The sequence below is a fragment of the Staurois parvus genome, unplaced genomic scaffold (assembly GCF_062004578.1).
Source record: "Staurois parvus isolate SC_StPar_1 unplaced genomic scaffold, SC_StPar_1.0 ptg000255l, whole genome shotgun sequence".
Lineage (NCBI taxonomy): Eukaryota > Metazoa > Chordata > Amphibia > Anura > Ranidae > Staurois > Staurois parvus.
This window is the reverse complement of record NW_028318051.1, coordinates 1,658,871-1,727,691: the sequence shown is the minus strand read 5'-3', so window position 1 is coordinate 1,727,691 and position 68,821 is coordinate 1,658,871. Positions and strand designations below refer to the sequence as shown.

The 68,821-nt window shown below is 44.3% G+C and overlaps 3 protein-coding genes across 4 annotated transcripts in view; all 3 read right to left on the bottom strand.

Annotated features, from left to right (window-relative positions):
• The window catches only part of EDEM2 (ER degradation enhancing alpha-mannosidase like protein 2), a 23,648-nt gene extending 3,125 nt beyond the window's left edge, over positions 1-20,523 (bottom strand). Inside the window, exons 1-10 of the mRNA XM_089681001.1 lie at positions 20,363-20,523; positions 17,582-17,692; positions 14,608-14,647; positions 11,078-11,183; positions 8,344-8,469; positions 5,915-6,126; positions 5,659-5,800; positions 3,603-3,727; positions 1,987-2,131; positions 1,789-1,910 (exon numbers count right to left, since the gene is read on the bottom strand). Coding sequence (XP_089537127.1) covers positions 1,789-1,910; positions 1,987-2,131; positions 3,603-3,727; positions 5,659-5,800; positions 5,915-6,126; positions 8,344-8,469; positions 11,078-11,183; positions 14,608-14,647; positions 17,582-17,692; positions 20,363-20,469 — 1,236 coding nt within the window. The 5' untranslated portion in view covers positions 20,470-20,523. The remainder of the gene's footprint in view (positions 1-1,788; positions 1,911-1,986; positions 2,132-3,602; positions 3,728-5,658; positions 5,801-5,914; positions 6,127-8,343; positions 8,470-11,077; positions 11,184-14,607; positions 14,648-17,581; positions 17,693-20,362) is intronic.
• Positions 20,524-25,074: 4,551 nt separating this feature from the next.
• SMIM19 (small integral membrane protein 19) lies at positions 25,075-32,956 on the bottom strand. 2 transcript variants are annotated; one of them, XM_089680999.1, is made up of 4 exons: positions 32,648-32,956; positions 30,047-30,185; positions 27,232-27,356; positions 25,075-26,146 (listed from the first exon to the last, which is right to left on the bottom strand). In XM_089680999.1, exons 2-4 carry the CDS (start codon positions 30,178-30,180, stop codon positions 26,100-26,102), a joined length of 306 nt encoding a protein of 101 aa, XP_089537125.1. In that variant the 5' UTR covers positions 30,181-30,185; positions 32,648-32,956; the 3' UTR covers positions 25,075-26,099. The 2 variants fall into 2 exon arrangements, with proteins under 2 accessions (XP_089537125.1, XP_089537124.1); XM_089680998.1 differs by lacking the exon at positions 32,648-32,956 and adding an exon at positions 31,282-31,429.
• Positions 32,957-44,378: 11,422 nt separating this feature from the next.
• LOC149459525 (olfactory receptor 6B9-like) lies at positions 44,379-45,302 on the bottom strand. The gene has a single exon (XM_089681009.1). The coding sequence runs from the start codon at positions 45,300-45,302 to the stop codon at positions 44,379-44,381; it is 924 nt and encodes a 307-aa protein (XP_089537135.1).
• Between the last annotated feature and the right edge of the window lie 23,519 nt (positions 45,303-68,821).

Here is a 68,821-nt window from a genome sequence, read left to right as displayed (position 1 = left end):
ATATATACACAATATATATATAATTTTGTCATAAATTAGGCCAAAATGTATTCTGCTATATGTCTTTGCTAAAAAAAAAAAAAAAAAATCAAAATGCATGTAAATTGGTTTACATAAAAGTTATAACATTTACAAATGGGGGTATATATACTGGAATTAAAAAAAAAAAAAAAATTATACTAGTAAAAGACAGCATAGCAGGACTGCAGCAGGCATTCTGACACTGGGGGGGGAGGGACTGACTAAGGGCTCGTTCACACTAGGCTGTTTTGCCAACGCTTGCCAAACGCCCCTATAGCGTTTGGCAAGCGTTGGTCCGGTGTTTGCGGAGCGTTTTTAACGCTCGGCAAACGCTCCGCAAACGCCGCATGTGCGGTTTAGCGGCGGTTGCTAGGCGTTTGCCGAGCGTTAATAACGCCCCACAAACGCCTATAATGCATTTGAGTGGTGTTACCGCTCCGCAAATGCCCCGCAACCGCGTCGCAACCCGCGTCGCAACCGCACCGCAAACGCCGGCCGGGCGTTTGCGGAGCGACACCATAGACGAGAATAGGAGGCTTCAAAGCCTCCTGACTCGACCAGAGGCGTCCGTTTTGCCGCGACGCGACGCAAACGCTCCTGTTAGAACAGCACCATGTGCTGTAATGTGCAGAGTTGGCAGAGGCGTTTGGGAAGCGGTAAAAACGCTTCCCAAACGCCTCTCTGCCGCCTGCACACAAGGCTAGTGTGAACGTAGCCTAATTGATCAGTCACTGTACAGCCCGCCTCCCTTTTTTTTTCTCTATGAATGGAGGAGAGAGATACATGGTATCGCTCTCTCTCTCTCCTTTCATAGAGGGAAAAAAACTGTTAAAAAAAAAAAGAAAATGCCATGATCAAAGTTTTGATCTAGTTCAGGGCCGGGGTTAGTGTTTGGGTCAAGGTCAGGGTCAAAAAGGTCAAGGTCAAAAGATCAGGATTTTTTTTTTTTTTTTTTAAATTGGTATCAGTGTGTTTTAGGTAAAAACAACAAAAAACAAAATGCACTATTGTTTCTGGGCTGTACTGTGGGTACAAATAACACACATATATGGTATTGCTGTGATCGTCAAGAGCTTAAAAATGTATTTTGTGTTGTTCTTTGTTGATTGTTATGTTCGTAACAAACGCAGCTGAATTTTAAAAAAATGATTTTTTTTTTTACTATTTTGGCAGAGTTTTCCTTTGATAATAATAAATAGTAATAATAATAAAAAAAAATATCAGGAGATAGCCATTACCATTTACCACCAAATGAAATCCTAATTTGTCCTGAAATAAACGCGGTATAATCCACCTGGATGCACAAAGTAGTTGTGATGATATGAACGGTTTTAATAACCCATCAAAGTTGCAAAATTGTGCTTAGGCATTAAGATTTGTTTTACCCTTAGGCGTTAGGGGTTGAACTCTGTTCAATCAATCTTGTAATTCATACAACTCTGCCAGACTGTATGTCCACTGCAACAATGACTGAAAATGTGTTCACTGGACTTTCCCTTTAACAAGGATCTGACAATTTAGGAATGAAAAACTCTTTGTTCATTTATAGGGATTACGATCTCCAGAAATGAACATGAAAATGCAGAGCAGAAGGGGTCAGGGATTGGATGGGGGGGGAGGGATGAAATGATAAATGTTTTGATAAGCTAAAGGTTTTTAAGGAGTATGTTTGTAAAAATTAATAAATATTTAAAATTTAAAAAAAAAAAAAAACAAAAAAAAAAAAAAAACTCTTCTACAGAGACGTCTCTCTGCAGGAGAACTTACTGAAGCATATCCACAGTCAACTTTGCTGATCTTCTCAATAGATTCTACAGCATCCCTGCCCATCTCTAGTAGTACAGGGTCCTTTGTAGCTCTGTACAGATACATTGCGCTCTCGATCAGCTCTGCAAGATACAAACAAGTACTCTAGGTCAGCATCACACCTTTCTGTATTGACTTTACAACAATGCCGAGGAATACCTGGCCGCAGAGGGTAGCCTTCCCTTTTGTCCACAGTAAATCCTTGAGGAATGTTGTAGAATTCAGGTAATCCACCAAACTGCTTCCATACTGTGTAATAGTTGTGGAATGTCTTCATGGCATTTCCAATATCTCCTATCAGACTCTGGAGAGCAAAATGAACACACGGTTTAATTTAAATGATCCCCTTCTGTATATAGATGATGGCAGTGTAATTATTATTATTTTTATTTAAGCCTTGCCTGGCAGTACAGGGTCGCTGGTTCGAATCTCAACCACGGCACCACCTGCATGGAGTTTGCATGTTCTCCCTGTGCCTGTGGGGTTTCCTCCGGGTACTCCGGTTTCCTCCCACACTCTAAAGACATGCTGGTAGGTGAACTGGCCCCTGTCTAAATTGGCCCTAGTATGTATGAATGTAAGTTAGGGACCTTAGATTGTACACCCCTTGAGGGTTAGGGACTGATGTGAATGTACAATATATATGTAAAGCGCTGTGTAAAGTGACGGCAGTATACAAGTACCTGAAATAAACCCCTTGCCCTCCAGGAGGATTTACCCCACCCTTTCCTGACCAGGCCATTTTTTGCAATACAGCTCTGCATTACCTTAACTGACAATTGCACGGTCATGCAATGCTGCACATAAATTAAATTTATGTCCTCCCCCCCCACACACAAATAGAGCTTTCTTTCGGTGGCATTTGATCACCTCAGCGTTTCTTATTTTTTTGCACTATAAACAAAAAAAAGACTGACAATTTTGAAAAAAAAAAATTATATATATATATATATATATATATATATATATATATATATATATATATAAATTTTCACTTTTTGCTATAAAACATATCCAGTAAATTTTTAAAAATCAAATTGTCATAAATTTTGCCAAAATGTATTCTGCTACATGTCTTTGCTAAAATAAAAAAATAAAAAATCCCAATACGTGTAAATTAATTGGTTTACGTGAAAGTTATAGAATCTACAAATGAAGGTATATATACTGGGATTTTTGTTTTTTTTTATACTAGTAGTGGTGGCGATCAACAACTTATAGCGGGACTACAGCAGGCATTCTGACACTGGGTGAGAACGGACTAACTGACATCCCAGTGACACCAATACAGTGATCAGTGCGAATAAAAAAAAGCACTGACACTGTACTAATGACACTGGGCAGGAAGGGGTTAACATCTGGGCTGATCAAAGGGTTAACTGTGTGCCGTTACAGATATATTTGTATGATTATTAAAAGTCAGCAGCTACAGCTTTTGTAGCTGCAGAGTTTTAATAAAACACAAAAACAGCTGGAACTCTGCTTTAGATGAGCCTATATTTCTCTAGCACTTTTCTCTATGGGGACTCAAAGTGCTTTATCTGCTATTTGGGTAGAAAATGAGGCAGCAATCTTGGGGTGCTCAGTAAGATGTCACATTAGGGCCAGTTTTAGACAGGAGCCAATTAACCTACCAGCATGTCTTGAGGAAACCCATACAAACCCCATGCAGACAGTGTCTTGACCAGGATTCAAACCGAGAACCCCCTGTGCCCCAAAAGGCAGAAGTGCTAATCCCTGAACCACTGTGCTCTATTATGGGGTAGATGTATTACCTGTAATCCTGGCCAAAACGCCTCCAGGGACTGAAATATTGGCATGGACACTGTGCCCTTGTACATCTGTACCCACACATACCAGTCATCATACTTGGTGTAGTTCTGGATAGCCGTATTGTATTCTAAATCAGATGCAAACACATTTTAAAAAAATTGTATAAAAAAACGGCAAAAAAAAAAAAAAAAAAAAAAAACACAGCTTATTACAAATATCTGAGGCATAGGAATTACTTTTAAACTGTCCACAAGTGCCTTAAATGAGGCTTCCCAAGGGTTTGCCTTCTAGGTGTGGGGTGCTACCATTTGCCATTCACAGCAATAGCCAAATCTGATAGACATCGGCAGCACAGGAAGCCGACCAAAGCCCATATAGATTGGAGACAATAGAAATCATGCAAGACATGGCCATACTTTATACAATGTTCTTATTCAATTTCCTTAAAGTGTTACTAAACCCAAAACAGTACAATCAGTATAACAAGCATGCTTTACTGCATATACAGACTCATTGTGGAACCTAAGGGGTTAATCCTCTGCACTGTGTAAAAGCGCTCTTTGATCCGGTCTTCTCTGATCGTCCCCTTGTTCCAGCTTCCCCCTCTAATCTCCTATAAGTCATATTGTGTTGAGTCACTCTGCACATGCCCAGTTTGGTGTGTATTGCCAAAGAGGTTTTTTTATTTTTTTTTTTCTTGGAAGGGTGCATGCGATTAGCACAGGGCCAATCAGTGCTGTCCAGACAGAGGTTCTGCATCCTCCTAAAGCAGAAAGAAAACTCCTTCTACAAGCTTTAACCAGTGCTCGGCTGGACACTGATAGAAGTCACAAGACTGCTATATACTGCTGATGAGAAAGGTATTTAGCAGTTTATAGTTAGTACAATAATTGTATTTCTGTGTACTGTGGGGGACCAGATATAGTGAGTGCGGGGTCCGGGGAGAGCCGATATAGTGAGTGCGGGGTCCGGGGAGAGCCGATATAGTGAGTGCGGGGTCCGGGGAGAGCCGATATAGTGAGTGCGGGGTCCGGGGAGAGCCGATATAGTGAGTGCGGGGTCCGGGGAGAGCCGATATAGTGAGTGCGGGGTCCGGGGAGAGCCGATATAGTGAGTGCGGGGTCCGGGGAGAGCCGATATAGTGAGTGCGGGGTCCGGGGAGAGCCGATATAGTGAGTGCGGGGTCCGGGGAGAGCCGATATAGTGAGTGCGGGGTCCGGGGAGAGCCGATATAGTGAGTGCGGGGTCCGGGGAGAGCCGATATAGTGAGTGCGGGGTCCGGGGAGAGCCGATATAGTGAGTGCGGGGTCCGGGGAGAGCCGATATAGTGAGTGCGGGGTCCGGGGAGAGCCGATATAGTGAATGCAGAGACACGGGTTTAGCAACACTTTAGGGCATTGTCACACTCATCTGCAGCAAAAATGCATACGCGTTTTTGCTGCAATGTTACTGTGTGTGTGTTTCACAGAACATGGGATTTCAAAAACTGCATCTAAAACACTACACAGGTGCGTTTTTGCCATGTTTTTAATGCATTTCAATGGGGTGGTGTGTTTTTTAACTGTCCAAATATGCCCCAAAAATGCGGCAAGCAGGATATTTTTACACCACAATGGAAGCGCAACGGACCAGCCATACAGGGGAAACTTTTTTTCTTTAGCTTTTTTTTTTCTTCTTCATGCAACTGCTCAATGTGAAAGCAGGCGTAGATTTACCTTCAGCTTTGTACTGCAAGGGCCTACCTGATGGCATACAAATTGAAATTGTTTAGGTTTGACCTCACATTATATTAGGTTTTGGTAAATCTAAAAGTAACATTGTACAAGAAAATTGTAGAATGTATGCCCAGCCTTACAGATTGAACATTTTCAGTATGAATGGTCTTGCAGGAAAGAGAAGCTTGGTACAGAGGACAAGGAAAATTTCAGGTCCCGCTCCCATTGGAATCCATGGGCTACAGGAGAGAGAAGGGACCCTTTTTTCTACTACGGTTTGGAAACATCAAATCGTTTCTCCTTCACTAATCCAGACCAGATCTCCCTACAGATTAGTATTTACCCAGGAACATGGACATCATTTCTTCATCTTGCAGAAGGATGGCTCCTTTAACCAGGTATTCAAAATACGAATCCACACCTGCTCCTATCCCAGCATCCTGGGCCACCCATTTTGAGGTCACGACGTCTATATGGTTCCCTACCTGTGAAGGGAATATTATATCAGAGCTGAGAAGCATAGATTGTGACGAATAACTAAAGATAAAACGTTTATATTACAGGAAGATGAGCGGATCAGACTGCGGACATTCCCTTACCAGTCCTATCTCAGAGCGACTTTCCCACAATCCTTTTAGAGCTCGCCTGGCCACCCTTTCAAACACCGGATCTCCGGTTAGGCGGCTCAACGTGGCAAACTCAATGATGTAGGTTCCAATACCCGCCGTACAGGTCACAGGAGTCTCTGTGGGGTTCACACCATTTAGGAGGTTCACCGTGCCATAAGGCATTCCAGTTAGTGTGTCAAAAGCTGAAAAACAATTACAAACAGTTGGATTTTATTTTTGATCTACACATATAAAACAGTAATGAATAAAAAGGAAACCTTAGGCTCAACTCACTACAAAGGATCTGCCTTATTCATGTAGACCAGGGGTGGGCAACTGTGGCCCTCCAGCTGTTGTAGAACTACAAGTCCCATGAGGCATTGCAAAACTGACAGTTACAAGCATGACTCCCAAAGGCAGAGGCATGATGGGACTTGTAGTTCAACAGCTTGAGGGCCACAGTTGCCCACCCGATGTAGACTGTCATTTTCAGGTTTCATTGAAAATCGCAGTCACATGAACGTGAAGTGAGTGCAATGGCCATTATATTTATTTTAGGTACTTATATAGTGCAGTAAATTTACGCAGCGCTTTACATATACAGTGGGGATCGAAAGTTTGGGCACCCCAGCTAAAAATTTGTATTAATGTGCATAAAGAAGGAAAGATGGAAAAATCTCCAAAAGGCATCAAATTACAGATTAGACATTCTTATAATATGTCCACAAAAGTTAGATTTTATTTCCATCATTTACACTTTCAAAATAACAGAAAACAAAAAAAATCACATCAGTCACTAACCCTCAAGGGGCGTACAATCTAAGGTCCCTAACTCACATTCATACATACACATACTAGGGACAATTTAGACCTAATCTAATTAACCTACCAGCATGCCTTTGGAATGTGGGAGGAAACTGGAGTACCTGGAGGAAACCCACGCAGCCACAGGGAGAACATGCAAACTCCAGGCAGGTGGTGCCGTGGTTGGGATCTGAACCAACAACTCTAGTACTGTAATGGCAACTTTGGGAATTCCAGGAAACCTCCGAACACAAACTTTTTATTTACCAGCTGGTTGACCTAGCCAGCAGGGGCAGACTGACAACTCATGGGGCCCCCCGGGCAATAGGGGATCATGGGGCCCCTGTGTCCTCGCCCACACTCAAACCACACCCAAAAAAGCCTATGAAAAAGGTACCAGGGGCATCTCATGGGGCCCCTTACTGACCCCGGGCACTTAGGCAGTGCCCGAGTGCCCAAATGGTCAGTCTGCCCTTGCTAGCCAGACTCATGTCTGCGAAGTGCCTTGAAAAGCATCTTACATGGTGTATTATTATACAGGATTTATATATTATTATTATACAGGATTTATATATTATTATTATACAGGATTTATATATTATTATACAGGATTTATTTAGCGCCAACAGTTTGCTCAGCGCTTTATAATATAACGCGAGACAATACAGCAACAATACAAGAGGGTTAGGAGGGCCCTGATCCTGGAAACTTACAATCTAAGATATATCAACAATTATCTCACAATGCATATATTTCCGCTTTACTTTTTGTACCTTTAAAATACATTCTGACCAGTTCAGGATATAGCCTTTGCGGTTTCACATTTAGATAAAAGATCACCAACTAACAGTTGGGATGTCAGCTGCTAGACTGGAATACATTGTTCCACAGGAATTGAGGGGGAGGAAGTGAGCAGATGACCTGATTCTGCAAACGGATGCTTATAGAAATGTCAAATCTTAAAAAAGAAAAATGGGAACTCTGCAATATTTGGGCGCTGCCACAGTACTGCCAGGTGGAAGTGCTAACTATTTAGCCACTGTGCTCATCATAGAAAGTAATACTTGTTTTATAGCATTAAGGGTGTATTTATAGATAAACTTGCAGAGCCATTCCTCCTGTGCAACTGCATGTACATTTGTTCTGTATGAATGGAGGCAAAATTGAATGTTACTAGTCTATTTTCTCTCACGGTCGATTGTTATTCATTGAATAAAAATAGCAATTTGAGAAAATACCGCATTATGGCCGATAGATGGAGATGTTCATAGTAAATAAGTATGTAAAGTTCACCTTTTGAAAAAAAGTAATAAATACACACATTATACAGACACGGTCCACTCTTGTCACCATCACCAACCCGCTCTGAGAAATGCCCTCAAGCCATCAAAAGGTATTAGTTTTCAAAATGAAAATTGTTTAATACTTAGTGTGCACAACAAATTTAAAGCAGAACCCCAGTTAAAAATAGGTGGCTATGGGAACATGTTACATGTTCCACCCTAAAAATCGGGTGGAACATGTAACATATTCCCATAGGTGAATTTATCCTTTAATGCCATTAAGTAGGATTTACAACTACTCCAACCAAAACTGTGAACTGAAATTCTGCTGACCTGGCAAAAGTTTCCGGGCTGCATCTTCTGCCATACGTAACAATGGACCGCTACATGGCCAGCCAGTCTCAAGCTCAAGGCCGGCTCTCTTGGAGAGGAGGTGAGCGGACAGAAGACCCCCCACCACTGCAAAAAAAAAAAAAATATTAGTTACCGTAAAATTATCTGACCAACAAAAAAAATGCAATATAATAAACTATATATAATAAACTATATGAATGTATTTCCATTGAGCCTAATCCCTTCCCTCCCAGTCCCCTTTTTATGCCTGGGGGACAAAAGGACCGCTTGTTCACATGTCCAATGTGAATGGCTGTCATAGTGGTCACATGATCAAGAACATGTCCTGATGACTCCCGATCAGTACTACAGAACTTGGCGGTCCATGGACACATATGTTAAAGCTAACCCTCTGTCACTGCAAATATATGGTATGTGTGCAGCAAGAGCTTAATAATTGTTCATTAAAAATTATACTGTGTTGCATTGTTCCAATTGGTAACTTGTAGCAGATCCTCCAAACTCCTCTGTTACAGTTGCAAGAAAAAGTATGTGAACCCCTTGGGATTACGTGGAGTTTTGCATGAATTGGGCATAAAATGTGCTCTGAACGTCATCCAAGTCACAACAATAGAAGAACACAGTCTGCTGAACATAATACTACACAAACATTAGATGTTGCCATGGTTTAATTGCACATAACATGTAAACATTCACAGTGCAGATTGAGAGACTCAAACAGTTGATCAGTTTTCAGAATGTGACAGTGGGCATGGGGAGAAAAAAAACCCCACCCGCTGTCACACTGGGGAAGGGACGCTGAGGGAGAGGGGGGAACTAGAACATGCAGCATGTTCTAAAAGGTGAACTTATCCTTGAAAGCCCAAATTAAGTCTTACACTTTTTTTTTAATCTCTTTGCAGACCCTATTAAAAAAAAAAAACAAAAAAAAAAAAACCCCAAAAACAAAAAAACAGGACAGGACCCTAAAAAGACTGTGCTGCTTCCTATGCTCACACTGCAGTTGTCTGTGTCTGGCAGAGCTGAGTTACAGCTACCCCACCCCCCCCCCCCCCCCGCATAAGTGTTCTCACAAAGATTTGCATCGCAGAGGAACATGTTCTACTTAGCTGTTCTATGTAATGGTTTTGCACACAGCAGCCCCGATCCTCCTCATCTCAGGTCCCCCACCGGCACTCCTGGCTCCTCTCCCCGCTGAATGCCCCAACAGCAAGCTGCTTGCTATGGGGGTACTCGTGCATGCTTGCTCCCGACCCGACTGTGTGTCTGAGGAAGAGGAGGTGTCCTCGAAACGCGTTAGCCAGTTGGTCATCCAGGGTTCCATCGCATGGACTCAGATGTTGTTTGGATCATACATCCTGTTCAGTTTGACATGCCTGTGGTATTATGTCCATTGTATGATACCTATTTTTGTTTCTTTAATAAATTATTTTAAACGATAATGCATTAGGTCGGTGCGCCCTTTTTCTGTTTCTCCATTTGTATCTATAAGACACACAGAGCACGGCTTGGCCCCACCCCCGGCTCTCTTCTTACAAAAGCAGGAGCTACTGGCTGTCCCCAGCCAATGAGGAAGCAGAGACCTGGGAAAGCTTCTGCTCCCATGCACATGACTGGATCGGGATCAGGCTCAGGTGAGTGTGGGAGAGGGGGTGGGCTGCTGAGGGGGGAGCTGCACACTGAAGGTTTTCTTTTTAACCTACATGCATAGAATGTATGAAAAGTAAAAACCTTCAGGCTTTAGAACAACTTTAAGCTGGCCATACACTGGCCTAATTTCAATCAGTGTGTGGGCTCCTCCACTTAACAGAACTCAATTGCTTGATTCATTTCTGCATGTTGGACAATTTTCCGTCAGTCGGTGACTCCAGTGTCCTGGAGAACAGTGTATGGCCAGCTTAATTCTGGTGCCTACAGACCTCTTGCACAATGGCTGTAACCGGAAAGTAGAGGTAGACGATCCAATTGGTTGTTCGTGTAATGTCTGTATGACTATATATCTATTTCTGTGACCCCAGTTGGCCTTGGAAGAATAAAAAAAAAAAATAAAATCCAAAAGCATACTGTACCTCTGTACCTGCAAAAATCAACCAATTTATCAGCACATATGCTGAGCAGAAAGAGGACCTTGTTATTCGGCCATGTAGAATGTCGGGAAGTATGTTGAGACCCAGCTACAGCTCAGTGTACCGTGGCTGGGTACCAACCTATGTTACAGAGACCAGTGGGAAGGGTGGTCGGGAAGGTGGGGTGGCTATTGATTTTTCAGAAAACAAAAAGGGTCAGTTCATCCAAAACTGATGTCAGGCTTTGGCTGATATAGAAGTAGACCACTGTGCAGTTACATCTCAGGAAGTCTGAGATCTTTGTATTTGTCCTGCTCAGTCTGCAGACCTGCTGTGCCCATTATGAGGGGCTCCCACAACCTTTGATGGATTTTCGAATTGATTTTAGATTATGGAGAATACAACAGGAGGAGGAGCTGGAAAACAAAAAGGTTGGGGGGAGGGGGAACACCCCAAATTCTGTTAGGAAAATAATCAATAATTATTGCAGGGAGATCTCTTATTGGAGCACTCAAGACATGCAAGAAGGCCGACTCATCTTACCAGGCTTCGCCTTATTAGAAAACATCACATTTGGTTGGACTGACCCTTTAAAAGACACTTATACTTTAAATGAAGGACAAAAATGATGAAACTCCAAAGACAACCTCGGATGTTGGTCTCAAACACAGAAGCATTGACGTCAATGTCGAAGTCCACGGTGTCCTGGAGAACATTCACCACTCGCTGGAATTCTGAGATATTGCCAATAATCTGTCAATTCCAAAGCAAATTAGCGATCATTATAAAAGGAGCACTAAACTTGCATTAAAACGGGTTAAATAGGCGGGTGAAAGAACACTGCTTGTTGTAATATTCTTTTTACATGTATAGGTCTAATCAGATGAAACAGCAACTCAGAGCATGGACTAGAAAATGCCTGATATAATGCAGCAATCACCACCATCATATGGCCAGTTTGGAATTTACAGATTTCTGGCTTTTGTCCTGGGAAATGTATGGGGTTTCTTGATCTTTTAACTTTGTAAAAAAAAAAAAAAAAAAAAAATCAGAGCTGTCAGAACTGACATTGTTATGTAGACCTAAACTGGACTGGGGCAGAAAGATAAAGAGCAGTAGCAGGGGTTAAAGACAGTGCTTGCTTTCCCTGGGAAAATTGCTGCTCCAGGTCAATCACAAACAAAAGCCAAGGTCTTTGCCTGTTCTGCATTGGATATTATTATACTACAGGATTTATATATATTATTATTATACAGGATTTATATAGCGCCAACAGTTTGCTCACGCTTTACAATATAACGGGAGACAATACAGCAACAATACAGTTCAATACAAGAGGGTTAGGAGGGCCTGATCCTGGGAGCTTACAATCTAGGAGGGAGGGGATATAACGTAATAAGCAGATCTTGATGTGATAATTGACTACTGAAGGTGACATTTGTCAATCAAGCTTTGTGTTTAGTCAGGGAACACCTGTTATAACTAACTTTATAGTGTTGGATAGACTTGGCACTAGCTAAAATCCCCGACAACTGTTTTTACACTTAAATAAGACTATGGTTCCCTTTCTCAAGGCGACAGCTCCCTACGGACACTATGGTTCCCCTTCTCAGGGCGACAGCTCCCTATGAACACTATGGTTCCCCTTCTCAAGGCGACAGCTCCCTATGGACACTATGGTTCCCCTTCTCAAGGCGACAGCTCACTATGGACACTATGGTTCCCCTTCTCAAGGCGACAGCTCACTATGGACACTATGGTTCCCCTTCACAAGGCGACAGCTCACTATGGACACTATGGTTCCCCTTCACAAGGCGACAGCTCACAATGGACACTACAGTTCCCCTTTTCAAGGTGCCAGATCTCTGTGACCCTTGAGAAAGAAGACCACAGTGTTTCCAAGACATCGGTGGCTTTTAGGTTTTCTTTAGCTCAGGTTATGCGGTCATTATAACCAAGACCTCAGTAAAGATGCAAAGTCCAACTCGGGGTTTGTTGTCTTTTTTTTTTTCTATTTTAGCATTAAAAACCTGACAGGGGTTCTATTCCTCTCCTACTGCATTCAAAACCAAAAAAAAAAAATAATAAAATAAATTCCCTTAGATTTACTTCAACCTTGCATGAAGTACCTGGAGTTTTTTTCAACTCACCTATGGGTTTTGATCCGTGGCTACCTATGAGTAATGCTTTATATATAAAAAAAAAAAAAAAAAAAAAAAAACTTACAGTGGGGATCGAAAGTTTGGGCACCCCAGCTAAAAATTTGTATTAATGTGCATAAAGAAGCCAAGGAAAGATGGAAAAATCTCCAAAAGGCATCAAATTACAGATTAGCCATTCTTCTAATATGTCAACAAAAGATAGATTTTATTTCCATCATTTACACTTTCAAAATAACAGAAAACAAAAAAATTGCGTCTGCAAACGTTTGGGCACCCTGCAGAGTTAATATCTTGTACTGCCCCCTTTGGCAAGTATCACAGCTTGTAAATGCTTTTTGTAGTCAGCCAAGAGTCTTTCAATTCTTGTTTGAGGTATCTTTGCCCATTCTTCCTTACAAAAGTCTTCCAGTTCTTTGAGATTTCTGGGCTGTCTGTCACACACTGCTCTTTTAAGGTCTATCCATAGATTTTCAATTATGTTGAGGTCAGGAGATTGTGAAGGCCATGGCAAAACCTTCAGTTTACGCCTCTTGATGTAATCCCCCGTGGATTTCGAGGTGTGTTTAGGATCATTATCCATTTGTAGAAGCCATCCTCTCTTTAACTTCAGATTTTTCACAGATGGCATCAAGTTACCATCCAAAATTTGCTGAAATTTTATTGAATCATTTTTCCTTCTACTCGTGAGATGTTCCCTGTGCCAATGGCTGCAACACAACCCCAAAGCATGATTGATCCAACCCCATGCTTAACAGTTGGACAGAGGTTCTTTTCATTAAATTCTGTGCCCCTTCTCCAAACGTACCTTTGCTCATTCCGGCCAAAAGGTTAAATTTTAACCTCATCGGTCCACAGAACTTGTTTCCATAATGCATCAGGCTTGTCTTTATGTTCATTTGCAAAGTTCAAACGATGATTTTTGTGGTGAGGACGTAGAAGAGGTTTTCTTCTGATGACTCTTCCATGAAGACCATATTTGTACAAGTATCTCTTTATAGTGGAATAGTGTACCACAACTCCAGTGTCTGCCAGATCTTTCTGGAGGGATCGTGCAGTCAAACGTGGGTTTTGAATTGTTTTTCTCACAATCCTGCGAGCTGTTCTCTCTGATATTTTTCTTGGTCTTCCAGATCTTGCTTTAACTTCCACTGTTCCTGATGACTGCCATTTCTTAATTACATTCCGAACAGAGGATATTGACATCTGAAAACGCTTTGCTATCTTCTTATAGCCTTCTCCAGCTTTGTGAGCGTCAACTATTTTCAGTTTCAGTTTTCTAGACAACTGCTTAGAAGAACCCATGGTGCTGATTGTTGGGGCAAGGTAAGATGAGTCTGGGCATTTAAAACCTTTGAGATTGACATCACCTGGTCTTCCCAGACGATGATTGAGAACAATCCATGACACTGGCAGGTCTCAGCTTGGCAAAGGGGGCAGTGCATGCTATAAATTCTGCAGGGTGCCCAAACTTTTGCAGACGCCATTTTTTTGTTTTCTGTTATTTTGAAAGTGTAAATGATGGAAATAAAATCTAACTTTTGTTGACATATTCTAAGAATGTCTAATCTGTAATTTGATGCCTTTTGGAGATTTTTCCATCTTTCCTTGGCTTCTTTATGCACATTAATACAAATTTTTAGCTGGGGTGCCCAAACTTTCGATCCCCACTGTAGCTCTGCCACCCCTACAGATGAAAACAGTTTTTTTTTTAAATACAAAAAAACTGGTACAATAACACTAGGTCTTGATCATATGAGTTATTCTGAGGGAAAAATTTGGTGTAAGATTACCTGAACTTTACAGAGGTCCAGCCTTAATGTGAAAACATGATGACTTCTAGCATAAGTAGCTGTTGAAATCATTCATTGCAATCAGGTAACTCTTTTCCCCCTATTTCCTATATAGAATTCATATTTCTACAGTGTTTTTAATTCCATAGAGGACATGTGAATTTTGCATGGGCAATAATAAAAGTATGGTCTATGATGGGGCCCCTGGTCAGATAAAATACTCACCAGCAGTGTGTCCAGTGCATCAATTAAAGTCAAAGAAAAGCTGCAATAAAACAGATTACAATGAATGTCAATGGCATGCAAAGTACATCCAAAAGGCAAGACAGTTAAAAGAGGCCCTATATCCATCACTATGGGATCAAAAAGGCTTGACATCCCATAATAACTGTTAAAATGAACATTTTAGGTGACATTAACCCCTTTTTTTTTTTTTACCAAAATAACAAACATGGTATACTTACCTGCTCTGTACAATGGCATTGCACAGAGCAGCCCAGATCCTCTTCTTCTGAGGTCCCCTGCCAGCACTCCAGGCTCCTCCTCTTCAGCAGGTGCCACCAAGGGAAGACACTTTCCATTGGTGCACCTGTGTGGGTTCGCTCCTGAGCTGTACTGTCTGCGTCCATTAACATGGACACTATGGTTCCCCTTCTCAAGGGGCAGGTCCCTATGGACACTATGGTTCCCCTTCTCAAGGGGCAGGTCCCTATGGGCACTATGGTTCCCCTTCTCAAGGGGCAGGTCCCTATGGGCACTATAGGGACCTGTCACCGTGAGAAGGGAAACCATAGTGTCCATGGTGGGCTGTCGCCTTGAGAAGGGGAACCATAGTGTCCATGGTGAGCTGTCGCCTTGAGAAGGGAAACCATAGTGTCCATGGTGAGCTGTCGCCTTGAGAAGGGAAACCATAGTGTCCATGGTGAGCTGTCGCCTTGAGAAGGGAAACCATAGTGTCCATGGTGAGCTGTCGCCTTGAGAAGGGAAACCATAGTGTCCATGGTGAGCTGTCGCCTTGAGAAGGGAAACCATAGTGTCCATGGTGAGCTGTCGCCTTGAGAAGGGAAACCATAGTGTCCATGGTGAGCTGTCGCCTTGAGAAGGGAAACCATAGTGTCCATGGTGAGCTGTCGCCTTGAGAAGGGAAACCATAGTGTCCATGGTGAGCTGTCGCCTTGAGAAGGGGAACCATAGTGTCCATGGTGAGCTGTCGCCTTGAGAAGGGGAACCATAGTGTCCATGGTGAGCTGTCGCCTTGAGAAGGGGAACCATAGTGTCCATAAGGGACCTATCACAGTGAGAAGGGGAACCATAGTGTCCATAGGGACCTGTCACCTTGAGAAGATGGCAGGTCCCTATGGACACTATGGTTCCCCCCTTCTCAAGATGGCAGGTCCCCAAGGACACTATGGTTCCCCTTTTCAAGGTGCCAGATCTCTGTGACCCTTGAGAAAGCAGATCATAGTGTCTCAGACATCGGTGGCTTTTCTCTTTTCTTTAGCTCAGGCTATGCTGTCATTATAACCAAGACCTCTGTAAAGGTCCCCTGCCAGCGCTCGAGGCTCCTCCTCTTCGGCAGGTGCCGCCATGGACAGTCACTTTCCATTGGTGTACCCATGCGGGCTCGCTCCTGAGCCTTGTCTGCGTCCATTCACAGAGAGGGTGGTTTAGCCCCTTTGTGGTGCCATTAAAGTTATAATAATTATACAGGATTTATATAGAGCCAACAGTTTGCTCAGCACTTTACAATATAACGGGAGACAATACAGCAACAATACAGTTCAATACAAGAGGGAAAGGAGGGCCCTGCTCCTGGGAGCTTACAATCTAAAAGGGAGGGGCTGGTGGTACAAAAGGTAATAACGCTTGGGGATGAACTGATAGGAGAAATTGAAGATTCGGTTATCAGCTGAAGGCAGAATAGGCTTCCCTGAAGAGAGTAGGTGATAGTCGGATAGATTGGGGTAGAGAGTTCCAGAGGATTGGGGAGGCTCTGGTGAAGTCCTGGAGATGAGCATGGAAGAAGGAAACAAGGGAGCTAGAGAGCAGGTCACACGAGGATCGGAAAGGACGGTTTGGGTGATATTTGGAGACAAGATTGGTGATGTAATTTGGGGCAGAGTTATAAATGGCTTTATATGTTATTATTAATGTTTTGAATTGTATTGCTTGGGTAATGGGAAGCCAGTGGAGGGATGGAGGATACGGAGAGGAGGCCAGTGGAGGGATTGGCAGAGAGGGATGGAGGACACTGAGTGGAGGCCAGTGGAGGGATTGGCAGAGAGGGATGGAGGACACTGAGTGGAGACCAGTGGAGGGATTGGCAGAGAGGGATGGAGGACACTGAGTGGAGGCCAGTGGAGGGATTGGCAGAGAGGGGTGGAGGACACTGAGTGGAGGCCAGTGGAGGGATTGGAAGAGAGGGATGGAGGATACTGAGTGGAGGCCAGTGGAGGGATTGGCAGAGAGGGGTGGAGGACACTGAGTGGAGGCCAGTGGAGGGATTGGAAGAGAGGGGTGGAGGACACTGAATGGAGGCCAGTGGAGGGATTAGCAGAGAGGGATGGAGGACATTGAGTGGAGGCCAGTGGAGGGATTGGCAGAGAGGGATGGAGGATACTGAGTGGAGGCCAGTGGAGGGATTGGCACAGAGATTAAGGTAGATACAGAACAATTAGTAAGGCGGAAGAGTCTGGCAGCCTTCATGATAGACTGAAGAGGGGATAGCCTCTTTAGTGATACTAAACACACACTGTTTCTGTATGAGGATGATGGCACTAGAATAATGATAATAAAAAAAAAAAAAATCATCCAAGTACCTGTTCCCTAATTGATATAGAGCGGTTACATGACCCAAATCTTTCCCAGCCTGTCTGCAGGGAAACAGAGGCAGGAGGAGCTTCTAGCCCTCTGCTGCTTGTCACGTTTATATTAAAAAAAAAAAAAAAAAAAAAAAAAAAAAAAAGGCCTTCAGGATACCGAGCAAAAATAAATAAGTAACATCAATAAACTAAATAGCCATATGGACTGCGCATAAATCAACAAAGTAAGACAAAATGAGTTTATTGTTTATGCTGAATTTTGCACTATTTATGGCCGGTCCATATGGTTATTTCTTAGTTTGGGTGAATAAGTCCACAATTTAGGACTGCTGCAAATGATTGGAATGATTTGGTACATCCACAATGCATTAGCTCACCTGCCCCAGGTGTCTTGGCCATCACAGGTTAGCGGTCTCAGCTCATCGTATGGAAATGCGTTGTCCAGGTAATTGTTGTAAGCGTGATAGAACATGGACTTCACCCGATCCCTGGAAACAAATGTTCAATCTTAAAGTGATTCTAAAAGTTCATTTTTTTTTTTTTTTGGAAAACAATAAACGTGTCTATACTTACCTGCTGGGTGCAGTGGTTTTGCATAGAGCAGCCTGGTTCCTCTTCTCGGGTCCCCCACAGGCTCTCCTGGCCTCTCCTGCCTGTCAGGTGCCCCCATAGCAAGCAGCTTGCTATGGGGGCACCCGCTGCTTTGTGTGTCCGTTCACACACAGCCGTGGTTTGGCCCAGCCCCCTCTCTCCTCATTGGCTGACTGGTTATGATTGACAGCAGCGGGAGCCATTGGCTGTCTCAGCCAATGAGGAGGCAAAGACCAAGGACAGCCAAGGCTGTGGTACACCTTGATGGATCACGATGGGGTTCAGGTAAGTATTGAGGGGGCTGCTGCACACAGGTCTTTTACCTTCATGCATGAAGGAAAAAACCTTGAGCCTTTACAAGTTGGCACTGCTGTATCCTGGCTGTATGTCCTGCGGTCAGCTTGTACAAGAAACTGTGATGTAGATATATCTCAACGATGGCGGCTACGAGAAATACTCGGTCAGTATTCCCTTGGTTAGTGGGTGCATGGGTCTCCCTCACCTGATTAAGTGTCCGGCACATCGTAGCGGTCTGCCCTGCTCTACAAATGGGGTCAGTCCTGGACTCTCCGGCTCAGATTCAGCGTCCCGTCTGGTCTCCTAATGTCAGATTGGCCTGCTGGGCAGCGTGGCAGACTGGGTAGTCAGTAGGCTCCTTTCTCTCCAACCTTGGCTCCGTGGATTAGTTCAGCCGTCAGCACACCTCCTTCTCCTTCAGTCTCTCCCCACACTCTCCCGGGCTTTGATGTTTATATGGCCCCACCCACACGCCACCTCTCTTGGGACATGTAGTCCCTGACTGCTCTGCTCACCAGCATACAAGTTCCAGGGGGCTGTTCTGTCCATGTGAGTGACCCTGAATGGCAGGCCACCGCCACCTAATGACGATTTTAATGTACTGCAAGTAATATTTCAATGGGTTACATATACACTATATTGCCAAAAGTATTGGTCGGCCGGCCTTTCCACAAACAGGACCTTTAATGGCCCCCCAGTCTTAGTCCGTAGGGTTCAATATTGAGTTGGCCCCGCCCTTTGCAGCTATAACAGCTTCAACTCTTCTGGGAAGGCCATCCACAAGGTTTAGGAGAGTGTCTATGGGAAGGTTGGACCATTCTTCCAGAAGCACATTTGTCAGGTCAGGCACTGATGTCGGGGGAGGAGGCCTGGCTCACAGTCTCCGCTCTAATTCATCCCAGAGGTGTTCTATGGGGTTGAGGTCAGGACTCTGTGCAGGACAGTCAAGTTCCTCCACCCCAAACTCACTCATCCATGTCTTTATGGACCTTGCTTTGTGCACTGGTGCGCAGTCATGTTGGAACAGGAAGGGGCCATCACCAAACTCTTCCCACAAAGTTGGGAGCATGAAATTGTCCAAAATGTCTTGGTATGCTGACACCTTAAGAGTTTCCTTCACTGGAACTAGGGGGCCAAGCCCAACCCCTGAAAACCAACCCACACCATAATTCCCCCTCCACCAAACTACACTTGGCACAATGCAGTCAGGCAAGTACTGTTCTCTTGGTAACCACCAAACCCAGATACGTCCATCGGATTGCCAGAGAAGCGCGATTGGTCACTCCAGAGAACACATCTCCCCTGCTCTAGAGTCCAGTAGCGGCATGCTTTACACCACGGCATCCGACGCTTTGCATTGCACTTGGTGCTGTAAGGATTGGATGCAGCTGCTCGGCCATGGAAACCCATTCCATGGAGCTCTCTACACACTGTTGTTGGGCTCATCTGAAGGCCACACCAAGTTTGGAGGTCTTTAGCTATTGGCTCTGCAGACAGTTGGCGACTTCTGCGCACTGTGCGCTTCAGCATGCGCTGACCCCGCCCTGTCATGTGACGTGGCCTACCACTTGGTGGCTGAGTTGCTGTTGTTCCCAGTTGCTTCCACTTTGTTATAATCCCACTAACAGTTGAGCGTGGAATATTTAGTAGCCAGGAAATGTCACGGATGGACTTATTGCACAGGTGACAACCTATCACGGGACCACGCTTGGAGTCACTGAGCTCCTGAGAGCGACCCATTCTTTCACCAATGTTTGTAGAAGCAGTCTGCATGCCTAGGGGATGATTTTATACATCTGCGGCCATGGAGGGGATTGGAACACCTGAATCACATGATATAGAGGGTGGGGCCAATACTTTTGACAATATAGTGTATATATACATATAGTCTTTTTTCATTGATCGACTCTTGGCATGGTGTGTGTATTTAATTTTATATATATATATATATACACACACACATACATACACACACACACATACATACATACACATCATGCCAAGAGTAGATCAATGAAAAAAAGACAGATATATATATAAATACATAAAAGAACAATGTTGCTGCCGTGTCCTTGTTAGGAGGAAGTCCTGTGCGGAGAGCAGGAAGTGGGTAGAAATCTCCCCAACACATCAATGAAATGTTATTAGAGGATAAAATACAAATTCGTAATTAAAAAAATAGAAGAAGCACCTCGTCTACAACAACGAGTGTCTGCCCCCCGCAGCCGGAGGACGCCCCGTGTACAGACGCCCGGTGTCCCGGCACATACCTGTAGTGAGCCATGTCGTGCTCTGTGATCTCTCCGTGCCTGACATTGTGAGCCGGGAAGACGGCGCCGAGCAGCCCCAGGCACACTATATAGCACCCGGCCACCATCACACCCCCCACCCCTCAGCTCCGGCACCTCCACATCCCCGCTGACAGCTGCAACACGCCCACTTCCTACTCTGAGGACAGGCGCCGCCCTGCGATTGGCTGCTGCGGCAGGCTGCTTTGCTCCCGTAACCCGATTGGATAGGAGTGATGACACATCCCTCCGGCAACGGCTGTCAAGTCTCCATGTTTGTTTCTGGCAAATTTTTTTTATTATGTTTAAATAACCCCTTGCCTACCGGGCACTTATACCTCCTTCCTGTCCAGGCCAATTTTCAGCTTTCAGCGCTGTCGCACTTTGAATGACAATTGCGCGGTCATGCAACACTGTACCCATATGACATTTTTAGCATTTTTTTCACACAAATAGAGCTTTCTTTAGGTGGTATTTAATCGCAGCTGGGGGTTTATTTTTTTCGCACAATAAAAAAAGCAAAACGTTTGAAAATAAAAAAAGTTTTTCTTTGTTTCTGTTATGAAATTTTGCAGATAATTTTCCTCCTTCACTGATGTGCACTGATAGGCAGCATTGATGGGCACTGATAGGCAGCACTGATGAGGTGGCACTGATAGGCAGCATCGATGAGGTGGCATTGATAAGCAGCACTAATGTGCAGATAGGCAGCACTGATGAGGTGGCACTGATGGGCACAGATAGGAACCACTGATAGGCAGCACTGATGAGGCTGCACTGATAGCACTAATAGGCAGCACTGATGAGGTGGCACAGATAGGCAGCACTGACGAGGTGGCACTGATGGGCACAGATAGGCAGCACAGATAGGCAGCACTGATGAGCTGACACAGATAGGTGGCACTGATGGGTGGCATTGACTGATGGTACTACTGGACACTGATGGGTGGCACTGCTGGGCACAGGAGGGTAGGACTGATGGGTACAGGTGGGTGGCACTGATGGGCACTAATCATCAGGGCACTGATCATCCGAGTTGATCCATCCTCTGACAATTGCTGGTTATCGGCAGTAGTTTCCTCACGCTGTGACAGTGTAAGGAAAGTACAGTCGATAACCAGCAACTGTATTTACTCAGTGATCTGCTATGTCATTGGACACAGCAGATCACATGGTAAAAGACCACTGTGATTGGCCATTTACCGTCTCACGCGATCAGCTGTGTACGTAGGAACAGCGATCACTGGCAGTGCCGGGTGAGGGCCTTCCAGAACTGGACAACCATGCTGTAGCCAGCTTTCAGTTATAGCACGGTAGGGAATTGGTTAAAAAGCTGCAACCATGGAAGGGAGATATCATTCAAAAAAAAAACCAATGTATTGTTTACCATTTTAGATTGTTTTTGCAAAAAATGCAGCATTTTCTTGTCCAGACTTTTCATTTACATAATGACATCTCTGCTCTATAATAAACACACACTGTAAGGCTGGCCATACACTATACAATTTTCTGTCCAATTTCCTTTAGATCTACCTTCAACTATGTTGTGCAAGGGCCTTTCCAACTGGATACAATTGAAAGTGTTGTTTAGGTTTGACCTCCTATTATGTGTTTTTTTGTCAAACTAATGTAAAATTCTCAAGAAAATTGTATGGCCAGCCTAAAGCTGGATGGAATGCCAAAATAATTTTCTTTCGAAAAATATTTCTAAGCATTTTTGTTCAACCTCATTGATTAGAAATTAGTTTGTTTTTCAAAAAATTTCCAGCACACCCAATCACTCAAATTTGACGGTCGCTCGGAAATCGTCTGTGGCCCACTAATGATGCCCAGTTTGAAAAAAATTCTTAGAAAAAATGGTTGACAGCGGACTCAATACAGGAGATGACCAGAGACTGCGGACATACTACAGGAGATGACCAGAGACTGCGGACACGGTACAGGAGACGACCAGGGACTGCGGACACGGTACAGGAGACGACCAGGGACTGCGGACATACTACAGGAGACGACCAGAGACTATGGACACGGTACAGGAGATGACCAGAGACTGCGGACACGGTACAGGAGATGACCAGAGACTGCGGACACGGTACAGGAGATGACCAGAGACTTGCGGACACGGTACAGGAGATGACCAGAGACTGCGGACACGGTACAGGAGATGACCAGAGACTGCGGACACGGTACAGGAGATGACCAGAGACTGCGGACACGGTACAGATGACCAGAGACTGCGGACACGGTACAGGAGATGACCAGAGACTGCGGACACACTACAGGAGATGACCAGAGACTGCGGACACACTACAGGAGATGACCAGAGACTGCGGACACGGTACAGGAGATGACCAGAGACTGCGGACATACTACAGATTACCAGAGACTGCGGACACGGTACAGGGGACGACCAGGGACTGCAGACATACTACAGGGGACGACCAGAGACTGCGGACATACTACAGGAGATGACCAGAGACTATGGACACGGTACAGGGGATGACCAGAGACTGCGGACACAGTACGGGAAATGACCAGAGACTGCGGACATACTACGGGAGAAGACCAGAGACTGGGGACACGGTACGGGAGATGACCAGAGACTGCGGACACGGTACAGGAGATGACCAGAGACTGCGGACAGGGTACAGGGGATGACCAGAGACTGCGGACACACTACAGGAGATGACCAGAGACTGCGGACACACTACAGGAGATGACCAGAGACTGCGGACACACTACAGGAGATGACCAGAGACTGCGGACACACTACAGGAGGTGACCAGAGACTGCGGACACACTACAGGAGGTGACCAGAGACTGCGGACACACTACAGATTACCAGAGACTACGGACACGGTACAGAGGATGACCAGAGACTGCGGACACGGTACAGGGGATGACCAGAGACTAAGGACTTTTGGAGAGCAGGGGGGGAGCAGCTACCCAAATTTGACAGGTACCCGCTCCCAGTTCCGCTGCGATCACCTCTCTTCCCGTAGTCTTCTAGGACATATGACAGGTCACAGAAGATTACAGGGCCATTCACAAAGCGCAGTGCTTCTCGTGCATGCGCAGCGGGCACTCGGCTGTGAAGCCGCAAGCTGTCCCGGCCAGGTGCCCACACTAAGCCTTCATTCACACTGAGGCGGTGAAGAATTTGTAGTGTTTGCTAAGATCAAAATGTCTTTTTCTCAACAATTGTGTTTTTTTCCCCACCAACTCTTGAAACTTGGAGACACTGCAACTGAATGCATAGATCAGGTCCTAATTTACTGAAGGTAAAGTGTATGCAAAGTCTTTTTGTTTCCTTCTTCGATAGAATGGGGAATGGTTAGAACTCTTGGCAGATATTATTTTGCAGTCCATGCACCCGGGGGGGGGGGATTTTGCTTTAATTTTTATCCCAGCAACATAGCAAGAAGACGAGATCACTCCAAAGCAAAATAATATCCTGTTTGACAGTTGTCACTGGAAACCTGGAGAACGGTTAGATTTTTTTTTTTTTTTAATCACTTTCTGTACTAAAGGCAGCAGTCAACAGGACAACTCTAGAAGGTAAATCTTTCCAGAGTAGACGCAAACAGCAATAAATCCTGACCAGGGTTCTACCCTTTCAACAAAGCATATACACTCACCGGCCACTTTATTAGGTCCACCTGTTCCATTGTTTGGTAACCAGCCAGCCAATCACATGGCAGCAACTCAATGCATTTAGGCATCTAGATGTGGGGGAGACGACATGGTGAAGTTCAAACCGAGCATCAGAATGGGGAAGAAATGGAGTTTAAGTGACTTTGAACGTGGCATGGTTGTTGGTGCCAGACGGGCTGGTCTGAGTATTTCAAAAACTGCTGATCTGAGATTTTCACACACAATCAGAGAATTGTCTGAAAAAGAGAAAATATCCAGTGAGCAGCAGTTGGTTGACGGAAAATGCCTTGTTGATGACAGAGGAGAATGGAGAGACTGGCTGGAGCTCATAGAAAGGATACAATAACTCACAAACCACATGTTACAACCAAGCTATGCAGAATATCTCTGAATGTACAACACCTTGGAGCAGATGGGCTACAGCAGCAGAAGACCACACCCGGTGCCACTCCTGTCAGCTAACAGGAAACAGAGGCTACAATTCGCACTGGCTCACCAAAATTGTACAACCAAAGATTGGAAAAACGTTTCCTGGTCTGAGGAGTCTGGATGTCCCTAGAGATGGTTGTGTGTGAAAATCCCAGTAGATCAGCAGTTTTTGAAATACTCAGACCAGCCCGTCTGCCACCAACAACCATGCCACGTGCAATGTCACTTAAATCCCCTTTCTTCTCCATTCTGATACTCGGTTTGAACTTCAGCAAGTCATCTTTCACCATTGCATGGAGTTGCTGCCATGTGATTGGTTGATTAGCAATTTGTGTTACCAAGCAATTGAACAAGTGGACCTAATAAAGAGGATAGTTAGAGTAAATCCACTCTGTATGCATAATAAAGTGGGAAGTGAACATAAATCCACTCTGTATGCATTGCAAACCCAGACAGCACCTTGTAAACATAGCAATGACATCATCGCTGTGCTGTACATAGCATGAGAAGACGGCACTGCTGTGGGAAGGACCCAGAAGGTCCCACCCACTAGGAGCTGTCTGCAGAAAACTACAAAAGGGGGCAGAGGCAAGACCCAGTCATACTGCACATAGAAACAGAGCAGCCACGAGCGGTCTTTATTACAGGAAGCTCCTGCAGAGCAAAAATCTGAACACTGGGATTACTGCACAGATCTGGAAGAAATACACAAAAAACACCAGGATTCAAGAAAGCGTACACACATCACCTGTTTATAGACAATATTTGCCAATCCTGGAGTGGAGCTTTAAAACTGAACTATGGAAAACTAAAAAGTCTACCCTTGCAGTGGTGCTACCCCTGCACTGGAGGGGTTAACTGCCCATTTAGACTAGAGGGCCCTAAAAGCACTTCTAGTTCCCTGATCCTCCACTCCTCCGGCAAACGGCACCCTCGTCTGCTTAGGCAGTGTCCTTGCGTCCAATGCAGGGCTATGATCCCTGCATTGTCCTCGATAACATCACAGAGCCTCAAACTGCAGGAGAAGACGCTGCAGGGACTGGTTCAGCACTATGGAGTAGCTTGCGAGAGGGGAGAGTCAGGAAAGTACAATTGCTGCACACAATCTAATAATTGTAAGCCCCCACCCCCTCAAAAGCACAAAAGGAGAAAAAACACACTTCAAGAACATACAAAAAACAAAAACCGCCAAAATTATAACAATTTGGCCTGCGCCTTATTTACAGTCTGCACAATGTATGGACATTAACAGTATCTTCAATGTTCTGCAACATAGTTAAAATGTTTCCATAACAGGAACCTCCCGAGATGAGATTTATCAATGATACAAAAATGAACCCCTGCAGTATATTAGGATTCCATGCCTGACGTTTTTTTTTTTTTTTTTTTTAGGAGTTTTCAGAATTTTCTGGCCATTGTCCACTAATCTAGGACCTTGATAAAAGTCTGCAGGGGAAGCATGAATCTTCCACATGTACAATACTGTAGGATTCCTTGTGTAGAAGGTAACTTGTCATTATAACATTGCACCAATCGGCTGGTTTGACACCAGAATGACAGTTTATTTTTGTCAGTAGACGTTCCATCCATCACCGCCAGAAAAGGAAATCTTTCTTCCCAATCTAGATTGAGCCTGTCAGTCCATTGTCACCTGAACGCTGTCATTCTGATCATGTTTCCGAGCTGCAGGAGAAAAAGAAAAATTTGAAATAAAATCAATGTACAAGGATTGGTTTTAAGAGTCTAAGAGATATTTGAATAACATTAGTATAGGTCAGGGGTAGGGCAACTGTGGCCCTCCAGCTGTTGGTGAAAAAAAAAATAAAAATGTAAAAAAAAAAAAAAAGTTTAAAATTATAATTTTTGGTTATAAACTAATTTGAGTTATTTTTTGTTTTACTAAAAAGATAACGGAACAAATTTTGGCCAAGATTTATGATGAAAAATTATTTGTTTGCAAAATTTTATAAGAAAAACACTTTTCAAAATTTTTGGACTTCTTCATTTACATAGCAAAAAAAATAAAAATCCCAGCGGTGAATAATTACCAGCAAAATAAAGCTTTATTGGTATAAAAAAAAAAAAAATGCTAAAAAATTCATATGGGTACAGTGTTGCATGACCGCGCAATTGTCATTCAAAGTGTGATAGCGCTGCAAGCTGAAAAAAGCCTGGGCAGGAAGGGGGGGGTGAAGGTGTCCGGACTGGAAGGGGGGGTAAAGGTGTCCGGACTGGAAGAGGGGGTAAAGGTGTCCGGACTGGAAGAGGGGGTAAAGGTGTCCGGACTGGAAGAGGGGGTAAAGGTGTCCGGACTGGAAGAGGGGGTAAAGGTGTCCGGACTGGAAGAGGGGGTAAAGGTGTCCGGACTGGAAGAGGGGGTAAAGGTGTCCGGACTGGAAGAGGGGTGAAATGTATGGAGGGGAAAAAGCCAGCAGTAGAGCCTGGTCACCGCATGGTCATTCTACCGGCTGGCACTGCCAATCACAGAGTTCTCTTCTGCGTTGAACAGACAGAACTCTGAAGAACACTGCAGACTTCACACGGACGCCTACATTTTATGAATGGGCTTGAACATGCAGGCGGAGGTGTAGAAAAACATTCCAGTATATAGTGGAAAATCCACAGCGATGTTGGTTGTCTGTTATAAATAGTGCTCCTAAATCATTTGTTCACACCTATTTCACTAGAAAGCCCTCATGATATGTAATCTGTTACCCAACATCCAAATACATGGAAATGGTATCCTAAAAAAACAGTGATATCCTTACAAATGTAATACATCTCTAGCTGTTGGCGCAAGCGAATCTTCTTCATATCATCGTAAAAATTAGACTCGGATGCCGTCTCTATGGTCGGTGGCACTGTAAATATCCGCATAATCTTCCTCTTGTTCCTGAAATAGAAGATAGATCTTAAATGAAATGCAGAGCCCTTTCCACACGTTTCAGACACAGGTGTCAAAAGGACCAGTTTAAATCAGAAGCAAACATTATATTGGCGCTCGGCAATTCTTAGATGTGATGGCTGCATTCTGTTTCTGGCTTTCTTTCTTCTATTTTCATCTGGTGATCTGGCCAGGTAGTCCGTTTTTCAAAAGGACAAGCTCTCCAGCAGAATCTATCAGTTTACATAGAGGAGACAAGCCATTTAACACTGTGGCAGTGGTGCTTAACCGCTACTGTGCCGCCCTATAGCAGGAATACTGCTACAGGGCGGCACGGGTGTGCAAAATCACTAATATATATATACACACACACACACACACATATACACACATATATATACATACACACACACACATATATATACATACACACACATATATATATACACATATATATACATACATACATACACACATATATATATATATACACACACACACACATATATATATACATACACACACACACACATATATATATACATACACACACACATTATATATACACACACATTATATATACACACACACACACACACACACACACACACACATTATATACACACACACACACACACACACACATTATATACACACACACACACACACACACACACACATATATATATATATATATATACACACACACACATATACACACACATATACATATATATATACATACATATACATATATACACAAACACACACATACATATACACACACAGGCGATTTTTCAGTTCCAGGTAGGGGACACACGCGCCCTACCCGCGCCGCCATTTGCGGCCTTGGCTGTCAATCACCGGGTCCTGGCCGGCACACATTTGGGGGGGGGGGGGGGGTAGAAGAGCAGGTACCTAGTTTTGGCAAGTACCCACCCCACTTCCTTAGTTGCACCCCCCTCCCCTACCCCAGCACTGTGCTACACTTCCAAGGTCCCAGAGGACTGCGGCCCTTTCACAAAAGCACTCGTGCATGCGCAGTGGGGAACCAGCAGTGAAGGGGGTGGGGGGTAGAGCAGGTACCTAGTTTTGACAGGTACCCACCCCACTTTCTTAGTTGTGCCCCTCCCCCCACCCGCAGCACTGTGCTACACTTCCAAGGTCCCACAGTACTGTGGCCCATTCACAAAAGCACTCGTGCATGTGAAATGGGGAACCAGCAGTGAAGGGGGTGGGGGGGGAAGAGCAGGTTCCTAGTTTTGATGGGTACCCACCCCACTTCCTTAGTTGCATCCCCCGCAGCATTCTGCTACACTTCCAAGGTTCCAGAGGACTGCGGCTCATTCACAAAAGCACTCATACATGTGAAGTGGGGAACAGCAGTGAAGGGGGGGGGTGGGGGGAAGAGCAGGTACCTAGTTTTGACAGGTACCCACCCCACTTCCTTAGTTGCGCACCCCCTCCGCAGCACCGTGCTACACTTCCAAGGTCCCAGAGGACTGCGACCCATTCACAAAAGCACTTGTGAACTCGCAGTGGGGAACCAGCAGTGAAGCACTGCAAGTTTCCCTTAGTCAAGGTGGTGGCGCCAGCACCTGACAGCCGCTGGATACCTGGACAGGTAAGCGCCCTAATATTAAAAGTCAGCAGTTACAGTATCTGCTGACTATTTTTTTTTGAGGGGGTGGGGGGAGGGGCAGAACTCCTCTTTAAATCTTAAATGAGAAGTATAGGATTCTAAAGACAAACATACATATTCCCCTCCATGCTGCAGCGTCTGTTTGAGGCTGCAGCTGTCCCCCACCGGCTCAAAGCCCAAGAACTGAGCAATCACATTTATTTCAGGTACTTATATAGCGCCGTCAATTTACGCAGCGCTTTACATATATATTGTACATTCACATCAGTCCCTAACCCTCAAGGGGGCGTCCAATCGAAGGTTGATTGTTCAGTCAGCTCTAGGCAGAGAGCAATGACTGTCAGTCACCGCTCTCCACTCTGCCCCTCCACTGCTCACTGGACAGCTGGGCTGGTAATAAGGTAGATGCAGCTGGCTTTGGATCTCAGCTGCGTGCTGAGAGCTGGAACCAACTGTTAATCAGGCAGCTGGGTGGATCCTGACAATATGGTCGGGATTCTTCCAGATCCTGGAATGGCTCTGTGATGTCAGCCGACACCAAGAAAAAGAAGTACGAACAGAAAAGCTTTGGCCGCACTTCTCTTTAAACCAAAATGTTACGTTTAGGCCGGCCATACACGGGTCGAAATTCAACTGATTTTTCGTCCAAAAATCGGACCTAAGAATAATCAGCCGATTTTCCCTCTGTTAGTGGGTCAATGGCACCGGACAATTTTCGCGGTTCCTCCCCTTTTTCGGTAATCGGGCATGTTGGAAAATTAGTGAAAAACGACAGATTTTTGACTCAACGATGGTCAAGTCGTACGATCGTTGTTCCGAAAAGAACACGCGCATGAGCCGTGACCTGGAAGGAACAGAAGTTTCGTCTGTTATATGAACTTTATAACTCGGTCGGCCGATTTTCGAAAATCACTGATGACGCCGTCGGATTACAGAGCGAACGTCGTTTTCAATTCTTGGACGAAAAATCATTCGGAATTCGACCCATGTATGGCCTGCATTAGAGATGCAATAGGAGAAACCAATAAAAAGATCCACAAGAAGGCCGACAACTCACTTCCTAGCGTACATGAAGAGGCCGAAGCTCACAAGGATCACTATCAGGTAGACGTTGGTGGCTTCATTCCAGGCTTCGTGTACGGAGTAGTCAATGGTGCCGTCATCTGCCATCACCCCATATCCTCCAGCCATAGCCCCTGGGGGGGGGGGGGAGCAAAATGCAAAAATTAAACAGTTAACAAAGCAAACCTGTACCAAAAGAAATGTAGCCGATTTCCTAAAAATGCTAGTTGCCTGGCTTCTCTGGCTCACTGACCTGAAACAGGAATTCAACTACAAAAGGGAAGATCTTTTTATTGGTACATCAAGTCGTGACTTAAAAGTCAAGAAACTCTGGAAACTGCTGTGCCCAAAAGAAAGAGCAGGCAGAGGGCAAAGGACCAGTCACCAGTACTGCCTCTCGTCTCCCTACATCTGATCTGTACCAGGGTGGATAAAAATCAATGATTTTTTTTTTAAAATCAAAAAAAATAAAAAAATCTAATTTTTTTAATTTAAATCTGATTTTTTTTATTTAAATCAGATTTTTTTTTATTTAAATCAGATTTTTTTATTTAAATCAGATTTTTTTTTATTTAAATCAGATTTTTTTTTAAATAAAATGCTTTTTGAGGAAAATATTACCATCCAAAGGTTATTCCATCATAAAATAAAGATTAGTTGTTTAATTATGTAGAATAAGGCTGTATATGTTTAATTTTTTTGGTAAATAAATTCCATGAATCCATTCACAATGTCAATGTCAAGCAAATCACATATGCTGGAATGTTATTGTTTCAGTTGAATAAATCTATTTAAATTGTTATTATTAAGGTAATGATTATTTTTCTCCTTCCTAAGTACAACAGAAAAGTTGTCCAAATATGAATGATTAACCTATTAAACTGGGGATAAAAAAAACTAATATGAAAAGTTGTTGTTCTAAAAATCTTCATCTACTTGTATATTAAAGTTATACCAGCAAGAATTAGTCTTTATGTAGAAAACTAGGATTTACATCAAGCCTTACTGACTAGTGATTGAAATCGTAAATAAAATCCACCCTGGTCTGTACCATGCCTCATTCTGCAATGTGTCTGTGTGGTGGCGGCCATCTTGGTATAGGCAGCTTTGCCTCCTGGTGTCAAAGCCTCCAGCAAGGAGAACGGTGAGCAGCGCAGTACCGACATCACCAAATCTCACTACAGATCTCCGGAGATTAGCAATCAGAGGCAGCAGTGCCTTGGAGCTCACCCTGCAGATATACAGCCATGATACTGAAGGCACAGGAGTGCCTAGGCACCCTCACTGGTACAGCTTCCTCTCCAGCACGGAGAACAGTGAGCAGCGCAGTACTGACATCACCAAATCTCACTACAGATGAGATCATTAGCTCCCCCCAATGTACATGAATACAGCTCCCTATTATATTCGCTCCCCCCCCCCCAATGTATATGAATACATCTCCCCGTTATATTAGCTCCCCCCCCCAATGTACATGAATACAGCTCCCTATTATATTAGCCCCCCCCAATGTACATGAATACATCTCCCCGTTATTATATTAGCCCCCCCCCCAATGTACATGAATACATCTCCCCGTTTATTATATTAGCCCCCCCCCAATGTACATGAATACATCTCCCCGTTATATTAGCCCCCCCCCAATGTACATGAATACATCTCCCCGTTATTATATTAGCCCCCCCCCATGTACATGAATACATCTCCCCCTTTATTATATTAGCCCCCCCCCCCATGTACATGAATACATCTCCCCCTTTATTATATTAGCCCCCCCCAATGTACATGAATACATCTCCCCGTTATTATATTAGCTCCCCCCCCAATGTACATGAATACATCCCCCCGTTATTATATTAGCCCCCCCCCCAATGTACATGAATACATCTCCCCATTATTATATTAGCCCCCCCCCCATGTACATGAATACATCTCCCCCTTTATTATATTAGCCCCCCCCCCAATGTACATGAATACATCTCCCCGTTATTATATTAGCTCCCCCCCAATGTACATGAATACACCCCCCCGTTATTATATTAGCTCCCCCCCCCAATGTACATGAATACATCTCCCCGTTATTATATTAGCTCCCCCCCCCCCAATGTACATGAATACATCTCCCCGTTATTATATTAGCTCCCCCCAAATGTACATGAATACATCTCCCCGTTTATTATATTAGCCCCCCCCCCAATGTACATGAATACATCTCCCCGTTATTATATTAGCTCCCCCCCCAAATGTACATGAATACATCTCCCCGCTATTATATTAGCTCCCCCCCTCAATGTACATGAATACATCTCCCAGTTATTATATTAGCCCCCCCCCAATGTACATGAATACATCTCCCCGTTATTATATTAGCTCCCTCCCCCCAATGTACATGAATACATCTCCCCGTTATTATATTAGCTCCTCCCCCAATGTACATGAATACATCTCCCCGTTATTATATTAGCTCCCCCCAATGTACATGAATACATCTCCCCGTTATTATATTAGCTCCCCCCAATGTACATGAATACATTTCCCCGTTATTATATTAGCTCTCCCCTCCCGTCACAGGATGTCCGCTCCCGGCGCCCCTCACCTGCAGCTCTGCGCGGCACAATCCCGGATATACAGATTCACATCACGTGACCTCAGGCGCCGCTTGCAGAAGAGAGCCGCTCTGCTATTGGCCGCAGCTGTGAGCGCTGTGATTGGTCAGGCATTTAAATGTCCAGAAGGCTCTGCACGTTGTCATCGTCTCTGCACAATCACAGGGTGTATTCGGGGGCGGGGCTGCTGTGCTCAGCAATGTGCTGTTCCTCAGAGTCTTTATACTGGGAACCTATGGGGTATAAAATGCTGACAGGGAGCGCTGAACGCTGCAGATACAGGGAGGCCAGGCGGCACTCTGGAGGGACAGAAAATGGTGGGCAGCTGGGAGTCCTGGTGGGGGTGGCATTCCATGGGGGTGGAGCTGAGAGTCCTGGTGGGAGAGGCATTACATGGATGGTGGGTGGAGCTAGAAGTCCTGGTGGGACGGGTGCTCCATGGAAGGTAGAGTTGGGAGTCAGTTGATGATCAGTGTCCATCAGTGCCACCCACCTGTGCCCAGCAGTGCCACCCATCAGTGCAGCAGCATCAGTGCTACCTATCAGTGCTGCCTATCCATGCCACTTCATCAGTGCCTATCGGTGCAGCCTCATCAAGGTACATCAGTGAAGGAGAAAAATTACCTGTTTGAACAATTTTTCTTTGTTTCTATTATAAAATTTTGCAAATTATTTGCTCTTTTTTTTGTTATAGTGCAAAAAATAAAACTCCCAGCGGTGATTAAATATCACCAAAAGAAAGTTCTATTTGTGTGAAAAAAATGATAAAAATTTCATATGGGTTCAGCATTGCTTGACCGCGCAATTGTCATTCAAAATGCAACAGTGCTGAAAGCTGAAAATTGTCCTGGGCACGAAGGGGGTATAAGTGTCCGGTAGGCAAGTGGGTAAAAGACAAGTTTATTAAAAATAGACAAATAACTACTCATAATTGGGGTAAGTATATGGGCATTTATAAAGCCACAGGACACCAGACTCATCCTCGCGTTCCCATTGGACATCGCTGAGTATCACTGACAGTGGAGAGGTCTGTATGTAACCAATACAGATCTCTCCTCTGTCAGCTCCAGCGCACTGCTTTGTATGGCTCTGCATAACATAAATGTAATTTCGGTGCAGCGTTGCAATGCTGCGCAATGTGTAGTTAAATTAACTCAGTGCTGTACCGCAAAAAACAGCCTGGGGGGGGGGGGGGGTGTGAGGATCCTCTGGAGGGCAAGTGGTAAAGCCTCTCATGACACAAATCACAAATAGGGTACCATGCCATGACCCTATCCAATCAGGACATAGTGGCGGGTTTAGAAGCAAAATCAAGGAAGCTGAAATACAGTATCTCCCAGAAGTGAGTCCACCCCTTACATTTTTGTAAATATTTGATTCTCTCTTTTCATGTGACAACACTGAAGAAATGACACTGTGCTACAATGTGACGTAGTCAGTGTACAGCTTGTATAACATGTAAATTTGCTGTCCCCTCAAAATAACTCAACACACCACCATTAATGACTAAACCACTGGAAACAAAAGTGAGTCCACCCCTAAGTGACAAGCTCCAAATTGGGCCCAAAGTGTCAATATTTTGTCTGGCTGCCATTATTTTCCAGCACTGCCTAACCCTCTTGGGCATGTAGGTCACCGGAACTTCACAGGTTGCCCCTGGAGTCCTCTTCACACATGACGACATCACGGAGCTGGTGGATGATAGAGACCTTTCGCTCCTCCACCTTCCATTTGAGGAAGCCCTACAGATGCTGAATAGGGCTTGGGTCTGGAGACATGCTTGGCCAGTCCATCACCTTTACCCTCAGCTTCTTTAGCAAGGCCGTCTTGGAGGTGTGTTTGGGGTCATTATCATGTTGGAATACTGCCCTGCGGCCCAGTCCCCGAAGGGAGGGGATCATGCTCTGCTTCAGTATGTCACAGTATATGTTGGCATTCATGGTTCCCTCAATGAACTGTAGCTCCCCAGTGCGGGCAGCACTCATGCAGCCCCAGACCATGACACTCCCACCACCATGCCTGACTGTAGGCAAGACACACTTGTCTCTGTACTCCTCACCTGGTTGCCGCCACGGTTGACACCATCTGAACCAAATCAGTTGATCTTGGTGTCAACAGGATATGGTTCCAGTAATCCATGTTTTTAGTCTGCTTGTCTTCAGCAAACTGTTTGCGGGATTTCTTGTGCATCATCTTTAGAAGAGGCTTCCTTCTGGGACGACAGCCATGAAGACCAATTTGATGCAGTGTGTGGCGTATGGTCTGAGCACTGATAGGCTGACCCCCCGCACCTTCACCCTCTGCAGAAATGCTGGCAGCACTCATAGGTCTATTTCCCAAAGACAACCTCTGGATATGACGCTGAGCATGTGCACTCAACTTCTTTGGCTGACCATGGCGAGGCCTGCTCTGAATGGAACCTGTCCTGTTAAACCGCTGTATGGTCTTGACCACCGTGCTGCAGCTCAGTTTCAGGGTCTTGGCAATCTTCTTATAGCCTAGGCCATTTTTATGTAGAGCAATAATTCTCTTTTTCAGATCCTCAGAGAGTTCTTTGCCATGAGGTGCCATGTTGAACTTCCAGTGACCAGTATGAGAAGGTGAAAACGATAACACCAAATTTAACACACCTGCTCCCCATTCACACCTGAGACCTTGTACCACTAAGGAGTCACATGACACCGGGGAGGGAAAATGGCTAATTTGACTCAATTTGGACATTGTCACTTAGGGGTGTACACACTTTTGTTGCCAGCGGTTTAGACATTAATGGCTGTGTGTTGAGATACTGTATGTCACTGTCAGGATCCAGTATTACAATGGGGAGTTCTGTTGGTCACATATTGTTCTCTTAGTGTTTCTTATCATATTTCTTTCTTCTTTACAGCTCCTATGGGGAGACCAGGAAACATGGACATACTTGGTACGTGACATCAGGAAGCACCCATTTTTTGAGATGATTGACTGGGCCAAGGTGGAACAAGGAAAGCACTCCCAGCAGTTACACCACAGCCGGTAAGTATATGAACAACCAGGAATGGGGGAGGGGAGATTTTTAGCAGCGACTAAGATGTAATTTTGTGCAGAATTCTTCAAGTTTGTGATCTTGTGGTCACTGCACAATTACATGGTCTGGGGACTCATCCAAATGAATTCTGTTTATTATTGGGGATAATTAATATCAATGTGTAAGGCTCACAGCTTAGACCTCTATTATTTACCTTGGTGACCCTGCCTTTAACACACTTCCTGTCCTGGGGTGACAACACTGACTTATTGTACCTATGGAAAAGAAGTGTTGTCACCCTAGCCTGATTAGAACTACAAACACCTTCATCTCTCCTTATCTCCATTACACAGAGTGGATTGCTTAGTTCACAGACAGAAGCTGAGAAAGACAGTATTACTTAGATCTCAGCTCAGGGCACAGGAACGTCACTGGATTTCTAACAGGAATAAAAGGCATTTTTCTGTACCTGCAGAAAATATACTTAGCCTGAAAGAAACAAAATGAATGCAGCCTCTACATCTAATGCTTCTTTTGACCACTAGAAGGAGTTGGGGTTGAACAATCCCTCTTGGGGTTATCTGCTGCATGGGGTTGGGTCACCAAGCTTTGTCACCATTTTCTGTATCAATCAGAAACATTGATGAATGTCTTTTTCTCTTTTCAGACTCTCATGGAATTAAAACATTTTATTATGATGATGGAGGAATTTATGACTTATAAAGTCCAAGGGATTCTGATAAACATGGAGAATCTGAAATATTCTGAAGAGCCTTCCATGGAAAGTAACGAAGATGCTGTAAACACTGAGGACCTGGAGTATTCTAAAGAGTCTTCCATGGAAAGTGATGAAGACGCTGAAAACACAGAGGACCTGGAGTATTCTAAAGAGTCTTCCATGGAAAGTGACGAATACACCGAAAACACAGAGGACCTGGAGTATTCTAAAGAGTCTTCCATGGAAAGTGACGAAGACGCTGAAAACACAGAGGATCTGGAGTATTCTGAAGAGTCTTCCATGGAAAGTGACGAAGACGCTGAAAACACAGAGGATCTGGAGTATTCTGAAGAGTCTTCCATGGAAAGTGACGAAGACGCTGTAAACACAGAGGACCTGGAGTATTCTAGAGTCTTCCATGGAAAATGATGAAGACGCTGTAATCGCAGAGGACCTGGAGTGTTCTAAAGAGCCTTCCATGGAAAGTGATGAAGACGCTTTAAACACAGAGGACTTGAGTATTCTGAAGAGCCTTCCATGGAAAGTGACAGAGGAGCTGTAAATGTGGAGGACCTGGAGTTTTCTGAAGAGTCTTACATGGAAAGTGATGAAAACACTGTAAACGCAGAGGGTCTGGAGTATTCTGAAGAGCCTTCCATGGAATGTGACAACGATGCTGTAAACGCAGAGGACCTGGAATATTCTGAAGAGTCTTCCACAGAAAGTGAAGAAGACGCTGGAGTATTAGGTAGACTCTCCCATCTGGAGATAAATCTATTGGTGAAGAAATTGGACTTGTAAGGTCCCCACAACCGGACAATACAGAAAAGCATCAATTTTATTTGTCATTTATAGATAAATAGACATAAAGTATAAATATTGTGGTGACAACCATTGACCTCCCTATTTATCTTCAATTAAAACAGGTTGTACACTAATTTACATTCCACAAAACAACATAAAAAAACTAAAAAAAAAACAAGCAAAGCCCCAGTGGCCTAATAGTTAAGGAACTGGAGTTTACCATAAAGAACAACTTCATTGAATAGCCAGCAACCATAAAGACAATGAACACCTCGGTCAGACGTATGTTATTATACAGTAATTGACTATAATGTATACAGTTCAGGAGTATATAATGTATAGAGTGCAGGGATCAGGAGTATATAATGTATAGAGTGCAGGGATCAGGAGTATATAATGTATAGAGTGCAGGGATCAGGAGTATATAATGCATACAGTGCAGGGATCAGGAGTATATAATGCATAGAGTGCAGGGATCAGGAGTATATAATGCATAGAGTGCAGGGATCAGAAGTAAATAATGCATAGAGTTCAGGGATCAGGAGTATATAATGCAGAGAGTGCAGGGATCAGGAGTATATAATGCATAGAGTGCAGGGATCAGAAGTAAATAATGCATAGAGTGCAGGGATCAGAAGTATATAATGTATAGAGTGCAGGGACCCGAAGTATATAATGTATAGAGTGCAGGGATCAGGAGTATATAATGTATAGAGTGCAGGGATCAGGAGTATATAATGTATAGAGTGCAGGGACCAGAAGTATATAATGTATAGAGTGCAGGGATCAGAAGTAAATAATGTATAGAGTGCAGGGATCAGGAGTATATAATGTATAGAGTGGAGGGATCAGAAGTATATAATGTATAGAGTGCAGGGATCAGAAGTATATAATGTATAGAGTGCAGGGACCAGAAGTATATAATGTATAGAGTGCAGGGATCAGAAGTATATAATGTATAGAGTGCAGGGATCAGAAGTAAATAATGTATAGAGTGCAGGGATCAGGAGTATATAATGTATAGAGTGCAGGGATCGGGAGTATATAATGTATAGAGTGCAGGGACCAGAAGTATATAATGTATAGAGTGCAGGGATCAGAAGTAAATAATGTATAGAGTGCAGGGATCAGGAGTATATAATGTATAGAGTGCAGGGATCAGGAGTATATAATGTATAGAGTGCAGGGATCAGAAGTATATAATGTATAGTGTGCAGGGATCAGGAGTATATAATGTATAGAGTGCAGGGATCAGAAGTATATAATGTATAGTGTGCAGGGATCAGGAGTATATAATGTATAGAGTGCAGGGATCAGGAGTATATAATGTATAGAGTGCAGGGATCAGAAGTATATAATGTATAGAGTGCAGGGATCAGGAGTATATAATGTATAGAGTGCAGGGATCAGAAGTATATAATGTATAGAGTGCAGGGATCAGGAGTATATAATGTATAGAGTGCAGGGATCAGAAGTATATAATGTACATGGTGCAGAAGTTAGGAGTATATAATGTATGAGGAGCATGAATAAAAAGTAGACACATGATTGGTCAGCGGTGAGTTAGCAGACACATGATTGGTCAGGAGTGAGTAAGCAGACACATGATTGGTCAGCCATGAGTTAGCAGACACATGATTGGTCAGCGGTGAGTTAGCAGACATATGAATGGTCAGGAGTGAGTTAGCAGATGCATGATTTGTCAGCGATGAGGGAGTAGACACATGATTGGTTTGGTTTGAGTTACTAGACACATGATTGGTCAGGAGGGAGTTAGCAGACACATGATTGGTTAGCAGTGAGTAGACACATGGTTGGTCAGCGATGAGTTAGTAGACAAATGGTTGGTCAGTGGTGAGTTAGCAGACATATGATTGGTCAGTAGTGAGTTAGCAGGCACATGATTGGTCAGGATTGAGTTAGCAGACGCCTGATTGGTCAGTGTTGAATTAGCATACACAATTGGTCAGCGGTGAGTTAGCAGACACTTGATTGGTCAGTGGTGAGTTAGCAGACACATGGCTGGTCAGCAGAGAGTTAGCAGACACATGACTGGTCAGCAGGGAGTTAGCAGACACATGATTTGTCAGGAGTTAGTTAGTAGACACGATTGGTCAGCGGTGAATTAGCAGACATACAAATGGTCAGGGGTGAGTTAGCAGACACATGACTGGTCAGCGGTGAGTTAGCAGACATACAATTGGTCAGGGGTGAGTTAGCAGACACATTTATTTTTGTTTTGGATTCGTTTGTGAAGTTAATCATTTCATTTAATCATAATAATAATCTTTGTTACAATGATCCATTTTTTAAATTAATTCTGTATATTCGGATTTGTTTCAAATATTTGTTATTTTTCAAATTGATTCCAAATTCAAAATTCACATTTCGGAAGACTGCTATATTTGTTCTAAATTAATCTGTTATATCCTTTCATAGTCTAATCTATTTTATTCTTTTATTTTCTATTCTAATCTTTTTCTATTCTATTTTTTTAAAGTCTATTCCATTTCATTCTTTTATTTTCTAATCTTTTTCTATTCTATTATTTAATATTCTATTATGTTTTATGCTATTCTATTCTTTTATTTTATATTCTATGTTCTGTTCTATTCTATTCTTTTATTTTATATTCTGTTCTATTCTTTTCGATTCTATTTCCTTATTTTCTATTCTATCTATGCTGTTCTGTTCTATTCTATTCTATTCTCAGAAAGTACTAATTTACTGAAAGAGTAGTTGATGCTTGGAATAAACGTGCAGCAGATGTAGTGAGCCAATCAACAGTAAATAGCTTCAAACATGCTTGGGGCAAGCATAGATCTATACTCAGACAAAAAAGTTAACCAAAAAAAAAAAAAACAACCCCGCCAAAATAAAACACACACACAAAAAAAGAAATGGACAGACTCGATGGACCACTCGGTTTTTATTCTGCCGTCACTTTTCTATGTTTCTTTGTATTATATTCCTTTATTTTATATTCTATTCTATTTTATTCAGTTTTTTTTTCTATTCTTTCCTAATCTATAGAGCAGCCTAAGCAGGAATCACCATTTTACTTCACTTTTATACCTTGCTGTAGGTATTGCAATATGTTTCCATTTCAAATTCATTTGAATCTGGATAATTTGTTTTATTATATTTTATAAGCTGAAATTCGTTTATTGTGATTCGGAAATTCAGAGACCAAATCTTCGATTAACGAAAAAGTTGTCCAAATTTTAATACATAGGGAAACAAATGGCACATGTCTACCTAAAACTACCCCAAAAAAATGTAGAGACCCCCTCGACCCCCATGTATATGCACATACAAATATGAACACACACGTTGGGGGTTCCTGTGAATGAAAATGGCAGTTTTGTTACACATGTTATATATCGCTAGGAACGCCAAAGCAAGTGCAATTATTCTAAAAGTTCCATTGTTCGCTGTCAGCTCTAAACCGATGACCTGTAGCGACTTTCAAAACATTGCCCATGGAAAATATTGTGTGCCAAAGTTTGCTACCATTTCACGGGTGTGTGCAGTTTTAAGGCTTGACATGTTGGGTATCAATTTACTTAGCACGACCCCATCTTTTATAACAAATACCAAAAACCAGCACTCAGATCTTCATGCTACACAGAGAACACGGAATCTAGAACTCGCTGAGGTGCCGCCCTTGATAGATCGGGGAATCTTGATGCTAGGAAAAAAGAATACAACAGGGCGCACTCTCCTCCTGCATTACCGTGACAGATAGGAAATTTGTTGTGGAGTCTCCTACTTACTTACTGCCCTACTACATTCTACGACTCCTGTACTGCACCGCTACTGCCTAGTGTTGGCACTCTACCATTGCCTAGAACAGCAATGGGCAAACTACGGCCCGCGGGCCATATACGGCCCGGCGGACCTTTTAATCTGGCCCACGGAGTGTGGCAAACATCGGCTGTCAGAATGTGTGTAGGCGGGGCAGCGCGAGGAACGTGAGGGGAGCTAGGCTCCTCTCACAGTCCGCCCTGAAGACCGGAACGGCGCGGGAACACGGCGAGAGGAACGCGCGGAGCAAAGGTAAGTGGATTGACACAGGGGGGACTTGGCTTACTACTTGGGGGGGAATAGTACTGTGGGGGATGAAATACTATATGGGGGATGAATTAATATGGGGAATGAATTACTATAGGGGGGATGAATTACTATAGGGGGGATGAATTACTATAGGGGGGATGAATTACTATATGGGGGATGAATTACTATGGGGGATGAATTACTATATGGGGGATGAATTACTATTGGGGATGAATTACTATATGGGGGATGAATTACTATATGGGGGATGAATTACTATGGGGGATGAATTACTATATGGGGGATGAATTACTATATGGGGGATGAATTACTATGGGGGATGAATTACTATGCTTACTATGGGGGAATATTACTATACTTACTATGGATGACACATACACATCATTCATCTACTCTTGGTCCGGCCCCCGGGTCCAATATATGAACCCATTGCGGCCCTCAAGTCAAAAAGTTTGCCCACCCCTGGCCTAGAACGTCTGTACTATCAGACTAACTCCTCCTACTTTTCAAAACCCAGGATGTCCCATCAGATGCCAGGCACCTAACACTCTGCTACTTACCTGTGCCCCCAACTTTGGCTCTACCCCATACCCTATTGCACCTGCACTTCTCTGCTATTGTGCCCTATTAAATTTGGTGTAAAAGAGATCCATCTGATGTAAATAATCCTATCAGTGTGTATTAATATTCATAAATAGAGTTGTGCATGATGGAAAATTAGTTTTGTTTTGTTCATTAACCATTTGCCGCCCGCCCTATGGCCGAATGGCGGCCGCCAAATGTCATCAGCGTTCCGGGTGGACGCCATATGGCGTCCTCCCGCACATGCGCAGATCGTGCTCCTGCAGAGCCGCGCAGCAGCGAGAACTGTCACCGGCCGTGTACCTCGAACACGGCCGATGACAGATCTGAGTATCGGCCCCCGTTGCCGGTACCATGTGACCTGCCGTGACCAATCACAGCAGGTCACATGACAGTTGTATACAATGGATGGCTTCATTCATGCCATCCATTGTATACTAGTGTCTAGCTGTGAATGGTCACAGCTAATCACATGCACATGTCATGTGATTAGCTGTGGCCAAATCACAACTAAGCACAAAAAAAAAAAAAACCCTGAATGAATCGATGTCATTCAGGTAAATGCTTGCTTATAGCAAAGTAATTCTTTGCTATAAGCAAATTGTGTCATATAAAAAAACAAAAAAAAACAAATACTGATCACTTCCCCAAAGTAGAACAATGTTACTATGGTAACATTGTACTACTTTGGTCATAGTGAAATCTGAAAAAAAAATCTCAAAAGGAAAAAAAAATTAATAAAAAATAATAAAAACAAATAAAAAAGTATATATATATTTTTTTCAAACTGTCACCAGTCAGTGTCCCTGATCACCGCCATGCCAGTTATATGATGACGCTGTACTGCACTGGTGACAATATGTAAAAAAAAATTAGTGATTTCATTTTTTCATTTTCCGAAAAATTATGACAAAAAAATACAACTTCAAAAAACTCGCCATTCCTCTTATGAAGTACATCGGTCTACTCTGCAAAAAGAGATCATTTGGGGGATATCTGTACTGTTCTGACATTCTTGGACCTCAAGAAATTAGATTGGCTGTCAGTACTTCAGGATTGATCAATATTCAGATCTATCCCATAGTTTGTGAACTCTATAACTTTCCTACAAACTAAATAATACATCCTAATTTGGGTTATTTTCACCAAAGACATGTAGCAGAATACATCTCGGCCTAAATTTATGAAGAACAATTATTTATTTGTAAACTTTTATAACAGAAACAAAGAAAAACGTGTGTTTTTTTTCAAAATTTTTAGTCTTTTTTTGTTAATTTAGCAAAAAATAAAAACCCCAGCGGCGATTAAATACCACCAAAAGAAAGCTCTAGTTGTGTGAAGAAAATTATAAAATTTTAGTTTGGGTACAATGTTGTATGACCGCGCAATTGTCATTCAAAGTGTGAGAGCGCTGAAACCTGAAAACTGGCCTGGACAGGAAGGGGGAAAATTGCCCGGTATTGAAATGGTTAAGTTAATAACTTAATTTCATCATATTCGTTATGTTTGAATGATTCGTTTTTGGAATTCATTTTGTATATTTGGATTTGTTTCATATATTTTTTTTTCTAATTGATTCAACATTCTTTTCTATTCTAATCCATTCTATTTTTTTCTATTCTTTTATTTTCTATTCTATTTTTTATTTTCTATTCTCTTCTTTTATTTTTTAATATATTTTATTCTGTTCTATTCTATAAAACAGCCTAAGTAAGAATCATCATCTTATTTCACTTATATACCTTACTGTATTTATTGCAATATGTTTCCATTTTGAAATCAAATTAATTCTCAAATGCTCAATTTCATTTTGCTAATTCAAATTTGGATAATCCATTTCGTTATAATTTGTTTTGGATTCATTAAAATTCGTTACTATTGTGATTTGAAAATTCGGATACATCTCATCTCCGAATATCAAAATTTTAGTCCGAATTTCAATTCATAGCGAAATGAATTGCACACGTCGATTCATAAAAGATGTGTTTGTGTAAGTTCTAAATACATATACAGTTGTTAAGGTTTACAGAGGGTTACTCTGCCTCTAGTGGCCTACTAGAAAGCCCAGTTTTTTTTTGTAAACTGGAGTCATGGAGGCACTCTGCAGTAAATATTTATTCAAAATAATAAATATACGAAACAATTATTTTTATATATATATATATATATATATATATATATATATATATATATATATATATATAATAAAACAAGAAATTGGCCATATTCCACAATGCTTTAACCATAAGATTCTAGCAGCTACATGCCTGTAAATTCCAGCTAAATCTGGCCATCTAAATCTAGCCATGATGGGATTAAAAGACCAACCCTCCCAAAGTGATCTTTCAGTCTTAGGAGGAGCCTGGTAGGCTGGGACATCCCCCGACTTTCTTGGGCACAGCCACAATAAGATCTCTCCCCTTTAATTTCAAACTCAAGTGCTGTCCACCTGAGAATTTTGGGTGTCCCAGCTCCTCCTGTTACAGCAGAGACGGTAGGAAACCCTTACAATGGGCATAGCAGGTGTGCAGACCTAAGAACAAAAATGTTTTTGAAGTGCTGTCCTGATATCTTGGTTCCTCAAACTATATATAACAGGGTTAAATAAAGGCGTAAACACAGTGTGAAGTAGAGATACAATCTTATTAATAAGCAAAGAGTGTCCTTTAGAGGGTATCATGTATTTAGCTATCAGTGTCCCATAAAATGTCACCACCACAAGAAGGTGAGAACTGCAGGTTGAAAAAGCTTTTTGTTTGCCCGTAGTGGATGGTATACTGAAAACAGTGTGGAAGATGTAGATGTATGTCACCACGATAAAACCACATGGAAAAATAAATATCGGTATGGAAAAAACAAAAGCTTCTAGTTCAACCAAAGAAGTGTCTGAGCAAGAGAGCTTCTGAAGAGGGGAGAGGTCACAGTAGAAATGGTCAATGACATTATCAGCACAAAAATCAAAATCTGAAACAGGTAGAACAGCTATAAAATTTAGAGTAAAACCCAACAGCCATGGCCAAACCGAAAGATTGACACAAATCATCATGTTCATGATACTGGAATACCTCAAAGGATTACAGATGGCCAAGTACCGATCATAGGACATGACTGAGAGGAGGAGACATTCTGTAATGGTTGTGCCACTGAAAAAATAAAACTGTGTGATGCAGCCACAGTAAGTAATTTTTTCCTCCCCAAGAAGAAGACTGCCAAGCATGTTTGGAAGAATGTTGGTTGAAATTAAGAGATCTGAAAATGAGAGATGGCTTAGGAGATAATACATGGGGGACCGAAGGGCTGGGGTGATGGATACTAACACAATGATTAGAAGATTTCCTGTGATAGTAAATACAAAGATGATTAGGAAGGCTATAAAGAATGCAATGTTTAAAATGTGAAGGTTTCCAAATCCTAGAAGAACAAATTCTGAGACTTTTGTATAGTTTTTTCCAGACATAATTGAAAATCTGCAGTATAAAAAAAAAAATTTTTACTCGTCTTTGAAGGTTTTAGTCATCAAATTCATGTAACTAGAGCTAACAAGTAAAGTCCAACATTGTGAAAATGCTTCACCTCTCATTCAAGTGGTTACTTCAGTTGATGAACCTCACTCCTGGATATCTCACTCCTAACCTTCTAGCCCAGCAATGGGCAAACTATGGCCCGCGGGCCGTATACGGCCCGGCGGACCTTTTAATCCAGCCCGCGGAGGATGATACTGTCAGGATGGCTGTCAGGATGTGTGTAGGTGGGGCAGCGTGACGAACGTGAGGGGAGTTAGGCTCCTCTCACAGTCCGCCCTGAAGACCGAAACGGCACGGGAACACGGCGAGAGGAACGCACGGAGCAAAGGTAAGTGAATTAACACAGGGGGGACTTAGGGACTTAATATGGGGGATGAATTAATATGGGGAATGAATTACTATAGGGGGGATGAATTACTATAGGGAGGATGAATTACTATATGGGGGATAAATTACTATGGGGGATGAATTACTATGGGGGATGAATTACTATATGGGGGATTAATTACTATGGGGGATGAATTACTATGGGGGATGAATTACTATATGGGGGATGAATTACTATGGGGGATGAATTACTATGGGGGATGAATTACTATATGGGGGATGAATTACTATGGGGGATGAATTACTATATGGGGGATGAATTACTATGGGGGATGAATTACTATATGGCTGATTAATTACTATGCTTACTATGGGGGAATATTATTATACTTACTATGGATGACACATACACATCATTCATCTACTCTTGGTCCGGCCCTCGGGTCCAATATATGAACCCATTGCGGCCCTCAAGTCAAAAAGTTTGCCCACCCCTGTTCTAGCCTCCTTCACCATCTCCCCCCCCTCTATTTTCTTATCTTCCTTGTCCTCTTTTTTCTTTCCCTTCCTCTACTTTACTCTTTCTGTATCTATCCTGCAGTCTTATGACATCCACTTCCTCTGTTTTGATAGATATGACTGTTGATACCTCTCTTCTTTCACAATAGAATGCCTATGCTTAGGGTGGCAGTGCCCCACAAAAACCATGTTCATTTTCCATTAATAAGCTTTACCTAAATTATAGCAGTTTGAAGGTTTGAAGGTTGGAGGCTTTAAAGGTTAACCGGAAATGTAAATTATTTTTTTCTCTGTGCCTTGTATTTGACAGTTTTTGAAAATGTGTATTTAACATTTCTAAGTATAGTTGCCAAAGCGCTATTAACATCCACCATGGAGGTAATTAGAGATGAGCGAAGTATTCAAAAATTCGATTCGGCTGATTCGGCGAATTCGAGGAATAAATTTGATTCGAGGCGAATATATTCGCTGCGAATTTAACTTATAAAAGGGTGTTTCTAGGCTTCAGAGAGCCTTTATATTAGTGCAGAACACTGTACCTTTAATTTAAATGCCCTTGGAGTCTGCTGGGGAAGAGAAATAATACTGTCAGTCAGTATGACATGCAGATGAGTGCCGTCGATCTTAGAATCACCGCACACTTCACTCATTTGGGCAGTCACGGGGCCAAAACCAGAGTGTGGAGCCACAGTGTGGCGGTGGAGGCAGCAGCAATGGGAGGCCATACAGCACCCTATGACAAAAATGGAACCCACCAGCAGTGTGAGGAGACCTGAAAGTGGCACATGGCAGAGTGTGGCGATGGAGACAGCAGCAATGGGAGGCCGTATAGGGACCCATGACACACTCTGTACCTGGCAGCAGCATGAGGAGGCGGTACAGGGGCCCATGGCAGATTACAGGCCTGGCAGCAGCAATGGGAGGCCCGTAATCTGCCAGCACCCTATGACAAAATGGAACACACCAGCAGTGTGAGGAGACCTGAAAGTGGCACATGGCAGAGTGTGGCGATGGAGACAGCAGCAATGGGAGGCCGTACAGGGACCCATGACAGATTACGGGCCTGGCAGCAGCATGAGGAGGCGGTACAGGGGCCCATGGCAGATTACGGGCCTGGCAGCAGCAATGGGAGGCCCGTAATCTGCCAGCACCCTATGACAAAATGGAACCCACCAGCAGTGTGAGGAGACCTGAAAGTGGCACATGTTTGGGGCATGATTCATGGCGGATTTAGTCAGTTGTGTCAGGAACTTGTGGTTTGAAATCCAGACTAATCCACGCCTGATTCATTTTCACAAACGTGAGTCTCTCCACACTTTGGGTGGACAGTCGTGTCCTCCGCGGAGTTACAATACCTCCTGCCGCACTAAACACGCGCTCCGATGCCACGCTACTGGCCGGGCATGACAGCCTTTCAAGGGCAAATTCAGCTAGTTGGGGCCAAAGGTCAAGTTTCGTTGCCCAGTAGTCAAGGGGATTGTCTACCTCGGTTGGCAGGGTGCTGTCCAAGTAGGCCCAAGCCTGTTGTTTGAGGTCCTGCTCCAGGTCCACCTGATGCTGCTGCTGCTGCGGCTGGTTAGTAGTTTCCTCACTGCGCTGGTGAAGAAAGCTACTCATCATCGACTGCAGACTGAAGCAGCCGCTGCTGGTGGAGCTGCCACTGCTCCTACCACCCCACCCCTCCCCTGCTGCCATGGCAGCGGAACGCGAGCGCACAGGGCCCACAGTGTCTGAGGATGGACGTTGGCGCAGAAAGGCAGAGACCAACTGACTACATAGGTGGTTTTTATAGTACGTTATTTTGGCCTCCCTCTCAGCAGGTGTGAAAAAGGCCACCATTTTTGAACGGTAGCGAGGGTCCAACAAGGTGGACAGCCAAAAGTCATCCCTCTGTCTGATGGTTATTATTCGGCTGTCGCTACGCAAGCAACCGAGCATGCTATGGGCCATTTGTGCCAAGGAATGCGAGGGACTCCCTGCCTCCATCTCCACAGCATACTGCCACGGTGCGTCTGGGTCCTCTGTCTCCTCCTCCTCTACCAGATGCTCCTGCTCCTCCACTCCTGTCCGCTGAGTGGAAAAACCACCCATTTCACTCAATAATTCCTGAGCACCAATGTCCTCCTCTACCTCCTCCTCTTCTACCTGTCCTGCCTCCACAGGGGTCATGTGGCGTTGAGATCTGTGCGCCACGTCTACCGCACCCTGACCAGCCATTGTTAACAGCATTTGTTCCAGGACGTGCAACAGAGGAATGACGTCGTTCACCCCATAGTCCTGCCGACTCACGAATAGCGTGGCCTCCTCAAAGGGCCTGAGCAAGCGGCAGGTGTCACGCATGAGCTGCCAATGGCTGACATCTAAGTTACACAGGGGAGTACCTTTATCCGCTTGTAACATCAGGAAATCGGTGATGGCCTTTCGCTGTTCGTAAAGGTGGTCTAACATATGTAGGGTTGAATTCCACCTTGTTGCAACGTCGCAGCATGAGGAGTCGGTACGGGGGCCCAAGGAAGATTACGGGCCTGGCAGCAGCAATGGGAGGCCCGTAATCTGCCAGCACCCTATGACAAAATGGAACACACCAGCAGTGTGAGGAGACCTGAAAGTGGCACATGGCAGAGTGTGGCGATGGAGACAGCAGCAATGGGAGGCCGTACAGGGACCCATGAGAGACTCTGGACCTGGCAGCAGCATGAGGAGGCGGTACGGGGGCCCATGGCAGATTACGGGCCTGGCAGCAGCAATGGGAGGCCCGTAATCTGCCAGCACCCTATGACAAAATGGAACACACCAGCAGTGTGAGGAGACCTGAAAGTGGCACATGGCAGAGTGTGGCGATGGAGACAGCAGCAATGGGAGGCTGTACAGGGACCCATGAGACACTGTGGACCTGGCAGCAGCATGAGGAGGCGGTACGGGGGCCCATGGCAGATTACGGGCCTGGCAGCAGCAATGGGAGGCCCGTAATCTGCCAGCACCCTATGACAAAATGGAACACACCAGCAGTGTGAGGAGACCTGAAAGTGGCACATGGCAGAGTGTGGCGATGGAGACAGCAGCAATGGGAGGCCGTACAGGGACCCATGAGACACTGTGGACCTGGCAGCAGCATGAGGAGGCGGTACGGGGGCCCATGGCAGATTACGGGCCTGGCAGCAGCAATGGGAGGCCCGTAATCTGCCAGCACCCTATGACAAAATGGAACACACCAGCAGTGTGAGGAGACCTGAAAGTGGCACATGGCAGAGTGTGGCGATGGAGACAGCAGCAATGGGAGGCCGTACAGGGATCCATGAGACACTGTGGACCTGGCAGCAGCATGAGGAGGCGGTACGGGGGCCCATAGCAGATTACGGGCCTGGCAGCAGCAATGGGAGGCCCGTAATCTGCCAGCACCCTATGACAAAATGGAACACACCAGCAGTGTGAGGAGACCTGAAAGTGGCACATGGCAGAGTGTGGCGATGGAGACAGCAGCAAAGGGAGGCCGTACAGGGACCCATGAGAGACTCTGGACCTGGCAGCAGCATGAGGAGGCGGTACGGGGGCCCATGGCAGATTACGGGCCTGGCAGCAGCAATGGGAGGCCCGTAATCTGCCAGCACCCTATGACAAAATGGAACACACCAGCAGTGTGAGGAGACCTGAAAGTGGCACATGGCAGAGTGTGGCGATGGAGACAGCAGCAATGGGAGGCCGTACAGGGACCCATGAGACACTGTGGACCTGGCAGCAGCATGAGGAGGCGGTACAGGGGCCCATGGCAGATTACGGGCCTGGCAGCAGCAATGGGAGGCCCGTAATCTGCCAGCACCCTATGACAAAATGGAACACACCAGCAGTGTGAGGAGACCTGAAAGTGGCACATGGCAGAGTGTGGCGATGGAGACAGCAGCAATGGGAGGCCGTACAGGGACCCATGAGACACTGTTGACCTGGCAGCAGCATGAGGAGGCGGTACAGGGGCCCATGGCAGATTACAGGCCTGGCAGCAGCAATGGGAGGCCCGTAATCTGCCAGCACCCTATGACAAAATGGAACACACCAGCAGTGTGAGGAGACCTGAAAGTGGCACATGGCAGAGTGTGGCGATGGAGACAGCAGCAATGGGAGGCCGTACAGGGACCCATGAGACACTGTGGACCTGGCAGCAGCATGAGGAGGCGGTACGGGGGCCCATGGCAGATTACGGGCCTGGCAGCAGCAATGGGAGGCCCGTAATCTGCCAGCACCCTATGACAAAATGGAACACACCAGCAGTGTGAGGAGACCTGAAAGTGGCACATGGCAGAGTGTGGCGATGGAGACAGCAGCAATGGGAGGCCGTACAGGGACCCATGAGAGACTCTGGACCTGGCAGCAGCATGAGGAGGCGGTACGGGGGCCCATGGCAGATTACGGGCCTGGCAGCAGCAATGGGAGGCCCGTAATCTGCCAGCACCCTATGACAAAATGGAACACACCAGCAGTGTGAGGAGACCTGAAAGTGGCACATGGCAGAGTGTGGCGATGGAGACAGCAGCAATGGGAGGCCGTACAGGGACCCATGAGACACTGTGGACCTGGCAGCAGCATGAGGAGGCGGTACAGGGGCCCATGGCAGATTACGGGCCTGGCAGCAGCAATGGGAGGCCCGTAATCTGCCAGCACCCTATGACAAAATGGAACACACCAACAGTGTGAGGAGACCTGAAAGTGGCACATGGCAGAGTGTGGCGATGGAGACAGCAGCAATGGGAGGCCGTACAGGGACCCATGAGACACTGTGGACCTGGCAGCAGCATGAGGAGGTGGTACAGGGGCCCATGGCAGATTACAGGCCTGGCAGCAGCAATGGGAGGCCCGTAATCTGCCAGCACCCTATGACAAAATGGAACACACCAACAGTGTGAGGAGACCTGAAAGTGGCACATGGCAGAGTGTGGCGATGGAGACAGCAGCAATGGGAGGCCGTACAGGGACCCATGAGACACTGTGGACCTGGCAGCAGCATGAGGAGGCAGTACAGGGGCCCATGGCAGATTACAGGCCTGGCAGCAGCAATGGGAGGCTCGTAATCTGCCAGCACCCTATGACAAAATGGAACACACCAGCAGTGTGAGGAGACCTGAAAGTGGCACATGGCAGAGTGTGGCGATGGAGACAGCAGCAATGGGAGGCCGTACAGGGACCCATGAGAGACTCTGGACCTGGCAGCAGCATGAGGAGGCTGTACGGGGGCCCCTGGCAGATTACGGGCCTGGCAGCAGCAATGGGAGGCCCGAAATCTGCCAGCACCCTATGACAAAATGGAACACACCAGCAGTGTGAGGAGACCTGAAAGTGGCACATGGCAGAGTGTGGCGATGGAGACAGCAGCAATGGGAGGCCGTACAGGGACCCATGAGAGACTCTGGACCTGGCAGCAGCATGAGGAGGCGGTACGGGGGCCCATGGCAGATTACGGGCCTGGCAGCAGCAATGGGAGGCCCGAAATCTGCCAGCACCCTATGACAAAATGGAACACACCAGCAGTGTGAGGAGACCTGAAAGTGGCACATGTTTGGGGCATGATTCATGGCAGATTTAGTCAGTTGTGTCAGGAACTTGTGGTTTGAAATCCAGACTAATCCACGCCTGATTCATTTTCACAAACGTGAGTCTCTCCACACTTTGGGTGGACAGTCGTGTCCTCCGCGGAGTTACAATACCTCCTGCCGCACTAAACACGCGCTCCGATGCCACGCTACTGGCCGGGCATGACAGCCTTTCAAGGGCAAATTCAGCTAGTTGGGGCCAAAGGTCAAGTTTCGTTGCCCAGTAGTCAAGGGGATTGTCTACCTCGGTTGGCAGGGTGCTGTCCAAGTAGGCCCAAGCCTGTTGTTTGAGGTCCTGCTCCAGGTCCACCTGATGCTGCTGCTGCTGCGGCTGGTTAGTAGTTTCCTCACTGCGCTGGTGAAGAAAGCTACTCATCATCGACTGCAGACTGAGGCAGCCGCTGCTGGTGGAGCTGCCACTGCTCCTACCACCCCACCCCTCCCCTGCTGCCATGGCAGCGGAACGCGAGCGCACAGGGCCCACAGTGTCTGAGGATGGACGTTGGCGCAGAAAGGCAGAGACCAACTGACTACATAGGTGGTTTTTATAGTACGTTATTTTGGCCTTCCTCTCAGCAGGTGTGAAAAAGGCCACCATTTTTGAACGGTAGCGAGGGTCCAACAAGGTGGACAGCCAAAAGTCATCCCTCTGTCTGATGGTTATTATTCGGCTGTCGCTACGCAAGCAACCGAGCATGCTATGGGCCATTTGTGCCAAGGAATGCGAGGGACTCCCTGCCTCCATCTCCACAGCATACTGCCACGGTGCGTCTGGGTCCTCTGCCTCCTCCTCCTCCTCTACCAGATGCTCCTGCTCCTCCACTCCTGTCCGCTGAGTGGAAAAACCACCCATTTCACTCAATAATTCCTGAGCACCAATGTCCTCCTCTACCTCCTCCTCTTCTTCCTGTCCTGCCCCCACAGGGGTCATGTGGCGTTGAGATCTGTGCGCCACGTCTACCGCACCCTGACCAGCCATTGTTAACAGCATTTGTTCCAGGACGTGCAACAGAGGAATGACGTCGTTCATCCCATAGTCCTGCCGACTCACGAATAGCGTGGCCTCCTCAAAGGGCCTGAGCAAGCGGCAGGTGTCACGCATGAGCTGCCAATGGCTGACATCGAAGTTACACAGGGGAGTACCTTTATCCGCTTGTAACATCAGGAAATCGGTGATGGCCTTTCGCTGTTCGTAAAGGCGGTCTAACATGTGTAGGGTTGAATTCCACCTTGTTGCAACGTCGCAGATCAGGCGATGCTGTGGAATTCCGCTCTGCCGCTGCAGCTCAAGGAGGGTGTGCTTTGCGGTGTAGGAATGGCTGAAATGCATGCAAAGTTTACGTGACATTTTAAGGATGTCTTGCAGTGGGATGGTGGATTTTAGGAACCGCTTGACAACCAGATTGAACACGTGAGCCATGCATGGCGCATGGCACAACCTTCCTTGACGCAGAGCAGACACCATGTTCTTTCCGTTGTCGGTCAACATGGTTCCGATTTTCAGTTTGCGCGGAGACAGCCATCTGTCGATTTCTCTTTTCATTACACTCAGAAGTTCCTCCCCTGTGTGACTACGTTCGCCAAGGCATACCAGGTGCAGCACAGCGTGACACCGTTGCGCCCTGCACATGTGATATGCCGGTCGGGTAATGGGACTTGGCACGGGGGTGGCGGCTGAGGACACGGCGGAATAAGAGGTGGTAGAGGCGGACATCTTTTCTGGACCAAGGACGTGCAAACGTGGAGGCAAAAGCGGCGTGACCTGTCCAAGTTGCTGGTGCGGCTGTGCCGGCACCACGTTCACCCAGTGGGCCGTAAATGACATGTACTGTCCCTGACCGTAGTTACAGCTCCACACGTCGGCGCTTCCGTGCACTTTGGCAGAGACCAACATGCTCAAAGACTGGCCCACCATCTCTTCTACATGTGAATGCAGGACTGGCACTGCCTTTTTGGCGAAGAAATGACGGCTTGGCACTCTCCACCGCGGCGCGGCACAAGCCATCATTTCTCGGAAAGGTGCTGAGTCCACCACTTGGAAAGGGAGGGACTGCAGCACCAGCAACTTGGACAGGAGGACGTTCAGCTTCTGCACCGTCGGGTGCGTGCTCGCAAACTGTTGTCTCTTGGAAACGGATTCCAAGAAAGACTGCTGACGGAATCCGTGAAGAGGAGTAGCAGGAGAAGGAGCATCTGAACGAGCGGAAGATGCCGACGAGCGACAACTCCCCTCAGCAGAGGTGTTGGAGCCTTGACTGGCTGATAGAGGGCGATTGACGTCGGGTGACGGAGCAAGTAACGGAGCGGGTGATGGAGCGGGGGCTGGGGCAGGCAGAACCACTGTATCTTTATCACGGTTTTCCCAGGCCACCAAATGGCGACGCTGCATATGCTGCCGCAACGCTGTAGTCCCAACATGGGCCCCCTGGCCACGCTTGACTTTCTGGCCACATAGTCGACATTCGCCTACGTTTACTTCCTCGGGCGGCTTGACGAAAAATTGCCACACCGCCGAGTAGGAAACTTTGCCCCCGCTACTCCTCACTGGCTGACTGCTACTTCCTCCGTGCACACCGGCACCACTACTGGCCGTGGTGGTAGGCTGCAGTGGAGCTGGTGCTCTACTCCGTGGCCGTTTGCCTCCACTGACACTGCTGCGACCCTGCTGCCTCCTGGGCAACCCACCGACTGTTTTGCTCGCTGCCAAGCTGGCACCCTCTTCTCCTGATGATGCGGAAGCAATAGCCTGATGACGACGAGGCTGCCAAGTGCAATCAGCCTCATCATCATCAATTAGGGTCTCCGCCTCACTACTAGCCCTCTCGGCTGCGTGTGGGTCAGGAGACAGACCTGTCTCTAGACCGGCTACCGAGCCACTCTCCTCGCCAGTACTTCTTCGCCTGGCTGCTGAAGAGGCGGATGTCTCCCCCCATTCCTGACCGCCCTCTGTTAGCTCTTCCTCACTGTACAGTGGGGCTGAGCCCACAGCATGCGATACTTCGCTTGGTGAGGGAACACCAAAGGACAGGGGCAGGTAGAGGACACGTGATTTCAGTGGGCTTGCTCCCGGGCCATGCCAACTAACGGTTGTGTCTGACGTACCCACCGACCGTTGGCTGTAGGTGTCAGAGGTGACCTGGGAAGAGGAAGACGACCGAGCCAACCAATCGATGACGGCAGGGTTGTCGGTGGAGACACGACCGCTGGATGACACCGGGTGCACTGGCCTCTGGCTGCGACTAGTGCTGCCTCGACCCCTTCCTCTGCTGCCACGTCTGCTCGCTCCTAAAACATTGCCTCCTCTGACACTCCTCTGCATGTTGTCTGACATACTCTTTAATTCAAAGATTCTGTGTCCCTGAGTAACAATTCCGTGTCCCTCAGTAACAATTATGTGTCCCTCAGTAACAATTCTGTGTCCCTCAGTAACAATTCTGTGTCTGTCCCTGAGTAACAATTCTGTGTCTGTCCCTGAGTAACAATTCTGTGTCTGTCCCTGAGTAACAATTCTGTGTCCCTCAGTAACAATTCTGTGTCCCTCAGTAACAATTCTGTGTCTGTCCCTCAGTAACAATTCTGTGTCTGTCCCTGAGTAACAATTCTGTGTCTGTCCCTGAGTAACAATTCTGTGTCTGTCCCTGAGTAACAATTCTGTGTCCCTCAGTAACAATTCTGTGTCCCTCAGTAACAATTCTGTGTCCCTCAGTAACAATTCTGTGTCCCTGAGTAACAATTCTGTGTCCCTGAGTAACGATTCTGTGTCCCTGAGTAACGATTCTGTGTCCCTCAGTAACAATTCTGTGTCCCTCAGTAACAATTCTGTGTCTGTCCCTGAGTAACAATTCTGTGTCCCTGAGTAACAATTCTGTGTCCCTGAGTAACAGTTCTGTGTCCCTGAGTAACAATTCTGTGTCCCTCAGTAACAATTCTGTGTCCCTCAGTAACAATTCTGTGTCCCTCAGTAACAATTCTGTGTCCCTGAGCAACAATTCTGTGTCTGTCCCTGAGTAACAATTCTGTGTCTGTCCCTGAGTAACAATTCTGGGTCTGTCCCTGAGTAACAATTCTGGGTCTGTCCCTGAGTAACAATTCTGTGTCCCTCAGTAACAATTCTGTGTCCCTGAGTAACAATTCTGTGTCCCTCAGTAACAATTCTGTGTCCCTCAGTAACAATTCTGTGTCCCTGAGTAACAATTCTGTGTCCCTGAGTAACGATTCTGTGTCCCTCAGTAACAATTCTGTGTCCCTGAGTAACAATTCTGTGTCTGTCCCTGAGTAACAATTCTGTGTCCCTCAGTAACAATTCTGTGTCCCTCTGTAACAATTCTGTGTCCCTCAGTAACAATTCTGTGTCTGTCCCTGAGTAACAATTCTGTGTCTGTCCCTGAGTAACAATTCTGTGTCCCTGAGTAACAGTTCTGTGTCCCTGAGTAACAATTCTGTGTCCCTGAGTAACAATTCTGTGTCCCTCAGTAACAATTCTGTGTCCCTCAGTAACAATTCTGTGTCTGTCCCTGAGTAACAATTCTGTGTCCCTGAGTAACAGTTCTGTGTCCCTGAGTAACACTTCTGTGTCCCTGAGTAACAATTCTGTGTCCCTGAGTAACAATTCTGTGTCCCTCAGTAACAATTCTGTGTCCCTCAGTAACAATTCTGTGTCCCTCAGTAACAATTCTGTGTCTGTCCCTGAGTAACAATTCTGTGTCCCTCAGTAACAATTCTGTGTCCCTGAGTAACAATTCTGTGTCCCTCAGTAACAATTCTGTGTCCCTCAGTAACAATTCTGTGTCTGTCCCTGAGTAACAATTCTGTGTCCCTGAGTAACAATTCTGTGTCCCTGAGTAACAGTTCTGTGTCCCTGAGTAACAATTCTGTGTCCCTGAGTAACAATTCTGTGTCCCTCAGTAACAATTCTGTGTCTGTCCCTGAGTAACAATTCTGTGTCCCTGAGTAACAGTTCTGTGTCCCTGAGTAACAATTCTGTGTCCCTGAGTAACAGTTCTGTGTCCCTCAGTAACAATTCTGTGTCCCTCAGTAACAATTCTGTGTCTGTCCCTGAGTAACAATTCTGTGTCCCTGAGTAACAATTCTGTGTCCCTCAGTAACAATTCTTTGTCCCTCAGTAACAATTCTGTGTCCCTCAGTAACAATTCTGTGTCTGTCCCTGAGTAACAATTCTGTGTCCCTGAGTAACAGTTCTGTGTCCCTGAGTAACAATTCTGTGTCCCTGAGTAACAGTTCTGTGTCCCTGAGTAACAATTCTGTGTCCCTGAGTAACAATTCTGTGTCCCTGAGTAACAATTCTGTGTCCCTCAGTAACAATTCTGTGTCCCTCAGTAACAATTCTGTGTCTGTCCCTGAGTAACAATTCTGTGTCTGTCCCTGAGTAACAGTTCTGTGTCCCTGAGTAACAGTTCTGTGTCCCTGAGTAACAATTCTGTGTCCCTGAGTAACAATTCTGTGTCCCTCAGTAACAATTCTGTGTCCCTCAGTAACAATTCTGTGTCCCTCAGTAACAATTCTGTGTCTGTCCCTGAGTAACAATTCTGTGTCTTTCCCTGAGTAACAATTCTGTGTCTGTCCCTGAGTAACAATTCTGTGTCCCTCAGTAACAATTCTGTGTCCCTCAGTAAGAATTCTGTGTCCCTCAGTAACAATTCTATGTACCTCAGTAACAATTCTGTGTCCCTCAGTAAAAATTCTGTGTCTGTCCCTCAGTAAGAATTCTGTGTCCCTCAGTAACAATTCTATGTACCTCAGTAACAATTCTGTGTCCCTCAGTAAAAATTCTGTGTCTGTCCCTCAGTAACAATTCTGTGTCTGTCCCTGAGTAACAATTCTGTGTCCCTAAGTAACGATTCTGTGTCCCTAAAGTATCTGTGGCCCTAACTCTGTCCTTAATACAGATAGGTCTGTCTCTGTTGAATGACCGGAGGCAAATGGAGAATTGTAAGATGGCCGCAATTTATAGCTCCACCATTACACAGTGCTGGCTGGCTGGCTGCTGATTGGCTAATGCGATCACATGTCATGAATGAATGCATTATGGGTCAGCGCGCCTTGTCTGCGCGCCTTCCCAGAGATCCCCGCTCCGTCGCCGCACATGTCGCCGCCATTTTAGGAAAAATTTCGATTCGCGCATCTGAAGTCTGCTAATTTTCGGATTCGTCGCGAATCGAAATTTTCCTAATATTCGAAACGAATTCCACTTCGCCAAGTTCGATTCGCTCATCTCTAGAGGTAATGATCCAAATCTTGTGCAACCCAACAGTAGCAATGAATCTGGTTGGTAAGAAATGGCAATGACAGATTGTATGGTGCTCACAGGTGTGGATAATGCTGATAAAGTTTAAATATTAGTAATTGTGTCTGGTGAGCCAATGGAACTGTCCAAATATACAAAACGACTCCCAGATGATGACAAAGAAGTCCACTTTAATTCAAAAACCAAACAATTGTGTAACCATGTAAAGAGAGGCCATAAAGTCATAGACTGGTGCTCCCCGGATGCTGTATGGTGGTACAATGGTGTGATGTTCAACAGTAGGATTTATACTACTCAATACTGTGGCCACTCAGAGAAAAGTGAGGAGGTGATGTGTAAACCTGAACACCAAAAAGGTCACCAGAGGACCTTGGAGCAAAGGAACCGCATCAGTTGGTACAGAAGCTGGCATCGGCAGTGTACATGCCTGGAGAAGCAAAAAAGCATCAGCCAGAAGTACAATCACCGGAGGTTCCCTCACCTGGATACAATGTAATTGCTGGTCCATCCATCAACTGCACAGAAGAGGAGAGCAACCTGTGGTGGGAACCACTTACAATGGGCATAGCAGGTGTGCAGACCTGAAAACTCAGCACAGATGATATCAGTTTATCAGAACGGACTCCTTAATTAAAAGGGATTATTTTTAGGAAAGTGTTGTCCTGAAATCTTGGTTCTTCAGACTACATATAATAAGGTTGAAATACACTGTCAAGTAGAGGTACAATCTTATTGATTAGGAAAGAGTGTTTTTTAGAAGGCAAAAAGTATTTAGCTATGGGTGGCCATACATGGATTGAAATTTCTGTTGAAAAGCCAACTTTCATTCCATGTATGGGTAGTCTGGTTGTACAGAAGTTGATCTTTTGATCGACTTCTACTCAACCATCCTTTCTGTTTTTTTTCCAAACAATCAGTGTCACCGACTTTAGCTGGGAACTTTAGGTAGGGGAAGTGTCCTCATAGTCAGAACACAATAGCACAGGGGGAGTGATTCCCCCATCCACATCGAATGTGTGGATGTGGGAACTGGGTCATTTTTTTTTTGTTCAACCCGCTGGTTTAATGAAAAAAAATTATTTATGTATGACCAGCCTATCAGTGTCCCATAAAATGTCCCCACTAAAAAAAGGTTAGAACTGCAGTTTGAAATAGCTCTTTGTTTGCCTGTAGTGGATGGTATACTAAAAATAGTATGGAAGATGTACATCACCATGGTAAAGCCACATGGAAAAATAAATATCGCCATAGGAAAAGCAAGAACTTCATGTTCGACCAATGAAGAGTCCAAGAAAGACAGCTTCTGAAGAGGGAAGAGGTCATAGAAGAATTGGCCATTGACATTATTGACACAAAAGTCAAAATATGATACAGGTAGAACAGCTTTAAGATATAGAGCAAAACCCAACAGCCATTGCCAAGCTGAAAGATTGACACAAAACATTGTGTTCATGATACTGGAATATCTTAAAGGGTTACAAATGGCCAAGTACTATTATAGGACATGACTGAGAGGAGGAGACATTCTGTAATGATTGTACCACTGAAAAAATAAAATTGGGTAATGCAGCAACAGTAAGTAATTGTTTCCTCCCCAAGAAGAACATGGCCATACATGTTGGTTTAAATCAAGAGATCTGAAAATGAGAGGGGGACTTAAGGGATTGGGTGATGGATACTAATACAATAATCAGAAGATCAAACAATGATCAGAGGCGGACTGACAACTCATGGGGCCCCGGGCAATAGGGGATCATGGGGCCCCTGTGTTCTTTCCCAAACTCAAAAAAGCCTATGAAAAAAGTACCAGGGGCATCTCATGGGGCCCCCTACTGACCCTGGGCCCTTGGGCAGTGCCCAAGTTTCCAAATGGTCAGTCCGCCCCTGAGCAGAGGAATACAAAGATAATCAAGAAGATTATAAAGAATGCATGTTTCAAAAGTGAATGTTTCCAAATCTTAAAAGAACAAATTCTGAGACTTTTTGTATAGTTCTTTCCAGACATAATGTTCAAATTCTTAAATCTGCAGTATAAAAAAATATTTTTAATGGTCTTTGAAGATTTTTAGTCATCCAAATCATGTAACTCGATTCTTCTTTGATTTATGAATTGAAAAATACTACTTACAGTACATGAGCATTGAACGTTTTTTAGGAATAATAAGCAGGTCCAGTTTTGGTTGATTTGCTATCACTAGATAACATTTTTGCCTAGTTCCTTGGAATATGTATTATAGGATATAGATCCTCAACATTTATTTATTTATTTAACCCTTCCAGCCCCCGATCTTTTTCTCAATGTTTCCTAACACGATACCCCAAGCTAAGTATATTTATTAATTATATATAAGTATATTGGCATTCCTCACCCAACACAGCTTCCCTAAACTCTCTGATTCTACTTCTCAAGCGCTGGAAACGCCTTATACTTGGAAAGAAGTCCAGCAAGAAATTTCAAATCTTAAGACAGGCAAGAGCCCTGGCCTGAAGGGCCTCATTGAATTATGATGTGAAAATTCATACTATGATATTGGCCAATCACCTTTTGCTACTGCTCCCAACTGTCATATAGCTTGATCAGGTACGTATTATCCCAGGCCGATAATAAAGGGATAACACCGTCAAAGCTATTAACCGTCATCAGAACATTCCTTTCCACTTACACTAAGAAGGCACTTGACAAAATGGCCTGGGACTACATGCACCTAACCTTGCAACATCTAGGCTTGCAAAATAAAAATGCTTTCATGCGATGCCACCCTATACAGGAACCCAACAGCTGGGGTGCTTGTCAATGGCCACCTGACGGACACCTTCAAAATGCACAATGGAATGACACCAGGAACACACTTTGTTAATCACACACTCAGATGGATTCCAGGAAGTACAGTATATGCTACATTAATCATCTGCCCTTACTCAAGATGGCCAAGGCCAAAAATGCTAGAGGGGTGTTTTTTTAAAGTGATTTCTCAACAAAATAAAGCATGGAGACATGGATGAATAGGGGAATTTGCTTTGAATTAAAAATGAATTAAATATCACTTTTTGGCTTGTGTTGCTCAGATGCAGTGTGGTTGAGCTTTAAAGTTGTTGTAAAGGCTAAAGGTTTTTTACCTTTATGCATTCTATGCATGATGGTAAAAAAAACCTTCTGTGTGCTGCTCCCCTCACAGCCACCCTAATACTCACCTGAGCCCCCTCTCGATCCAGCAGGAGCCTCGGTTGTCCCAGGTCTCTCTCTGCTGGTTCCCACTGCTATCAATCACAGCCAGTGAGCCAATGAGGAGAGAGCTGGGGAGGAGCCGAGCCACGGCTTGTGTGTCCAATGGACGCATAGAGTGGGGCTTGGCAGTGAGCACGCACCTGTGCCCCCATAGCATGCAGCTCGCTATTAGGGTCACTGGTCAAGGGGGAGTAGCCAGGAGTCCCGGCGGGGAACCCAAAAAGAAGAGGATGGGGGAAACCATGACATGTTTGTTATTTAAAAAAAAGAACCTTTAATATCACATTAACTCCTGCAGCACCAGCCAACAGTTAACAGAACAGGCTTAATAATAACCATAAGTAGACACCTACATACACACTGCCTAGTTTTTCATGTAATATATGTATTTTTTTTATTAAAACAATATACTGATTAAAAACCTGTTCTTAAAAATGTGTAAAATAGTTTAGGTATGCAAATTGGTCATAGAATTATTGTCAAGTTAACTGAAGCATGCTGATTTGATCTGGTCAAAAAAGGGGTTAAAGCAGAAAATATTCACAATTTGGAGTTTGGAATTTCAAAATGTTCAACTGTGCTCCTTAAGAGAAAAAAAACAGGAAACATAAGAAAAATACATAGTAACATTTATATACTGGATAAAACCCACAGAAAAAAAAAATATTTTCTGAATGCTAAAAACCTATTCAAAGAAAATATTAAATTCTTAAAAGTAAATGTAAACCCTAACTGGATGACATTTAGTTTGCTAAAGAAAAATGCCTCCTTTCATATTTATGTTGTATCATCAGATAAATATCATAGCTTGTCAAATTTGTGACTACAGTGCAGTGTGTCTAGGCTCTGCTAAATTCTATAAAGCGAGAGATAAAACCTATAAAAAAAAGCATAAAACCCTCATACAACACAGAAGTGACAACCTAAAACCAGACTCTTCTCTGTATGCCACAAAACATTGTTTGATCTTCCTGATATATATTTTATGCAATTCAGATATAAGTGTCTAGGGATTGTAAGCAAGGTCCCTCTGTGACAGGCTTTGTTTACTGTATTATTGTAATGAAAAATATTCTCATTATACAAGGAAAAAACTTTCATTGTAATTTTGATAGTTATGTGAAAGTAAAAATAAATATTAAAGTTTACCCAAACCAAAAACCCAAAAATTTAAATAATGAGTTTCTGCCAGGATCAACAGGTATTTTCTATACTTGCTGAAAATGTACATACTGTAGCTCTAAAAAGAAAACTAATGTGGCCACCAAGAGTTTTGACAATTTCAAGAGTGTTGAATGTCTGTGTCCCTTCTGCACACTGTTGTTCCTTCCACCAACGTCTGCATCACTACAGGTCACTGTAGTGATGTTGGGACTGTCATGGAAATTTTGTATTGTTGGTCGAACTTTAAATGTGTCATATATGAGTGTTATTCATATGTCTCTCGTGTGGCTTAATTAAAGCTCTGAAGGCTGCAATTGGGCCATGCGCATGTACAATGTATGTATTACAGTACTCAGCTCGGTAATGGATGAGATGGTGGATCTGCGCTTATAGACCGGCGTGTATACCACCACGGCATTCGATGCGAATGCCGCTGGCAGTAGACCGCGGGCCTGTATTCACATATCAGCAGCATAGTACCACATGGACTTCATAACGCAAGGAGCCAAGCGGTACGAACTCCGCGTGTAGGCTTATGTATATCTTACAACCCATTACCGACCTGAACTGTATCCGGATGGATGTGTTTTAATAAAGATCGTATCGGGCCCATCCAGGTACAGACTGATGTTACTAGGGAGTGCTTGTACAGAGAATGAACATACTGCTAGGAGCTGGAACAAGAAATATGCTCTCCATAGAGGGTCATGGGGGGAAGGGGAGGAAGTCTGCTGACCTCAGAAGGCTCATGGGGAAGGACCAGTGATAGATAATAGGAAAGGCTATGCTCCGATCGGAATGTATATCCTGTGTATAGGCACTCCCCATTGCATTGTTCGGTGGGAGGGGATTGACTTTATTGATGTGGGGGGGCGTGTGTCTGCTTGTAATAAAACCGGGGGCTGAGTCTGAAGCCGGGCTTATGTGAATTCAAACATCGACCTGAAAGTGTTGTGTGATCATTTCCAGGTATAGGGAGCTCCAATCACCCACATTTCAACAGAGCTAACCCATTTGGATGGGCAGGAATCGTGTAGTTTAGCTGCAGTCGTGGTAAGCGAGATTCGCACAGCTTTATGGGGGATTTCTGCGCATCCAACTGCGAGTACTCACGGTAAGGAGAAATTCGTCAAAGCAAATTTCCAAGACAGGACTGGTTGGAGCAACCGATGAGCACAGTGGGAGATGTGCAGGGCTTTTTTCAGCTGGAATGTGGTGGAGGGAGTTGTTTGAGGGGATGTATTAAGTTCACAACTTAAATTTGGGGAAACAGGTCTGTACAGCTGTATGCTGTGTTTGGGAGGGTCCCTGACAAACTAGTAGGCCCTTCTCCCCGTGTGTCAGTTCAAGTGGAAAGCATCTATACAAAGGTCTATGATAAACATCTAAAGCACCTAACCCAGAGGAAGCTAGAATATCTGAATATCTGGAAATTTGGGGTTAGAAGCTGGAAAGTTCCCTTATGACAGTATTTGCTTATTAAAGTGGTTGTAAAGGCTCAAGGCTTTTTACCTTCATGTCTTCACCTCTGAATGGTCTGGGGTCATCAGTGGTGTACCCCAGGGTTCAGTGGTGGGACCCTACTTTTTAATATATTTATAAACGATATAGGGTCTGGGATTATAAATCCCATTTCAGATTTTGCAGATGACACCAAACTGTGCCGTGGAATAACGTCCTTACAGGATGTCTCCAATTTACAAGCCGACCTCAATGCTCTGTGTAATTGGGGGACTATGGGGCAAATGAGGTTTAATGTTGATAAAAGTAAGATTCTGCACTTGGAGGCTAAGAATATGCATGCATCATACATAATAGGGGGGGGTACAACTGGGGGAATCAATGGTGGAGAAGAATCTGGGGGGGGTCAATGGTGGAGAAGGATCTGGGGGGGGTCAGTGGTGGAGAAGGATCTGGGAGTTCTGGTAGATCACAAGCTTAATAACGGCAGCAATGCCAAGCTGTGGGTTCTAAAGCGAGCAAAATCCTCTCTTGTATTAGGAGAGGTATAAACTCCAGAGAGAGAGATATCATCCCCCCCCCGGTACAAATCATTAGTAAGACCTCATCTGGAAGATGCAGTTCAGTTTTGAGCACCAATCCACAAAAAGAACATTGGGGAACTGGAGAAAGTACAGAGAAGGGCAAGCAAACTGATAAGAGGCATGGAGGAGCTCAGCTATGAGGAAAGATTAGAGGAACTGAATGTATTCTCTCTTGAGAAGAGGAGATAAAGGGGGGATATGATCTCCATGTATAAACATAAGGGGGGATATGATCACCATGTATAATACATAAGGGGGATATGATCTCCATGTATAATACATAAGGGGGGATATGATCTCCATGTATAAAACATAAGGGGGGATATGATCTCCATGTATAATACATAAGGGGGATATGATCTCCATGTATAATGCATAAGGGGGGGATATGATCTCCATGTATAATACATAAGGGGGGGATATGATCTCCATGTATAATACATAAGGGGGGATATGATCTCCATGTATAATACATAAGGCGGGATATGATCTCCATGTATAATACATAAGGGGATTATGATCAACATGTATAATACATAAGGGGGATATGATCTCCATGTATAATACATAAGGGGGGATATGATCACCATGTATAATACATAAGGGGGATATGATCTCCATGTATAATACATAAGGGGGGATATGATCTCTATGTATAATACATAAGGGGGGGATATGATCTCCATGTATAATACATAAGGGGGGATATGATCACCATGTATAATGCATAAGGGGGGATATGATCTCCATGTATAATACATAAGGGGGGATATGATCTCCATGTATAATACATAAGGGGGGGATATGATCTCCATGTATAATACATAAGGGGGGATATGATCACCATGTATAATACATAAGGGGGATATGATCTCCATGTATAATACATAAGGGGGGATATGATCTCCATGTATAATACATAAGGGGGGATATGATCTCCATGTATAATACATAAGGGGGGGTATGATCTCCATGTATAATACATAAGGGGGGATATGATCTTCATGTATAATACATAAGGGGGGTATGATCTCCATGTATAATACATAAGGGAGGATATGATCACCATGTACAATACATAAGGGGGATATGATCTCTATGTATAATATATAAGGGGGATATAATCATCATGTGTAATACATAAGGGGGGATATGATCTCCATGTATAATACATAAGGGGGATATGATCTCCATGTATAATACATAAGGGGGATATGATCTCCATGTATAATACATAAGGGGGATATGATCTCCATGAATAATACATAAGGGGGGATATGATCACCATGTATAATACATAAGGGGGGGATATGATCTCCATGTATAATACATAAGGGGGGATATGATCTCCATGTATAATACATAAGGGGGATATGATCTCCATGTATAATACATAAGGGGGGATATGATCTCCATGTATAAATACATAAGGGGGGGATATGATCTCCAATATAATACATAAGGGGGGATATGATCACCATGTATAATACATAAGGGGGGATATGATCTCCATGTATAATACATAAGGGGGGGATATGATCTCCATGTATAATACATAAGGGGGGATATGATCACCATGTATAGTATATAAGGGGTGGATATGATCTCCATGTATAATACATAAGGGGGGATATGATCTCCATGTATAATACATAAGGGGGGGGATATGATCTCCATGTATAATACATAAGGGGGGATATGATCTCCATGTATAATACATAAGGGGGGGATATGATCTCCATGTATAATACATAAGGGGGATATGATCTCCATGTATAAAACATAAGGGGTGGATATGATCTCCATGTATGATACATAAGGGGGGATATGATCTCCATGTATAATACATAAGGGGGGGATATGATCTCCATGTATAATACATAAGGGGGGATATGATCTCCATGTATAATACATAAGGGGGATATGATCTCCATGTATAATACATAAGGGGGGATATGATCTCCATGTATAATACATAAGGGGGGATATGATCTCCATGTATAATACATAAGGGGGGATATGATCTCCATGTATAATACATAAGGGGGGATATGATCTCCATATATAAATACATCAGTGGTTCATATAGTGAACTTGGTGTAGAGTTTTTCACCCTGAGGTCACAGAGGACAAGGGGGCGCTCTATGTCTGGAAAGAGCCCACGGAACAGAGAGCCAAAAGGTTAATACACCTTCCCAAGAGACTGGCTTATGACTCCTTGTACCATAGTATAGAAGAGACTGTGTGCACAGCCCTAGAGTCCTCAGCTATGCTAGAAATGTCTAACCCAGGTACATTGGGGAGAAACCCTGGTCACCTTTTGATACAGCTTGGTGAGAGCTTCCTTTGTTTGACAGAAAACATGTCATAAGATAAGCTCATTCTCCAATATGCTGTTTAGTTGAATGTTAGAGCATGGTCTCATTTATATTAAGGTCCTATATGTGTATCTGCCTGTTCCCCTGTTGCTTCTTTTGGGGACCAAAAGACTTTTCATGGAGTGGGTTGAGTGTGTAGTCTCAGTTTGCAGTGCTGTTCTGCTCTGCAGCATGGACCGGGCTACTACTCTGCTGCCACCCCACACCTTCTGTCCCCTTTCAGGATGCCTGAGAGCAGCAGAAGCTGTGTGAAGAGAGAGGGGAGAAAGAAAGGACACCGACTGCTGCAGGGCTGTGCACAGTTCAAGGAAAGCCCCAACCACCACCTGAGAAAACAGACAGCTGTAGCTGTGCATCCTGGGAGAAGAGAGAGCCCACTGGGATGGGCAAGGACTTGTGAGAGAGGCTGAGCCTGGTGCTGTAGAGCTACTTTGGAACTATAAGTCCCAGAAAGACCATTGCTCTGAAGAATAGGAAAATGGAAGATAGTTACTTGGCTTGGGGTAGTAATTTGGAGGATTGTGTGGAGTGCACAGTGCAGCAGGCTGCCTACTAGACAATGCACTGTGGTGTGTCAGAGAGATGTAGAGGCTCGACTAGTGACATCATCAAGTCTAGGGTGGGCAACACCACCTGGTTGTGTCACAGCTGACATTATTGAGCCCAGGTAGAGAAGGAAGAAGAAAGTCATCAACTTATATGGTGGTGAGAGGCTGCTGGATACAACCTTCTGGCTACTATTTATGGGAACAGTAACACCCGTTTGGGCACCTAAACTCATTTTTTGGGACTCATGTTCGAGCAATCCACTGTAGGATTAGAGCCCTAAGATACACCAATGCACTGGCTAGTATTAGGGGGTTGGATAAAGACTATGGACCTATAATTTTTTGCATTGCCTTTAGTTAGGACCCTTCCCTTAATATTGGGCTTAAGGGCAAAGATATTGGTCCGTTTGCTATTTTCAGAGTCACACATTATTTTGCAAATGTTTTGGTATACCTGTTATAGCGTCTACTATAGCTTTCCGCTTTTTTTGGTCAATGACTCACTATGTTTTGCAACAAAAAATATTCAAACTTCAGTCTTGGTGTATAAGAGAGTGTGGCGCTGTTCAAAAGGACATTGGCACTGGAAACGAGACCCAAGAAACAGCAGTTTCTTAAGGGTTTGGCAGTTTTCTACTCTCTCCTGCATAATAACAATAACTGCCATTCTGCTTTCCATCCATTGCCCCCTATTTTTCATATATTTTGTAATATAGAAAAAATGCATTTCCATATGTAGTATGTATATATATATATATATATATATATATATATATATATATATATATATATACACACACACTGCATGTTGAAATGCATTTTTCATATATTACAAAATATATGAAAAATATATATTATTTAAATATATTCTTTCTTCAGATTTTGTTAACATATAAAAAAGTCATTTTAACATATATTTTTACATATATTTGTAAATGCATTCCAAAAAAGTAGATTAAATGTATTTTTAAAGACATACAGTATATTTGAAAATTTAATTTTCAAAATATTTTTCATATATTTTGTAATAAAAACACATTTCAACATACAATATATATATATTTATTGAAATATATTTCGAAATATATTGACACGGCCAAAATTGTAGTATTTCAAATACATGTCAATATATTTGGGAAGAGTATTTTTAAAATATATTTCAAATATATTTTTCTTCCATGTGGGTACCCTGTACTGTTGCTCTTCCCCTACCCCGTATTGTTTTTGTACTTCTTCTCTATCATCCCTTACTAGAAATAGGTGTAAACAAGATGTATATAATAATAATGTGCATTCATTTTTAGAAAAATATGTTTGGATTATTTGTACAAATACATACAGTACATATAATTCATACAGTTGTTAAGCAGGAAGATTGACAAAATCTTACTCCAACTCTAA

Coding starts and splice junctions, on each gene's coding strand:
- LOC149459525 (XM_089681009.1), bottom strand. CDS start 45,302: ATGTCTGGAAAAAACTATACAAAAGTCTCAGAATTTGTTCTTCTAGGA.
- SMIM19 (XM_089680998.1), bottom strand. CDS start 31,417: ATGATCTCATCTGTAGTGAGATTTGGTGATGTCAGTACTGCGCTGCTC. Junction 27,357..30,046: donor CTCTTCATGTACGCTAGGAA/GTGAGTTGTCGG, acceptor CTTCTATTTCAG/GAACAAGAGGAAGATTATGC. Junction 26,147..27,231: donor GCTAGAGATGTATTACATTT/GTAAGGATATCA, acceptor TTTCTCCTGCAG/CTCGGAAACATGATCAGAAT.